At 41.2% G+C, this 72,089-nt stretch overlaps 1 long non-coding RNA gene and 1 pseudogene across 2 annotated transcripts; both read right to left on the reverse strand.

The window, feature by feature from the left end:
• Positions 1-7,892: 7,892 nt before the first annotated feature.
• On the reverse strand, positions 7,893-9,186 carry LOC127662411 (uncharacterized). 2 transcript variants are annotated; one of them, XR_007972884.1, is made up of 4 exons: positions 9,124-9,186; positions 8,640-9,022; positions 8,389-8,512; positions 7,893-8,234 (listed from the first exon to the last, which is right to left on the reverse strand). It is a non-coding gene; the product is annotated as an uncharacterized LOC127662411 (long non-coding RNA). The 2 variants fall into 2 exon arrangements; XR_007972885.1 differs by having other exon boundaries at positions 8,389-8,535.
• Positions 9,187-18,965: 9,779 nt separating this feature from the next.
• On the reverse strand, positions 18,966-34,801 carry LOC127662702 (uncharacterized; annotated as a pseudogene).
• Between the last annotated feature and the right edge of the window lie 37,288 nt (positions 34,802-72,089).

Here is a 72,089-nt window from a genome sequence, read left to right on the forward strand (position 1 = left end):
GACTCTTACAACTTTCCCCCTCAAAAATAGTGTATATTTAATCATGAGCTTTTATATCTTGAGAACGGTACAAGATACATGATATGCATTGTCATCAGCTTTCTCTCCATACGCCAGCAAACGCTTACATATTAAACATTACATTTTTTATGGATGTTACGTGTATACGTGTAGGTAACAAAACATGAAAATCCCTGGTTACAAAATCATATTGGTTTTACACATCATTGCATTTTATCAAGTTATGCCTTTTAGTTACCATTCTTAGTAGAATGAGATGAATCATACAAAATTAAATATTCTATTTATCAATTATAGGTGATTTGCACATCGCTACACACATTTTAAAGAGGTCCATCAGTCTATAATCATTAATTTGTCAGGTACAAACTTTACCACAAAGCAATTTTCAGCATTATCTAGCAAGACTAGATTAAGATGAAATGTCTTAGAGTTGTGCAAATCTGATGGTCCTTGTAACCTTACAACAGCTTGGTTTAACTGGGTGGGTGTCTTATTTATGACGTTGCAACATTCCAAACTGAAAGGCAGTTTTTTTTCCTCGTTTCAAATCATGTTGCTGGAATTCTTCTGCATATTAGTTAGGCTTCTGAGTGCAGTAAAAATGCAACTTTTTTTTAAACCATTATGTTATTCCTGTAACAACTTGATGACAATTAGACAGCGGTGCATAATGGCTGCAGCAGAACAGCAACAATTATGTCAATTATTGGAGGGGACAATATGGCCATATCTGGGTCTGCAGAAAGCTTGTTTAAGATCATGTATATGTGTTGTTCCTGAGAGTTTTTAATTTTGACTGTCGTCTTTAACTTGCTTACTACTTGTATGGCACACTATTTTCAGTAATGCTGCTTTGGAATGATCTGACTTTAGTAGAATGACTTAAGCTAGGTTTAATTTAAGAAACAACATGCTTATGAAATCACACTTTTTTCATACATAGTATGAATGGGTCTATAAATAAAAACATACATATAGCTGCCTTTTATATTATAGAAAGGGGGTCCATTTTAAGGGGATATTCATATTTGGGGCCCTTGGCATTAAAATGTTTGAAAACCCCAGGACTACATAATAGTTTCACATCACACCATGTTGTTTCCTAAATGAAAAGTTTCAAATGTATGGAACTTTAAAGAGCCTACAGCCTACAGTACCAAAAGAATGAGAAAAAGACAATGACCCCAGCCATGGAAATGCAATTTAGGTTTTTCTGATATAGTTTTAATATAAATGGAAAGTATGGAAATTTCACTTCACATTATGGCAACATTAATTGTATGCGATAATTAAATGGTCCATTATCAATTTCCTTACTCTTTTTCACAACACCATGTGCTGCCTCCCTGAACCTACTGTCTAGATTTGAAGTTGCCTTCTAAGGCATAATCCTACCCAAGATAACACCTCCGTGAAGTTGGCACCCCATAAAACGAAATAATCTCCAAAACTATGCCATTGGTTTGTGCTGCGTTTGTGCTGATTTGTGCCGCAAAAACGAACGTTTGTGCTGTTTTGGTGTTTGAGATATTGAACATTATTTTTTTGGTTGTGTTACGTCACTCTCCACCCCATGTCGTTCAAATCGCTCTGAACCGGTGTCATTCGTTTGTGCTCGGTTTGTGCTGTTTTGTGCCGTTAAAAAAAACATTATATCTATTTTCCTTTCGCAGATATAGCAAATTTAATTCGGGAGCTGTGACGTCACTCTCCACCCCATTTCTTCTAAATCGCACAACAACTGTGTCGTTCGTTTGTGCTCGGTTTGTGCTGTTTTGTGCCGTTAAAATTAACATTGTATCTATTTGCCTTTCGCAGATATAGCTAATTTAATTCGGGAGCTGTGACGTCACTCTCCACCCCATGTCGTTCAAATCGCTCTGAACCGGTGTCATTCGTTTGTGCTCGGTTTGTGCTGATTTGTGCCGCAAAAAACGAACGTTTGTGCTGTTTTGGTGTTTGAGATATTGAACATTATTGTTTTGGTTGTGTTACGTCACTCTCCACCCCATGTCGTTCAAATCGCTCTGAACCGGTGTCACTCGTTTGTGCTCGGTTTGTGCTGTTTTGTGCCGTTAAAAAAAACATTATATCTATTTTCCTTTCGCAGATATAGCAAATTTAATTCGGGAGCTGTGACGTCACTCTCCACCCCATTTCTTCTAAATCGCACAACAACTGTGTCGTTCGTTTGTGCTCGGTTTGTGCTGTTTTGTGCCGTTAAAATTAACATTGTATCTATTTGCCTTTCGCAGATATAGCTAATTTAATTCGGGAGCTGTGACGTCACTCTCCACCCCATGTCGTTCAAATCGCTCTGAACCGGTGTCATTCGTTTGTGCTCAGTTTGTGCTGTTTTGTGCCGTTAAAAAAACATTATATCTATTTTCCTTTCGCAGATATAGCAAATTTAATTCGGGAGCTGTGACGTCACTCTCCACCCCATTTCTTCTAAATCGCACAACAACTGTGTCGTTCGTTTGTGCTCGGTTTGTGCTGTTTTGTGCCGTTAAAATTAACACTGTATCTATATCCCCTCCTTTAGAAATAACAAATATAATTCGGGACAGTGACGTCACTCTCCACCCCACCTCATCTAAATCGCCCCAAAACGGTGCCTTTTGTTTGTGCTCGATTTGTGCCGTAGAAAGAACCATCATAAATTATTCCATTCTTCAGACATTTTTTTTTTATTGAATTTTAAGAATTACAATTTCAGTCAGGGGTACTCCATTCTTCAGACATCACAAAATCTTTGGAGGTGTAGTGACGTCACGCAAGCAAGCCGCGCTCTCCATCCATCTCGTCTACAAACCTGTCTGGTGCGTTTGTCCTCGCACATGGCCGCTTCTGTCATTGTCTTTTCTTCTTTAGATAGCCTACTGAAATGTTTTAGTTTAGATTTGTGCTAGATATTGACATTTGGTCTTTATAAAATCACCAATGCACTATATGTAGGCCTAATGTACTGTCAACACTCTGGCTCAAGGCTACGTGTGACTGATGCTTTGATTTTGTCCAATAAAAAAAAAAAAAAGTTGTGTACTGTCTTAAGTTTTCGGAATACTTCAGTTTACAGACATTTAAAGTCTTTCTGCCCCTTAAAAACATTTGTTTACCCTAAGCACTGCATAGTGGGAAAACAAAACAGGAAAAGGTATCTGGCTGTGAAAAAGGTAAGCATGTGCTCTGAGATAAAATACTAAAAAAGTACTAAAATCATGTGTGCAGGTCAACACAATTTACAGGATAATTTGATCAAATAAGAAATTGACAGACACATCAAAAATTTGAGACTTTTTATAAATTTTGGGCAATCAGGTAAATGTATCATGTCCAAATGATCCTCAATTTGTCACATTAATAAGAGTAGACCTAAGTTATTAGTTAAGATATGTACAGCAATGTACATTTCATGGCAAAAAGCTTGATGTTATGCAGAGGAAATGACAAAAAGCAATATACAAGTGGCATATGTGTTCCATTTAATCCTCTGAAGTCATATAATTAACTTCACATTGTGAACAGACAAAAATGTAACTGATTCACAGAAAAGATTGTCACCCATCCTGTACTGGCCGAGTTCAGTTATTCAGTTATCAGCTCCTTTTGGTAACACTTTATTTTATGGTGTCTGTGAGTAATTAATTAATTAATTAGTAGTTGACGTTGTAATAACATTTTACAAAATGTAATTAACATGTAACTATGTTATGGAACAGCCTGTACTTACAGATTGTAATTATGCACATGTAATAGGCAGCTACTGTTACACACATGTAACAAGCAGAGTCGGTTACATACGTGTTACACACTTGGTACAGTGTAATTATATAACAAAGTATTGAGTACTACACAATGTAACAACAAGTACTTAGGCTACTAAGGTCAGGAAAATCCTGCAGTTACACATGGTAATTTTGTACGTTCTGTAGCATTACACGTATGTAGCATAAAATAAAGTGTATCAAGATTGTTCACACTAGTTCACAGCTTAAATACATGCAGTAGCTTCTTAATTACATTAAAATGACAGAATATTACACAGGTATAAGCAACGTAAAATAAAGCGTATCAAGATTGTACTTAAGTGTACTTCATTTCATCTTACCTTATCCATATGCACCTTAGTTTGAATTAACTCACTAGTTCACAGCTTAAATACATGCAGTAGCTTCCTAATTACATAGCAGTTACATAATATAACACAGGGATAAGCTACGTAAAATAAAGTGTATCAAGAATGTACTTAAGTGTACTTCATGTGTATCTATAAACCTTATCCAACTCTGCTTGTTACATGTGTGTAACAGTAGCTGCCTATTACATGTGCATAATTACAATCTGTAAGTACAGGCTGTTCCATAACTTAGTTACATGTTATTATAACGGCTACTTCTATGTAATTAATTAAGTAATTACTCTGTATCACGAACACCGTAAAATAAAGTGTTACACTACTTTTCATATAATTGGAGAATGTGTTGTCTTTGAGCTCTTTTGTAATGAATTAGTTGATTTAGTTCACAAAAGGATTCTTAGTAAATCTTTTTCTGAACTCATTGACTTGGTGATCCATATCACTGGAATGAAAGATTAACAGAAAACAATGACTTTGAGATGAGATTTTTACTGAAATATTGAAAATTCAGTCTGTTCTTTAATGCCACCAAATGACGGATTCTCTAGTCATAAAAAAGTAGCAATATCTAAACACGACCAATATAGGATGGATGACAAGATTTTCTGAGGTAAATCTAATTGAATGACCTCAGAACAATTGGACTATAGTACATATATGTTGTACAGCCCACATGCTTTTATTTCAGCCATCATTTACTTGAACTGATTTGGAAAAAAAGATGCAGTTTAAGTGAATGGCTGACTAAGTCACTCCCTATCATTTTGCCCAACATCTCGATTCCATGGAAGAAAGTAATAAAATAAATAAATAAATATACTTGTTACCAACAGGTTACATGCTTATTCAAACCAGGGTCATATATATATATATATATATATATATATATATATATATATATATATATATATATATGTACAGTGAGGAAAATAAGTATTTGAACACCCTTCTATTTTGCAAGTTCTCCCACTTAGAAATCATGGAGGGGTCTGAAATTGTCATCGTAGGTGCATGTCCACTGTGAGAGACATAATCTAAAAAAAAAATCCAGAAAACACAATATATGATTTTTTAACTATTTATTTGTATGATACAGTTGCAAATAAGTATTTGAACACCTGTCTATCAGCTAGAATTCTGACCCTCAAAGACCTGTTAGTCTGCCTTTAAAATGTCCACCTCCACTCCATTTATTATCCTAAATTAGATGCACCTGTTTGAGGTCATAAAGACACCTGTCCACCCCATACAATCAGTAAGAATCCAACTACTAACATGGCCAAGACCAAAGAGCTGTCCAAAGACACTAGAGACAAAATTGTACACCTCCACAAGGCTGGAAAGGGCTACGGGAAATTGCCAAGCAGCTTGGTGAAAAAAGGTCCACTGTTGGAGCAATCATTAGAAAATGGAAGAAGCTAAACATGACTGTCAATCTCCCTCGGACTGGGGCTCCATGCAAGATCTCACCTCGTGGGGTCTCAATGATCCTAAGAAAGGTGAGAAATCAGCCCGAACTACACGGAAGGAGCTGGTCAATGACCTGAAAAGAGCTGGGACCACCGTTTCCAAGGTTAATGTTGGTAATACACTAAGACGTCATGGTTTGAAATCATGCATGGCACGGAAGGTTCCCCTGCTTAAACCTGCACATGTCAAGGCCCGTCTTAAGTTTGCCAATGACCATTTGGATGATCCAGAGGAGTCATGGGAGAAAGTCATGTGGTCAGATGAGACCAAAATAGAACTTTTTGGTCATAATTCCACTAACCGTGTTTGGAGGAAGAAGAATACCATCCCTACTGTGAAGCATGGGGGTGGTAGCATCATGCTTTGGGGGTGTTTTTCTGCACATGGGACAGGGCTGACTGCACTGCATTAAGGAGAGGATGACCGGGGCCATGTATTGCGAGATTTTGGGGAACAACCTCCTTCCCTCAGTTAGAGCATTGAAGATGGGTCGAGGCTGGGTCTTCCAACATGACAATGACCCGAAGCACACAGCCAGGATAACCAAGGAGTGGCTCTGTAAGAAGCATATCAAGGTTCTGGCGTGGCCTAGCCAGTCTCCAGACCTAAACCCAATAGAGAATCTTTGGAGGGAGCACAAACTCCGTGTTTCTCAGCGACAGCCCAGAAACCTGACTGATCTAGAGAAGATCTGTGTGGAAGAGTGGGCCAAAATCCCTCCTGCAGTGTGTGCAAACCTGGTGAAAAACTACAGGAAACGTTTAATTGCAAACAAAGGCTACTGTACCAAATATTAACATTGATTTTCTCAGGTGTTCAAATACTTATTTGCAGCTGTATCATACAAATAAATAGTTAAAAAATCATACATTGTGATTTCTGGATTTTTTTTTTAGATTATGTCTCTCACAATGGACATGCACATACGATGACAATTTCAGACCCCTCCATGATTTCTAAGTGGGAGAACTTGCAAAATAGCAGGGTGTTCAAATACTTATTTTCCTCACTGTATATATATATATATATATATATATATATAATGTGTGTGTGTGTATATATAACCGTGGTATGAATAAGCATGTAACCTGTTGGTAATGAGTTAGTTAATTTGGCCGAACTACTTTATTAAAAACTACATTAAAAATAATTCCTGTTTTGATCAGATGCCTAGGGAACCAGCCTGTGGACGTGATGACATCATCAAAGTCATCAGTGCTGCAAAGGAACAGATTATTACAGGAACAAACATAGCAGTTCCCACAGAAAAGGTGTGGGCAGATTTAAGCAAACAACTAAATAACAAAGTTTCACCAAAGAACCTTTATACTATTGTGAAGACAAATAGGCACAATATATGGCAAATCCTTGAGGTATGCAAAATCGACACAGATCTAGGTCCAAACAGTGACAGCTCACAAGAAAGCTTAGCAGATTTTCATTCAGCAGTGTCAATGGCAGACACAAATCAGCAAAGTCAATGCTACGACATTACATTTGAGATCAGTCTCTCTCATCAGAAATGGGTAGAAATCTGGCCTGAAAAGGTTGATTACAATGACAAATCACTCAACACATGTAAAAGAGAATACACCATCCTGAAACGTGGTGCATGGACACACGTTTTGTATGAGGAGATATGGAAAAATATCAAGACCTCATGCACTCTTAGATTCAGGAGGGCAAAAATTTTTCCAAATAACACATCTCACTACATAGACATAATTGGGCACTGCACAGAGTGTGACGCACAATTGTCTATAAAAGCAGAGAACATGCCAGTGGATAATGAACCAGTTGTGCTTCAATGCATAATCCGCAATGTTGATAACAGTCTCCATACTGGTAATGCAAAACGGAAGTTATCAGGAGATCTGAGAACACGTGTGTCTAAAGAACTCTGGGAAGGCCGAAAACCAGCACATATATGGCGAGCAGCTGAGGCTTACAAACTGATGAATGTTGGTGACCCAGAGCCTAGCCACCTGCCAAATCTGGCAACATTAAGAAAAGCCAAACAAGAGATGGGTGACAAAGAACTTGGAGACAAAGATCCAATCATGTCATTGCATCTACTAAAATACAGTGTACCCCACAATGGAAGCATTCATGACATAGGCCTTGATAGGTTTTTTGCCATTACTGGACCCCATCTCAGATGCAAGTGTATCAAATGAAATCCAAGTACTCTGGCTCATTTGTTAGTTTTGATGCAACAGGTACAGTTGTGAAAAGACTGAGTAGACCCTGTGGCAATTCTGGACATGTCTTCCTGTATCAAGGAGTTTTGTGTTCACAGGGAGATCATATTCCAGTAGTGCAAATGCTATCAGAGAGCCACACCATCAATTCTATTGCCAACTGGCTCATGGAATGGCAACGAGCAGGTGCTGCTGTGCCCAAAGAGGCGGTCTGTGATTTCTCCTTGGCTTTGCTTGGAGCACTGGTTAAGGCCTTCACTCCTTACCCAGACCTGAAAACATACATCAATCAGTGCTTTGGAGTGCTGGCAAGGAAGCCCAAAGACTCAAAGCTACCACCTTGCTTCATCAGAGTAGATGTTGCACACTGCATCAAGCTCATTAGTCGGTGGGAATGTCTAAGACAAAGAGGAAACAGAGTTAGAGAATTCTATCTACGAGCCATGGCACAACTTTTACAGTCTGATACACTGGAAGATGCAAGGGAGCTCATTCATTCAATTGCAGTTGTTGCCTTCAGTGAATCAGAAGGAAACGATGACAAAGGTTTACCTGTTGTCTCGGAAACATGCAAAGCACAATTGAAAAGACGATTTGCAGAGGGGTCTTGCCATGTGTCACTGAAGACGACCATTTAACAGAGGTGACCGGAGTTGAGGAGACACTACACACAGATCTGAAAACATGGGTTACAGAAATCTGTGAAGAAAGTAAGATGATTGCAGCACATCATGGTGACAGAGACAATCTTCATTTCCTTCCAGAGCTTGTCCCAAATATAATAAGAATGGCATGCTACCTACCCCTTTGGACAGCTGTGATGGTTCCGCACTTCAAAAGCATACACAACACAGCAACCTCTGCAAATGTTGAGGCTGAATTTAAAAACATAAAACATGGTCTTTTCAAACATGAAAGCCTCCCCATCCGAATTGACCGCTTTGTCATACGCCACCTTGAGTTTCTTGAGGGAAACATGAGGCTTTCCTCTGCACCGGTGAAGACAGAGGACATTGAGACAAAGAATCAGAAGACAAAAACTGCCCATAGTGAGCAGGACACAGAGGTTAAGCAACAATTAGTAGAGGAAGACCCTGTTGAAAACTGGAAAGGCCTCGGTGTTCCTCCAAAAAAGCGACTGTCCTACCTGACCCCTTGCTCTGAGTGGTTGCATGCAGACATAAACCTGAAAAGAAAAAAGACAAAAATGAATGTCTTGAAAAATGGCAACTACCAGGCTAAAAAGCCCATCTTGGTTGACAAAATGCTTGTAAGTGTAAATAATACCTGTGCCTTTGATTCCTTTTGCCAGTGCCTTTGCTCTGCATTCTGTGACAGTGGATCATTCTGTCATTATCTTGACAAAGAGCACTCGAAAACTGAAATGTTGGATTTGGTAAAGACCATAGTCACAAAAGGAGTTGGAAAAGATGCTTATGCAAAGAGGGCAAAAATGCTATTGGATACATTTCAGTGTGTTCACCTAAAATCAGGTGTGAGGCAGGTCAATGCAGATTGCAATGTTGCTAACATTATCACATCAACAATGAAACAAATGCCAAGTGCAACACTTACAGCTGAGTGCTCTTCTCCATACTGCAGCCGAAATACAAAATCTTCAAGGACCATCTATCTCCTACCAGTCAACGTAGATATTCTACAAACTGGTGGACTGAAAAGCCTCCAAGCAGCACTGGAAGATGGGCTACACCTCAACAGGTCCAAGTGTCTGAAGCCACTGAAATCACCCCAAGAGTGTCCAGATAGCTGGAAAATTAAGGATGATCCATCAATGAAATTCCTCTGCAATGGCTCTGTCACACACAGATGCATACCTGGACAACTACTGTGTATTGAAACAAGTGTGGATACTAACCATCCACTGTCTGAAATCCCTGTCGACATGGAGCTGGACAATCAGTTGTTCACTTTGCGAGGGTTGTTGCATTCATTCCAGGACCAACAAGGGAATCTCTTGGACATTACGTGGCTTACTGCCGAAGAAACTCTTTTGCCTGGGAGAAATATGATGACCTGTGTGACCATGTAACAACAGTCTCAGCCAAAACCAAAATACAACCCCATGTCATGTTGTTCACAAAGGAGGACTAAAACCTTTGATAAATGCATTTCTTGGACTGGTCTCTGCAGAAATTAGTTCATAATCAATAAGAGAATGGTCTATATTGTTTTTCTATTGTTGTTAATCTACATTATCTCTATTCACTTTATGCCTGTTTTAACAGTTCCATGATTTTTTGAACAGAAGTTCTATTTTTCTTTAGTAAATGTTTTGTTATGTTATTTGTACCCATATCTATTCATTTTAACACTTCTCTTACATTAAGTCAAAACATTTTTGTAGTTCTCTTATTTTATGGTTCTTTAAAAAATATTTGTAAATTCTCCACAGGAAGATGTTGTCTGTTCAGCTGAGAGAGAGTGAGAGAGAAAAACATTAACCAGGTGGTTTGCTGGTATTAAATGAATACTTCACCCAACAATTAATACAATCTCTATGACTTTCTTTGTTTAGTATGAAATGACAGAATCCTAAACTGGTCAAAGCCGGGAAGATGTTAAACCAGCTAAGAACAGCAAACTAACAAGTAACAGTCCTAGATTATTTGCTTTAAAAACATTCTAAACAAACAGAAACACTGCTCACCTGTCCTTGGTTCACTTCCTCCTTCAGAGAAAGATAAAATGCTCAGATTATTTTTTATCATCTGCATTATAGGCCTAGATAAGGCCAAGATAATAGCCTACACATTTAAAACAAACTACAGTAGCCTAAACTTCCATCTGATAAATTAAGCTCGATTGGAATAAAAAACATAATAATATAACAAAGGAGATTAAGCGACGGACAAGAACACAAACAAACGGAAGGGCGTGCGCAATGTTCCGACATGCTACAAAGTTTTCAAAAAGCAACGTGCATTTTTAAACAAGTGATACGCGTCAATCAATCACATACTGTTTTTTAATCTTGAGCTTGATGAAGTCACTGGCAATAAAACATTTCCTTATCTAAAGAAGAAAAGACAATGACAGAAGCGGCCATGTGCGAGGACAAACGCACCAGACAGGTTTGTAGACGAGATGGATGGAGAGCGCGGCTTGCTTGCGTGACGTCACTACACCTCCAAAGATTTTGTGATGTCTGAAGAATGGAGTACCCCTGACTGAAATTGTAATTCTTAAAATTCAATAAAAAAAAAAATGTCTGAAGAATGGAATAATTTATGATGGTTCTTTCTACGGCACAAATCGAGCACAAACAAAAGGCACCGTTTTGGGGCGATTTAGATGAGGTGGGGTGGAGAGTGACGTCACTGTCCCGAATTATATTTGTTATTTCTAAAGGAGGGGATATAGATACAGTGTTAATTTTAACGGCACAAAACAGCACAAACCGAGCACAAACGAACGACACAGTTGTTGTGCGATTTAGAAGAAATGGGGTGGAGAGTGACGTCACAGCTCCCGAATTAAATTTGCTATATCTGCGAAAGGAAAATAGATATAATGTTTTTTTTAACGGCACAAAACAGCACAAACCGAGCACAAACGAATGACACCGGTTCAGAGCGATTTGAACGACATGGGGTGGAGAGTGACGTAACACAACCAAAAAATAATGTTCAATATCTCAAACACCAAAACAGCACAAACGTTCGTTTTTGCGGCACAAATCAGCACAAACGCAGCACAAACCAATGGCATAGTTTTGGAGATTATTTCGTTTTATGGGGTGCCAACTTCACGGAGGTCAAGATAACCACTTAAGTGTTTGCAACTCTTTACAAGGGCAGCATTTTGTGACATGCACATTGACCAGGTGTGGCACTAGGGGTGGGCTTACCAGGCTTAAGCCCCAAATGTTTTAGGAAAAGCCCTGAATGTTTTGATAACCTTGTACTAACCACAGAGTGTTCAATATAATCACTTTATATTTGGATTATACATTGTTGTTTTACTCACCTCGAAGTTCACGCTCCTCAGCGCAGCGGTCTCATCAGCAAGTTATGCAAATATATGTTTATTCTTCTCTTGGGGGAATTATCGTCATATACATCTAACTGGTGGTCAATGAGGTTTAGGTTTTGCTATCAATAATCTAAATTCACTTTTCTTCATATATACACTGGCAGCCAAAAGTTTGGAATAATGTACAGATTTAGTTGTTTCCGAAGGAAATTGGTACTTTCATTCACCAAAGGGACATTCAACTGATCACAAAGTATAGTCAGGACATTACTGATGTTAAAAACAGCACCACCACTATTTTAATTCTTTTTTCTTTTTTATCAAATTTAGACAGGCCCCATTTCCAGCAGTAACCACTCCAACAACTTGTCCTTGGGTAATCATGGTCTGAGTAATTGCTAATTTGGTACTAGAAATCACTTGCCATTATATCAAACACAGTTGAAAGCTATTTGAAAACATTGTCTTTGTGTGTTTGAATTGCCACAGTATTCAATAGACTAGCATGTCTTACGGTCAATATTATGGCAAAAATGGCAAAAAATAAATAAACATCTTTCTCTAGAATCACACCAATCAATCACAATGATTGACTGGTGTGATTCTAGAGAAAGATGTTTATTATTTTTTGCCATTTTGAGGAATGAAGGCTATACAATACTTGAAATTTCCAAAAAAATATTTTTTAAGATTTCATACAAAGGTGTACACTACAGTCTTCAAAGACAAAGGACAACTGGCTCTAACAAGGACAGAAAGAGATGTGGAAGGCCAGATGTACAACTAAACAAGATGACAAATACATCTAGTCTCTAGTTTGAGAAATAGATGTCTCACATGTCCTCAGCTGACAGCTTTATTGAATTATACTCGCTCAACACCAGTTTCATGAACAACAGTAAAGAGAAGACTCAGGGGTGCAGGCCTTCTGGGAAGGCCTTTCACTTTTGAAACAGAAAAACAAAAAGAAAAGGTTAGAGTGGGCAAAGAAACACAGACGTTGGACAACAGATAATTGGAAAAGAGTGTTATGGATCTTAACCCCATTGATCATTTGTGGGATCAGCTAGACTGTAAGGTGTGTGAGAAGTGCCCGACAACACAGCCACACCTATGGCATGTGCTACAGGAAGCGTGGGGTGAAATGTCACCAGAGCATCTAGACAAAATGACAGCTAGAATGCCAAGGATCTGCAAAGCTGTCATTCCTGCACGTGGAGGATTGTTTGATAAGAACTCTTTGAAATAGTTTAAGAGTTGTTGTTTTATTTATTATTATTTTTTTTACTTTTGGTGGTTTCATTTTAATTAGGCCTAATTAAAGGTACCCTAAAGGGTACATTCCTCTCCCATGCCATCATCATCTTCAGGCAGGATCTGACGATTCGAGTGAGATTCTGAGTGCAGAACCACAGGATGGTGCTTATGCCAAAGATAACTATTCTATCCCCATTTTATGATTGTTGTCATTTATTCTAGTCTTTCTAGTAGAACTGGCTCTGACAGAGACTCAATTCACTATTTATTTCAGAAGAGTTTTATGTTAGCATGTTGCTAAGCTAATAACACAGTACCAAAGTCCCTTTCAAGGCAAGTCAGTCCACTCGGCTGCAATCTTTTGAAAACTCAAGGGCAGGCTGGGCAGTTATTTTCAAGTGAACAAGCAGCGCACATACCTGCAAACTAGTCGCTTTTCGGCGAAAATCTGCGTTTTTCGGGGGGGGGGTGGAGAGATGACCATACAATTTTACCCATAAACGTCAGTTTGACGATTAACGGTCTTCTTCATAAAAAAACTTATTTGGTGCATCACGCGAGTCATTTGGCCAATCACAGTCAAGATAACGGCAGCGCGTCTTCACTGAAAAGCCCCTGGCTGCAGCTTTCCCGCGGATAAATTCAACTTTTCACGCTACCACTACCAGGCAGAGGCCGTGAGAAATTATCTGGTGCTACTTCAGTGGACACTGACATTAGTTTTGAGGTAAGTGTTGTTATCTGCCGACAATATAATTGTTTTCTCTAACGTTGTTGTTCATGTTTAACGTTAACGTATAATGTAAGCTTATAATGTAAGCTTGTCAGATAGTCAGCTAACGTAAGATCAGCGAATTGTGGTGTTAGCCTACAATGTTAGTTCAATGTGAAGGATTTTGGCAAGGGTATCTCCTCCACTGCATTAACGTTACATTTAATAGTTTTAATTTCGTTGACGAATAATTTTCGTCAACGACATTTTTCACAGACGAAAACGAGACGATAACTAAATAAAAACTAGTTTTGAATGACGAAAACCTATTGACATTTTCGTCAACGAATAAAAACTAGACGGAATGTTAGATGACGATTTGGGAAGCGATCCAGTCAGAACTGATGTCCTGCGTTTGTGGTAGATGCGCACATTTGTACTGTAACCGACTGTAACGTGCTGATCTACCCAGCGGGACACGGTTTGGCATGCGCTGCATGTCTCATCTTTCTGCGAAGCGTGCGCGTGAGTACTGAATTGAGCTCTGTTTCGTGTCTGAATGGACACATACACACAACATTGTCTAAATGTCCATTTTGGAGAGTATTCACGTAAAATATGTTGGTTATGTCTTAAACAGTTGTGAGTGTATCAGATGTGCATCAGGATCCGCAAATCATTGGACATGATCCGGTGTCTTAAAGTGACAGTGGATAATAAACCTAATGCGGGTTGTGTCCTTAATATTGATCAAGCAACAAAAGAAAAAGATAAAAGCATTCACTGCTCGTTAATAGCTTTAATAATGATTAATTATATTTAATTCATACAAATAAATATGTCTGCTTGAAAGAATAAAGAATGATGTATGCAAGTAGTTATAAAGAATGCATATCATTAATTGAAAAGAACACTACTTTAGGAAAAGTGGTTTTATTTAATTTTAAGATATTTTTTAAGTCACAGTAGTAAATCTGTATTGCATGTTCAAACTTTAAAATCATTCATATTAACAGGTTAATAGATTTTCTCCAGGAGTATATGGGTTTGGAAATTTTAGAGAAATTCTAAATTAATGCATTACAATTTAACTAAACCCATTATATTTTAGTCGACTAAATCTACTGTAGATTTAATCGACTAAAATCTTATTGTATTTCGTCAACTAAAACTAAAACAATTCAGATGACTAAAATATGACTAAAACTAAATGGCATTTTAGTCAAAAGACTATGACTAAAACGAAATAAAAATTTGCTGTCAAAATTAACACTGCTGCATTAATATTGTTATCTAATTTTTTATGTATATCTTGTCGTAAGAGATGAGCGAAATGAAAACAAAACACGTAATGAAACAAGACCCATTGGTGTCTGGTTTAACGTCAATGAGTGATCGAAACACCTGCTCTGGCGGATCATTTAACGTTGACTAATGCAGTGGGAGTTAGCCTTAACAAAAGTTTATGATCATGAAAAAGGAGCCCTGGCCCAGCAGATAATATATTGACAATTGTTTTCCAGAATGAGCGAGCTTAAAGAGGAGGATTCTATTTATATAAGACAGCTTGACTCAGGGCTGAGGTGCAAATGGAGCTGGGCCTGGCTAAAGATTGAGGTCAAGACCGAGGTGAAGGGAGTTCAGCACAGCTTCCCGCTGTCACAGTATTTTAAAAAAATTGACAAAGCGGGGTATTCAAAATGTAGCCTTTGCTCTAAAGAAATAAACTACAGCAACAAGGGCTCTCATGCTCTTTCGGCACACTGCCAAACAGAGGTGCACCGTCAAAAAGTGTGCACTGTAATGACTACAGTAAGTGTCCTTCCAGTCTCAAGTCAAAGTGCTCCCAAGGCGGGGCCTGTACCTACATGTCAGCGGGTTGCTAATGCAGAGGGGTGTATTATTATACATTAAATAGGCTTGTAGTTTTCTGTGTCACTAAATAATAACTACTATTTCACTGTTGACATGTTACTTGAAATTTGCCAGTAAGCTATTGTCAGGCTACATAGAAGTAGGCTACATTACCAGGACAATTTGTATGTAGTGTACATGGTGTGTTTAGTCAATTGAACTAGAGTTGAAATAGACTCAATAACCCAGTCACAGGGTTATAATAAAAGGCAGGCTATTTGCAAAAGTTTTACTTATAAAAATCTAATAATGTTTTCTTGGTCTAGGCGATGGTTCTCGCTACTCTGCTGAACATTCCCTCCCTTTACATTTGCACCAGTGATGGTGAAGCTGGCCCAAACGCTGGCTGCAGACAAAGTAGCTCTGAGTGGGTTGAAGCTGTCACGCACTGCAGCAGCTTACAAAATGGTGCATGGATTGGGATTTACATTTTCAGAGAGGATCTTCAGAAATACACAGAAGTATCCATTTTCCATCAACCTCGACGAGAGTACTAACCATGGTGGTAAAAAAGTGCTTTCCATCCTAGTCAGCTACTTCAACCCAGACAGGAAGACGGTTGATGTGGTGCACCTTGGCTCTTTAGAGGTTTTCAAGGTTAGCGCTCTCAAGCTAGAAAATTTGATAGTTAAGTTCTTTAAGGATAACAACATTCCATGGTTGAACCTTGTAAGCATGCTGATGGACTCCTGCTGTGTTATGCGAGGAAGTAAAACGGGGCTAGAAACAAGAGTCCGCCAGAACTACTGCCCAGGCCTACTTGATGTTGACGGTGATAGTTGCCACCATATCCAAAATGCTGCAAAGGTGTTTGCAGCTCCTTTCAGCAATCATCTTGAACAGCTGTTTGGTGACCTACATGCAGATCATCAATGGGCTACAGACCAAGTTAGTTAATAATATTAAATTTCCATTATAGAGATATTTTTTAGTTCAGTTTGATTCATGCTACTGACTGCAACACTAAACCTTTTATCTTTACAATATACTTACCTGTTGGGAGACATTTTCTAGATGTAATCTAGATTCTAAAATTGTTTTATCCTTAACTGACATATTTAGGCTACCTGAGCTCTTTGAGGAAAAAGACTGATTTGATGTATCTCTCTCTTTCTCAGTTGGCGTACTTCAGGGAGATATGTGAGTTCATGAGCCTTCCTGGTTCCGCTCCCAAAAGGTTCATTCAGCATCGCTGGCTATCTGCTTATGATGTTGCCATTAGCACCCAGAGGCTGCTTCCTGCCTACAAGGTTCTTTACTACGGCTTTATGGACAGGAAAGACAAGGCCCTCTACAAGGACCCCCTAGGGCAGCTTTTTACGAAGTACAAAGTGAGCGAAAAGGCACAGACAAAGATTTGGTCATTTCATGAGGACCTCAGCAAAAAAGGTAACTCATCACAGTTATTTCTCCTTGGATCTGTGATTGCCTACCTGCACTATGGTAACCAAAGGAGTGTTAGCTTTTTGTACAGTTCTTTGTTATAATAGAGCCTTTGATTTTTCCAGGAATGACGCAGCTGGGAAAAGACCGGAAGAAGAGGGTGGTTAGGAAGGTGTGGCATGAAGCCACCATAACTGAGCTGCACCTCAGTGTTTATACAGGAGTGCTACCTATCCTTAAAGAATATGTCATGGTGTTCCAGGTGAGTTGAACATTGAGTCCTCTGCGTATGGCTCCCATTTCTACTCAGGTGAATGTTACATTTCTCATCAGGTTTTTCAAAATAAGAAAAAAATATCACAAATTATGAAAATGAGATTATGATTATAAAAATGTTACAGGATTCTGTGGTGCCTGGGTCTAGAAAATAAATTATAGTGATCCCATGTCTAATAATTACTGACATTTTCTTTGACCACAGTGTATAATGCTTTTTCATAGTGAGGTGATCTAAGTGAATCCTTGTATTTAACTTTTGGGAGTCCTGAGTTAAAATTGGTATACATTTCTTGTGTGAGTTTTTGTACATTGAACCACAATGTTCAATGTATGTTAATGTTATTTTCTTTATAGGGCAGTCAGACACTTGTTCATAAACTGCATGACAAACAGCTTCAAGTCTTTACCAACTTCCTTGCCTGCTTTGTCAAATCTGAACACCTGAAGCCGATGCCCAAAACTCTGGCTACTATGGAATTGGACAACAAACTGCTGCCTGTGAGGGAGATGTATGTGGGGCAGGAGGCTAATCAATTCAGAGTGGCACATCCACAACACCTTGTGAGTACTTAAATTGTGTACTGCAATTAGAATGATTAATGATTGATTAGGAGCCTCTGCAGAGTTTGATGATTATGATAACAATAGTATAGTAAGTGTTGCTGTTTCAGCTGCTGAAGCCATTCCTGGAGGAAGTCTCACGGGCATACATCACGTGTGCCAGATACTTGCAAAAAAAGCTGCCACTGCAGAGCAAGACCCTCCAGTGTTTGTCGGCCATAGACCCAATACTGAGAGGGCACTCTCAAACTGGGTCTGAACTGAGGAAACTCACTGCAATGATGGATCACCTGCTGCCTGATGTTGACACACACCAGGAAATTCTCCAGTACAACGTAGATCAGTCCCTGCCCAGCTTCCAAGATGGAGATGATGTTGTGAGGTGGTGGGCCTGTGTCGACGATACTGGAAAATATCCAGGCCTGTGTCAAGCAGTGAAAGCTGCAATGTCAATATTCCATGGCCCATTAGTTGAATCTTCTTTTAATATAATGGGCAACATCATTGACCAGAAAAGTACAAGCATGAACATCACCACATTCAGCGCTATCCAGACTGTCAAATATACTCTACAGAGCAGAAAGCTGAGTGCTGTGGACATGTTCAGCCGAGATGATTCAAAATTTGAGCCAGTAGATAGAAGGCTGTGTGGGAACATCATTTCGGCTGGAACCAGGGACAAAGCCCAGCGGCAGCAAAAGCAGCTGAAAGTCAGTGAAAAGAGGACGGAGTTCGGCTGCCAGCCATCCACTAGTGCTGCTGTAAATAGGGCAGAAGTGGTGGAGGAAGAAAGTGTGGCCCGAAAGAGGCACATGGCAAAACAGAGAAAACGGGCCCTTGAAAGGCTTGTCCAGGCCAAAAGAGTAAAAAAATGATGTTTTATTTCACACCCCACTAGACCAGTTTTAAGTTTGTTTTATGTTCATTGGTGTTAATAAATGTTGTGTTGTTTTACCTGAAGAAAATGTCTTTTCCCTTTATTTTCTGGGGGTTAGCTTGGCTGCAGGGGTGGGGGGTTGCATAAAATGTGTCACCTTTTTCGGCCCTTCTGAGTTTGCAGGTATGAGCACAAAAGTACAGCTACTGTCTGCTAGAATGGGGAAAGACCAAAATCACCAAAACAGTTGGTCAAGATAAAGATCAAAGAAACTATTTAAAACCAGCAGTAAAATATGACAACAATGGAATCATGAATTGTGGATTAGAAAATCATGCTAGAAAAAACAAACAAAAAACAAATTCTATGTTTCAGCCTGTTTCAGCTAATGCACATTAACATTCTTGAGTTGACAGATATCTAAAAGGTGATTTGCTCTTTTACCTGTAAGTTGGGACTTCCAGGTCCTTCTCTGTTAAACTGTTTCTGACTGTACTCTAACAAGCAAAACACGAAATTATTGAGTTAGAAACTTAATATTTATCTTTAGTTATCTACAAGTATTTTTTATAATTATTGAAATTAAATATTTTTGAATAAATAAATAATTTATTAAATATTATTGAATAAAATGTAAGTGTATTTACCAGAGTTGGGGACTCCAGTTACATGACTTGACTCAAGTCTGTCTCGAGTCGCAATTTTAAGGACTTGTGACTTGCTTGACTAAATGAAGAAAATGACTTTGACTTGAAAACCAGCGATTCGAGACTTGACTTGAGCTGCATGACTCAACAATGACTTGAATGTTTTTTATTATTATTATTTTCAATAACTTATTATATACAGTAATGAAATGTGGTTAAATAAATATTGCAACATCAATTAATTAATATGCAAAAATGTAAGCCTTCCAGCACCACTGATCTGCATCTGCACAGTTAATGCTGTGCTCACAACACACCAAAATGACAGATGATTGTCGAGTTCCCAAAATAATCTCCTTTGGATTTAAAGATATTGAATTGGACTGTGTGAATAAAAAAGTATGAAAATATGAAACGCAAAAATATCCAATACAACCACCACCATCTCGAATTTCATCAGACATTTCAAAAACCACATGGAAAAGTAAGTAAATAATTTCATTCTCATTTCATTATCTAGAAAGAATGTAAAATTACTGTTCAAATGTTTGAGGGTTGTCAGTAAATGATTCACGATTAATCTCATGTTTTGTAGCGCAACAAGTTTGAAATCACCTGACAATTACACTCTAAATGTGTGTGTGTCTTTTCTAAACCTTCTCAACAGTCAACAATATACCATAACAATTTGTTGACAATATAAAAACATAATAAGCAGGTTTGCAGTCACAACACTTGACAAGTGTTAAATGGCATATTTAAAACATGACAAGTAGTATGTGATGAAATCTAAGTGCACTCAGAGTAATTATGACTTTTGAAGACTTTAACTAAAGCCCTTGAATGTAAGACCATTATGACTATTTTATACAAATGTATCCCTGAATGTAACTGACTGTCTTCGATGGCATTTTCTTTTCATCTTAAACGTCTATATTGTTTATAGATGCAGGGCTGCTTTGTGTACAGGCGTTACCAGGTAACAGCTATATTTCTGCTGCATAAGCACCACCTACTGTCAGAGAGCGAATTCACATTTTCTTTCAGCCCATCTGCCATTTTTGTTTGATCAATGTAAAAAATCTGACAGCATTTTTACACAGCACACACGCAGTGTTATACATTTTAACTGATTAATTCTACAAATCTAAACAATTCAAATAATAAAGTATCTATAAGTAGTCACAGTATTTTTAAGTGCCCACTACAAAGGCACTTAAATATACTGTGAATACTTATAGATACCTTATTATCCGAACAAATTACTGTTTTACAATTAATATAAAAATAAATTAATGTAAAGATATGTATATAAGTTCATCTTTTCAGAGCAAAAGTAAATATTTGTTTAAAAAATTATCCTCTATTTATTTTAGTACTGTGGCTTGACACGACTTGATTTCAAAATCATCAGGACTCGACCTGACTTGCTTGAGGTGAGTCACTGACTTGACTTAACTTGACTTGCTTGAATTGAGTCACTGACTTGACTTGCTCTATATATATATATATATATAGAGAGAGAGAGAGAGAGCAAGTCAAGTAAGTGTATTTGCAGTATAATCCATATTTCTCTAATATATATATATTTATGTATTATTGGGTTAATATATTTAGTATTGGGTTAAATAGTCAATATTTATCTTGGTGCAATGCATTCTAGTACTGCCTTCTCTTCAAAAATGTGCCATCATATGAAAGTATGCAGCCTAACTGGAACAGCCTTTGGGCCCAGAAACAAACAAACAAACACACACACACACACACACGCACACACACACGCACACACACACACACACACACACACACACACACACACACACACACACACACACAGGCAGCTCACGAGGTTTTGAAATAGAGCAATAATCTGGTGGCCACTGATTTTTCATACTGTACATGCATGACGGTTTTAGGGTTAGGGTATTTTTTTATTTTTATGAAACAATTTTAGAACTTGCGTTTTTGCTTAACACGGGCTAGCATAATTGTTACTTGTAGGGATGCACCGGTAACAATACTGGTATTGGAATCGGGTTCGATACCATGCTCATGTACCGGTACTCATAAAAATGCTCAAATACCAAAAACTAAGACCATCTGATGTACAAATGTCATTACATAAACATTCAGCGCACAGATTAAAATTATGTCATGTCCTAGTGAGATTATTTAACAGCAAAAGCTGCGATTTAATGAGATAAATAGATACATTTGCTTGTGCAGCGTTTTAAACGTGAATGCTTGTGAATAAGTGGGGCTGGTGTTGTGCAGGCATAGGTACACAAACTGCTCATACCTTTAGAGATCCTTGGCTCATGCACGGAAATCACATATCACATACTCTGTTTGTAGTAGATGACAGCAGGCAGAGCGCTAATTAACTTTTTAGCATGAGTCATATACAGGCTACAGATTTATTTAATTATTTATAAGCCTTTTGTGGTTTAATAATTACTGCGATTCACATAGCGACCTGCTTTTCCGGATTGGGAAGTGCTGTCATAATGAGCTCCTTGGTCTAACAACACAGAAACATTTCAAAATAAAAGCTCTGCCAAAATAATTATTATATATAAAAAATTTAATGAAAAAAGGATGACAGAAATAGATCGCTACTATATAGTTATGTAATATTCACTGTTATACTACTAATAATAAATCAATAGTAACAGTATTATATTGAAGCAATATCTCACATCTGTGATGCTCTTTTATGCAGCACTTTATTTGACAAAAATAACTCCAATGTTGTATTTAGGATAGTGCTGTGAGGTTCTGTATGAAAACACTTCATTTGATAAAAATAATACAAGTTCATGTCGAAAGATTATTTTTATACTTTCATTTGGTAATTTTTTTTTAATTTATTTTGATGATAACATTTAAAAAACTGCTAATATTGAGTTCGGGGAAAAAAGTATCGGTACTCATACTCATTCTCAAAAATATGGTATCGGAACATCCCTGGTTACTTGTATAGCTTCACCAAAATACCATTAGTGCTACTGATGGCCTGTAAGTCCATACCTGGAGTATCATACAGTCTGTGCCAGCAGAGCATTCCATGTTTACAACACCTATTGCACCTTTAGCCGGAGAGCCAGTTAATGTTTCTTTAGAATACAAAGCACTTAGTGCCTAGGCTAAAATGCAATGCTTGAAAAAGAAGCCATTCAAGTGCAACAGAGGTGCAGTCTAATGACTGCAATGATGAAGAATGCACAGAGTAAAAATTAAATTTTTGTGCTTTGGAAGTGCCCTTAAAATGGTACCTATGTGAGCACTTTTGCTGCAAAAAAATTAAATACTCCTCATTACCAAGCTAAAGCTGGGGTTTGTTAACCATGACACACTTTCTTCTTGCTCATTTATGTACCAAGATGTTTTGGACTTCTGTACATTGTCACAGTCTGTCACCATAATGGTTACTGCTTTTCTGTAGTCACAGATACTGAGAGAGCTAACTACTGTTCCAGTGACCTTTGAGAACCCAATTGTTAATTGTTTTTCTTCTTCTACTTCTTGTTCTTTTTTGTGCACTAAGTAGGTTCATTTCGTGAGACAAGGTGTCAGACTTCGGGTTCTAATTAAACGCGTGTAAAAGCTAATTTGCTTTAGTGTCACAGAATATGCATAGACCAGCTATTGTTCTTTCAAAGTGCTTTGTTTGAGTCCTTATCAACAGTCAATTATTAATTTATATTCCAAAACATTGGGTCACAATTGTTATTGTAATTAATTTTCATCAGAAATAAAGGGTTTAGCATTGTTTACAAATATATATATATATATATATATATATATATATATATATATATATATATATATATATATAAATGTGTCACAGTGAAGTGAAATGATACCATACCTACTGTATTACACATAGAGGTTTGCAGGTTAAAGTACTCATTCTAATTGAGAGATTCTGAGTACAAGGAAAAAGTTGTGAAGAACTGATACAATTATATAACTTTTAGAAAAATGGGTCATTGAATGTGTCTTCATCTTAACTATATGTACAGTAAGTGCTGCTGTAGTATTGCTATTGTATTGCAACTACTTATAAGTATATAGTTTATTCTTATTGCTATTTTTATAGTATAATACATTTTGACATGGTTTGATACAAATATAGACCTATGCAGAATGCAACAAAAGCTCTTAATTCGAAAATGTATTTTGCTCTCTCTAGCAGTGGTTTTGTGCTTGTATATTGATTTGAAACACCTACATTTTAGGACAGTTTTGGGATTGTACCGTATGTAATACATCAGTAAAAAAAGCATACACCAGCAAACTGGCATTTATGCAAGGTAAAACCATAATGAAGGTAGATTTTTGTTTTTAGGGCTGTTCAATTTAACTTGTTAATTTCTGCAATTGTAATATTTTTTAACGCGTAAATAAATAACTTAATTAATGCAGTTAAAAGTTCCTGAAACTTCATGCAATTGGAGAAAGGTGTCTGTGGCATGGGGGGGCGTGGTCGTGTGTCGGTCTGCGGGAGAGAGAGAGCGGTAAGGCTTGTCACCTGGTTTGTAATTACCTCTAACCAGGTGACAAGCCTTACCCCTCTCTCTCTCCCGCAGACCGTCACACGACCACGCCCCCCATGCCACAGTGTCTTCAATTGTTACTGGCAGACTACATGGCATTACAGGCTCCATTTAGGGTTAGGATTAGTGTAGGGACAGGGTTAGGGCATCTGCTGCCAGCCAGGAACAAATCCAGGCACGTTTCTACAATTGGCGAATCTTCACTAATATTTCTCCCCACTTTCTGACTACAAATGGGCTTATATACATTTTCAGGAGGTGCACGCTCGACTCCACTGCACATCCTAACACAAAATAAAACTGATTGCATTGCATGCTTATTCAATACCCATGATGCATGTTCCAGTCATAATAAACATGGGAGCAGATTTACTGTACGAGCAATGGAGACTTCAACCGCAAGCAGTGAACCAGGCGTGCGAGAGATAAGGGCAAGCTGCCATATCTCTTCACATTGCCCGAAAACGCTCACACACTTTCACCTTTTGATTTCATGAGAGAGACCCAGTGTGTGCACAATAGTGTCTGAGAAGGACCTGACCATTCAGTGAGCTGCAAACCGGTGTGCTTGTAGAGACTGAACAGCAGCCGCAGAAAATAATGGTTTTGAGATTTAAAAATTAAATTCAGCTAATTAAACTTCAGCATTCAAAAGGTTTTATATCTGTTTGTGCATGTTTAAATAAATAAAATAAATGATGACTTACCAATTTCTTAAAAAGTTATTTGAGACAAAGTATTAAGTATATATATTTATGATGACTTTTTTAATGTATAAAGTACCATAATTTAATCGTGAATAATCACAGCAAACAAATTAGTTAAAATGTTTTAATCAATTTGCAGCTATAGTATTTGGCATAGTATAAAGTCAGTTCAGCATTGCTCACATTACACAACAATATTTTATGTATTTAGTTGTGTTGTTGTCTTAGTGTTGTGCATATTACATGAAACACATACTGTGTTTTGATCAGGAGGTGATTTGTTTCTCAAATCAGTAGAAACATCCATTGTTTGAACCACGTTTGTTTAGCGAAATCGAGCTGTTGTTGTTGACGTTACGCACAGGGTGAAGTAATAACATCTAAACAGATCAAATGTATGTCAAATTTTAATAGCTAATTTACATGGACACCAGAAAGCGGTTCATTGAGAGAAAGCGGCAGCAGCATTGGGCTTTATTAGTGATGCTTCCCTCTTATGTCAAACTCTACCCCAGGCACACTTGAGCACATGCACTCATGCACACTCTACAAAAAGCAATAAGAATGGCACTTATGCATTTACATGGACACATAAGTTATGCTCTCAGGCAGAACCCTAGTTTTTGTATCTAGGAAACAGTCCCCTGAGCATGCACCGATTTTGTTGCAAGGTTTTTGGGGGTTTTGATGCAGACAGCAATATCTGAACAGAATTGTGTAGTAAGGGCATTGCTTAAGTTCATTAAATCTTCCTCCTGCCCTGATGTCGACTATTCTTTAAAACTTGAAGCAGGTATTTTGTAGACATTGTATTATGACATATACAGTAGTTAGTAAGCTCTGGCTTAGTCAATTCATAGCTTTCAGTCACATGTCTGGCTCGGAGACCTGGAGAGCAAAACATCATTCTAAATGACAGCCAACACTGGACCCTCCACAGAACTGCAGCACAGGCCTGTCAATTTTCCATCTGTTTCAAGCCACGAATATTTAGATCACCTCTCAAAAGAAGAAAAACCAAGATATGTGAACAAACTGCAAGATCTGGGCACTTGCGATCCATATACAGCACCCGCAGCAGTTTTTCAATCACTTCAATCACTGAAAAAAGTCTCTGCCTGAGCTCCACTATATAGTTAAAGGCCCTCCTGACCGCGCTCACTTACATCAAGAGGGTCGGGGACCTGCAAGGGTTCTCTGTCAGCGAAGAGTGCCTAGAGATCGGTCCGGAAGATTCTCACGTGACCTTGAGACCCCGTCGAGATGTTGTCCGTCTGGATCAACACATGCTTGCCCTGGATCAATTGCAAATGCCTCCGCAGGTTATGGTGTACTGCCAGCACCTCAAGGCAGTTGATGTGCCACTGGAGGTGCGATCCTATCCAGGAAACCGCAGCTGCGTGCCCTTGTCTTGGAGGTGCCTGGCGTAACCATGACGTGCCTGGACACTTGCTGTATGGGGACTCCAACCCATAGAAATGCAAGGTCGGTCCAAGGGCTGAAAAGGCGGCAGGCCACGGACGTTAAAGCCACGTGATGAGTGCAGCGGCGCTATGCATGCCTAGGGACTCTGTTTCCGGAGCCAGTGCTGTAGCGGTCTCATATGCATCAACCCGAGCGGTGTGACTGAGGATGCCATATGCACCAGGAGCCTCTGAAAGTACTTCAGTGGGACCGACATTTTCAGGCAGCGCAGCACTGACTGCGTGCCTTCGTTCATGAGGTGTGCTATCATTGACACCGAGTCTAACTCCATGCCAAAAAAAGAGATGCTCTGAACCGGGGAGAGCTTGCTCTTTTCCCAGTTGACATGAAGCCCTAAACGGCTGAGGTGCGTGAGCACTAGGTCCCTGTGTGCACACAACAGCTCTCGACAGTGCACTAGAATCAGCCAGTCGTCGAGGTATACGAGTATGCATATGCCCACTTCCCTTAGCAGGACAAGCCGAAGGGGAGGACCTTGTACTGATATGCCCAAACGTAGAAAGCGAACCGTAGGAAAGGTCTGTGTCGAAGTAAAATCGAGACGTGAAAGTACGCGTCTTTCGGGTCTACTGCCGCGAAACAATCTTGATGTCGGATGCATGACAAAATGTGCTTGAACGGGAGTCGCAGGTCCAGGATTGGGCGCAACCCCTCGCCCTTCTTGGGAACAATGAAGTAAGGGCTGTAAAAGCTGCTCTTCATCTCAGCTTGAGGGACAGGCTCTATAGAAGGACGCGATCTCTGTGTGTAGAACGGCGGTGCTCTCGTTCTTCTCCGACCTGAAGAGAACGACGTTGAACCGGGGTAAGCGCCTGGCGAATTGAATCGCATAGCCAAGTCTGATGGTTCTGGCCAGCCAGTGCGATTGGGTTGGGAAGCGATAACCACGCCCAAACTCCGGGCAAGGGGCTCTAAGGGAAGGATCGCTTCCAACGTTCCTGGGAGTGGGGCCTCGCAGCAGGGGGAAGCAGGGTGAGTCGTGTCAGGGAGCTGGGCTCCGACCAGGGAGCACTGAGGAGACCCTCCAAGCACTTACCTTGCTTTGTGCATCCGGCACAAGGCTGGCTGGCAACTGAGGAGGAGGGCCTCTCGGGGCATCCTCGAAACTCGTCACTGGCGGCTGGCCAGGGATGTGGTTTGTGTGGTGCAACAGGATATGAGAAGGCAGGGGGCCGTGTTCGTGATTCTGAGGCCGTAATTGCCCGGTGTCCAGTGGCCGTGGGGGCGGCGACCGAGAACACCGGCAATCTAACCTGAGGGGAGCGGATACTGCTCTTTTCTTGACAATGTGGGTACCGCAACCCATGTGGGGTGCGGCGAACAGATAAGTATGGAAAAATAGATTTACCTCCCGTCCCTCCACTGGGGGAGGGAGTGGTCTTTATACCAACTCCTGGGTTCCTGAAGTCATCTCCTTCCACAGGTGGCCCATCTCATGGATGCTTTGGAGCCCTCTTAGGATAAGCAGGGGGCGTTGCTCTTCTGTGGGGGGCTCTACGCCATGGGCAAGTAGTAGGCTTGAGCTGGGGCAGAGCCGGTTGTGTTTGGGTTGCCGCAGGGGGACGCCCTCGGCGAACTGACAGGGTGTGCAGTCTTGAGCCGCGCTGGGGCAAGATGTGCTTCATGGCCTCTGTCTGTTGCATCACCGCTGAGAACTGCTGAGCAAAGTCCTCGACGAAGTCGCCAAAGAGGCCAGCCTGGGAGATGGGGGCATTAAGGAACCGTGCCTTGTCTGCCTCCCTCATCTCGATCAGGTTGAGCCATAGGTGGCACTCCTGGACCACGAATGTGGACATCGTCTGCTCGATTGCTCGTGCTGTGACCTTCGTCGCTCAGAGGGCGAGTGTTCTTGCAGTACACCAGGATCAGAACTACCCTCGTGCAAATCTCTTAGCGCCTTGACCTGATGTACTTGCAGAAGGGCCATGGCGTGCAGGGCCAAGGCGGCCTGACCGGCAGCACTGTAGGCTTTTGTCAAAGCCTTTTGTCGGAGATGATGTCTTCCTACAGGCTCGGAAAGGGAATCATGGCATAACCCTTGGCCGCCCCACCGTCGAGGGTAGTGAGGCCGGACAAGCGCAAGTCATCTTTTTCTAATATTTTTTTATTCAAAGTTAATTCATCTCTGTTTAGATTTCTCAAATATCACAAACTTGTTACTCAACCGTTTTCAATTGTTGTGCTGTGTGATAGAATGGGAGACAAGACTGCAATCAAAATGTGGTTTTACCAGAAGGCAGGATGTGTGACAGCATCAAACACCCGTGCAGCTTGCTACACTGACCCAGACAAACCAGCTGTCTCGCTGCGTAAGAAACTGTGCTATCCTGTGGCCTACTGGGGTACAAAAAACCCACCACACTTTCAGGTATTCACATCCACTTTACACTGGATGAAAGCAGCACACAAAAAAGTGGAAATCAGGATTCGCATATAGGCCAAAAGCAACCACAAAAGTGATGGGGAGGAAAATCATGGAAAATGCATACACATTTTTAATACAGCATTAAAATACTGCTTTCACAGTATTGTAGGCTTATACAAAAACACAAAGCCTTAAATCTAAATACAGTGGCACATTTCGAGTTGCACTCTTTTTCAGGCAGCAATGTTTGCTACCTGAAAAAGAGTTGCCTGTAAAAGAGTGCAACTCGAAACTCTGCATGTAGATTTAAGGCTTTCTGTTTTTGTATAAGCCTACAATGCTGTGTAACATTTTTATTTTAAGGGTGGAAAATCACTTGTGATTTCTTTCAGCAGTGTTTGATATAATGGCAAGTGATTAACTAGTACCAAATTAGCAATTTAGCATGAATGTTGGAGTGATGGCTGCTGGAAATGGGGCCTGTTTAGACTTGATCAAAAAATAATTTTTTCAAATAGTGATGTGCTGTTTTTTACATCAGTAATGTCCTGACTATACTTTGTGATCAGTTGAATGCCACTTTGGTGAATTAAAGTACAAATTTTCTTCAGAAACTGCAAAATCTGCACATTATTCCAAACTTTTGGCCACCAGTATATATACAGTTGAAGACAAAATTATTAGTCCCCTATGAAATGTTTAGTTATTTTTCAAATAAATCCCAAGTGCTGATTAATGGAGCAAAGATTTTCTCAACAAAGCATTTCTAAATAATAGATTATTTAGGCAACTTCGAGTGTTTATAATACAAATAGAAACAAAATTTTAACCACGAATAAAAATATCTACTGGTCAAAATGATTAGCAATCTGATGTTAACAGTTAATAGTGCATGCCTTTTGCTTCATAACAGCCTTTAATCGTTTGTTGTAGTTCTCAACATGTTTTAGGCATTTCTCCTGAGGATTTGCATCCCATTCCTCCTTAGCAAATCTCTCAAGCTCCTCCAGATTTTTTAGTCTCCTGGCATGGACTCTATTCTTCAGTGTGGTCCACAGATTTTCTAAGGGATTCAAGTCTGGGCTTTGTGCAGGCCAGTCTAGGATGTTCACTTTGCTCGTTTGGAGGTAGTTCTTCACCAGAAGTGATGTATACTTTGGGTCGTTATCATGCTGGAAGATTAAATGTCGACCCAAACCAAGTTTTGTTGCAGATTTCCTGAGGTTGTCTTTCAGAACCTTCTCTTAGGCTTCCTTTTTCATGATTCCTTCAACCCTGATGAGATTATCAGTTCCAGACGCACTGAAACATCCCCACAGCATTATACTCCCACCACCATGTTTCACTGTGGGAACGGTGTTCTTTGGGTTGAGTGCCTCTCCCTTCTTTCTCCAAACATTGGCAACATCTCTATGGCCAAAGAGCTCTAGTTTTGTCTCATCTGACCAAAGGACACATTTCCAGTTTGCATCATTTTTCTCTAGGTTGTCCTTGGCAAACTTCATTCTAGCTTGGAGGTGTCTCTTCTTCAGAAGTGGAGCTTTTCTTGGTCTGCAACCTTGCAGTCCATTTCTTTGCAGGGCTCTAATGACTGTCTTCGTTGAGAAATCAATCCCAGTCTTGGCTAAATCATTCACTAGTGTCTTGGCAGTTGTTCTTGGGTCTTTAGAAACCTCTCTCACAGGTTTTCTTTCCAAGGTTTTGAAATCTTTCACTTCCTGCCTCTGCCAGTCTTGTTCCCTGTCAAAAAGCTACACTTTGATGCTGCACTGATTTAGCGCTTTGGGAACAACTTTAGGTGTGACCAGCTGTGAATATGTGTGCAATACATCAATGAAATTGACCAGAATTTATATCAGTGGATGCACCTGTAGCAGGGCTATAAATAGATGTGTCACAGGTGCATTGTCAGATCTTTTGTCACTCTGTGTGTGTTGTGCTGCATGAGCCTGTCAGAAACTTTCTACTTTCCTTTGTTAGGAATTATATTTTTTTTTCTCTCTCTTTTAAAAAAAAAATGACTGAAAGACAGAGCAAGCGGTGTGTGTTCCCTTGTTTACACACTATGTCTGAGAGTGAAACACACACAGTTTTGTTTTGTATGTTAGGGGGAATAGCATGCTGCTCTTGCGTTGGGGCGGGGCAGGTGCGAGCATTGCGATCTGTTCTCAGTCAAAATGCTTCACAATCGTCTTGCTTACTTCCGAGAGTCAGCGCCAACACTTCTATCATGTGGATCTGGCTGAGGAGCGAGAGATGGGTCTGTCCCTATCGCTCGCTCTCTCCCCAGATCCAGCTGGTCCTTCCCATGATCCTGAAGCGCGTTCTGGCACCTCTTTGGTTCATGAGGGGGACCGTGAATCTCTTGAGTCTGCGGACTTCGAGTTACCCACCTCAGAGCATTCCGGGCATGATAATAAATCATCGAGGGAATTACTCTAGGTGATTACTCGTGTGGTGGCCAGGCTTCAATTAGACTGGCCACGTGAACAAGAGACCCCCAAACTCTCCAAGTTGGAGGACAGAGTTTTGTCTGGTGGCCAAGGGAAGGGAACGCCTAATCAGTCCCTTCCTTTCTTTGATGACCTCAATGACGAGCTCTCTCGTTCATGGAGGAAACCTTATAGTTCCCGTGTCTTCGTGCCTTTGACGTAGATATATTCGACTACCGTGGGTGCTGCGGCACGGGGGTATTCGGTGATGCCACCGGTTGAAGAGACACTTGCGGGTTATCTCTCGCCTGGCTCAGCATCATCGTTAAATAGACCCACTCTGCCCGCAAAGCCGTGCAGGACCACCTACACGCTTGTGGGGAAGGCTTATCAGGCAGCTGGTCAGGCTGGTGCTGCCCTGCACACTATGGCAGTGATACAGGCGTACCAGTCTGATCTGCTGAAGGACTTGAGTGCGGGCACCACGTTCGACTAAGGCTTTCTCCAAGCTTCGTCAAGCCATGGATCTGTCTCTGCATGACCAAGCAGACGGCCCGCACTATTGGCCGGTCTATGTCTACTTTGGTCAGCATGGACAGACACTTATGGCTCAACCTGTCGGGAATCAGAGACAAGGACAACGTTTTCCTTCTCGATGCCCCGGTTTCGCCCTTCTGGCTTATTTGGTAACGCTATGAATGTAGTTATCACCAGGTTCCAGTAGTCGAAAAGCCACGAGGAAGCCTTCGGGCAATTCCTTCCTCGCCGCACTCAGGGGAAGGGGCCATCAGCCACCCAGACCCGGTCCTTCTAGAAGGGAGGCTCAGAAACACAGCTTGGCGAGTCATGCTTCCCCTCGTAGAGACTGGGGACTGGCTCGTCGCTCTCAGCAGCCCCCAAAGCAAGACCTCAGGGCAGTCAATTCTTAGAAGAAAAACCCTGACGGTCTTGCGGCCAGCCTTGTGGAGATAGCCCCCCTCGGGACGGGGCACGTGTATCATCCACTTCGACCCTACCGATACCCCCATGAAACCTCTCCATTCCCGCTGCCTCTGGTGTTTCGGGAGTTAGAGGCTTCCAGCGAAATGTTGGGTGTACCGTTGCTTCCTGCCTTAGTCCAGGATATGGAACACTCGACATCCCCTCAACAGGAAGTGTCAAAATTTATACCCATCTCAGAGAACCTGGCAGCGTGGAAACTTCTGCCAGGTATTTCAATGTGGGTCCTAAGAAAATGCTACAGAATTTGTTTGTAAATTTGTTTGCCGTCCTCCACGTTTCAATGCCGTGGTTTCCACTACCGTGAAACCAGAGCAAGCATGTCTACTGTGGAAAGAACTGCAAAATCTCTTGGTCAAAGGGGCAACAGAACATGTTCCCCTTCCAGAGAAAGAGTCAGGTTATTACAGCAGATACTTCCTGGTTCCCAAGAAGGGTGGGGGGTTGCGCTCAGTCAGGGCGTTCAATTCAAGATGATAACTACCAAGACGGTCGTTTCCCAAATCCAACATCATGATTAGTTGGTCACGATCGATCTCATGGACGCGTACTTTTATATAGAAATTCTGCCACAACACAGGAAGTACCATTTCAGTTGTGGCTCAAAGCCTGGGGATTTCATCCAAGATTTGATCCCTTAAGACTAATAAGGGTTAGGCACAGCGCGCTTCGTACCCTTTCTATGTGGTTCAGACCCTGGTTCCTTACATTGGGTCCCACTCTAGGTGCGTCTTGCTGTCACAAGTTGCTAATGACTGACGCCTCCCTGACGGGCTGGGGAGCGGTCTTAAGTGGTCGTCCAGTTCAAGGGGAATGGGAGGGTCATCAGCTTGATTGGAACATCAACTGCCTCGAGTTGATGGCTGTATTTCTGGCCCTGAAATACTTCCTCCAGTATTTGAGAGGCTGCCATGACTTGGTGCGGGTGGATAACACAGCAAACTTCTTGATAATACTTCTCACGGCAGTTCTTGACACCTGAAAAATGCTTTGATAAACGTGTATATCCTTCTCCTGCTTTGTGAGCATTAACAATTATTTTTCTCCAGTCTAAACAAATTTCTTTTGTCATTGACATGATGACAGTTTTATATTACTTCACTAGTTGTTTTGCAAGATACTAATCCTCAGTTTGAAGTGCAGTTTAAAGGCTTGGTGGTTTAATTAGGTTAATTAGGTGAGTTAGGTTAATTAGGCAAGTAATTGGATAACAGTGGTTGGTTCAGTAGCCAATCAAACAGATAACTTCTTACGGGGGCTAATAATATTGACCTTAGCAGTTTTAAAAAAATTTATATAATTGAAAAAAAAAATGTAGCGTCTCGGGTGCGTTGCATCATAAACATAAATGTTTTAGGTCACTGTGTCAAGTTAAATATAGTTTAGTACTTAGAACACAGCTTGAGATCTCTTAGTTCAGATTTGCGCTCCAAGTTTTTTTTAACATAAGAACGTATCGCATGTTTGTGTTGTGCTGCTGCTGGATGGTTGTTTTGTTCACTGTATAAACTGCACGTTACCACACAGCTGAAGTTTCACTTACTGCCCTCTGGAGTAAACAGGTGGTACTACAAGCTTGCATTTCTCAGGAATCTTCCTTAGTTTTTATAAAATTAATCGCACTGAATTAATGCGTTAAATCGACAGCCCTAATATATGTATGTGTGTGTTTGTATGTGTGTGTGTGTGTGTGAATAGTTTTGTATTTAGAAGCATCTAGTTATAAAGATGTATATAGTTATTTATGGTTATAAGTATGAATTCATCATTGTCATTATTTAATTAAAGGAAATAGTGCAGAACACACTTTTTTCTCACGTTTAACCCAAAGGAACAAGTGAGGGACCCAAATTTGTCAGTGCACATTACACATGGACTATTATATCTAGAGGTGTAAGAACTTTAGGATGAAAGGGAGAGAGTACCAGTTTGCAGAAACATGTAACTTGGAATATGTGGGGATTCTTGTCATTGCCTTCACCTTTTCATCATATTTTTCAAAAGCCAGTTTGTCAAATGTTCCTGATTTAATAATTTCCTTTGGCCTATGATTTTCCTTCCTGGGGTCATTACATTATTTTTGTAATCTTGCAATCGTTTCCTTGCATGGTTGTTGTCATACCGTTGTTCAACCTCAACAGGTGGCGCAGCCTCAGCATCTGGCACTGATGACAATTCTAGGACATCCACTGCATCTTGCTGCTTTTGCTCCTCCACCCTATTCATCTGCATTCTACTGTGCTGTTCATACCTTTCCATGTCATTCTCCCTTTTCCTCTTTTTGGTGGCTGGTGTGTGCGCAAGAAGACGGATGGAACCCAGTCAGGAGACAACTGGTCATCAGATTTGGCGCCTACAATGATACAAGAGGGTTTATGTGCAACATATGCCAACAAGTTAGAAGTAAAGTTAGTAACGTTTGTGATATAATTCCTGTAGACTGGTGAAACCCTATTTCCCTTCCAACAACTGTTAACTCTTCATATTGAAAATTAAACTTCTCCTTAACTAGATAACTTATTATTTAGCTAGCATTAGCTAACTCTTAATGTAACCATTTCCCAACTCAGGAAATAGTTTCGCTTACCTTTGATGAAATGTACACTGCGAAGACGTATGTACTTTGATGGTTGCCTTTCTTTGCCCTCCTTAGGGACGGAGGCATATCTAATAGCACAAATCCACAATCTCCTCCTCTATGGGTTTTCTTTCTGGGACAGGATTCTGTAAAAGCACAACCCAGGCTTGTCTCCTCATTGGTTAGTGCATCTGATTGAACAACAACTATCCAGCATTTTGGCTAAACAAACCTCGTAAAAATAACTGGCGGGCAGGGGAAGAAAGCTGTGTTTTGCCCTCCAGGTGGGCATTCCTAAAAGGATGTGACGTCACGTGAAAACTATGAATAAGCAGGTGGTGTCCCCGTATTTTTAACCATGTAATTAATTTAGCCTACAGCATGACAGTAAACAACACAGTGCTAAAGCTTCGTAATTCAAGATGTGGTTTATTCCATACATTTCTTTTACAGAGAGATTTGTTTGATATATCCTATCGTCTGTCCAATGATTCTGATGTACGGTGGACAAGCAGTCACACATCAGGCTTGCAGCCAAGGATGGTGAATTTTTTTCTGAATCTCTTTATGAGTGATGTCTGATGTTTTCATCATGTTCCCTGCCTTAAGCAACATGGTAGAAGCCTATAATTGATGCCTGCTTTCAAGTTGTCCCAGGGTGCCTCTAATATCAGACATTTTCTAACAGCCTGTCAGCATTTTCGCTCAATATGTGAGAAAAAGTTTTACCCATCAGACATTTTTGAACAGTTTAATCGGTCTGTTATTTCCATAATAAATGTCCAGATAATCTTCCTATAGTAATAATTATAATGATTATTTTTTAAAGGTTCATTTGCCACTTCCTTTAAAAGTATTCTTGCTCACTCTAAATATGCAGTCTCATCTGAGAGCAAATGCTGCAAGATCTTTGAGTAAAGCCAATTATGTAATACTCTAAATCTGTTGAAAAACAATAAACACCTTTTCGTTCTAAAATTTATTGTAAATTTAGGACCCTTTTTTAAGAGTGTTCTGCCTTAAGTGCATTGCTATGCAATACGTTATATGTGCAAAATCAGTGGGACTGGCCATTGAGTTTTGATATTTTCAGGCAAGCATGCACTAAGTCTCAGCACAAGTGGGTTGGAGATATCACATGCACAAAGCACTAATGAGTCAAGAGCATCAATGCAGTCAATGCAATTCTGAGGTTCTTCTCCGGTTATTGCACCAGGCTGCATTCATTGTTACTGGGGACTTTAACAAAACAAATTTTAAAACAATCGCACCAAAATACCACAAATTTTAAAACAATCGCACCAAAGTATCACCAACACATCAATTTCAACCCACGACGGGACCGGGTTTTGGACCATTGCTATTCTCCTATCAGGGATGGCTGCAAATCCCTCCCCCACTCACCATTTGCCAAATCAGACCACTCATCCGTTCTGCTTCTGCCCGCTTACAGGCAGAAGCTGAAACAGGAAGCACCCACCCTAAGAACGATCCAGTGCTGGTCGGGCCAATCAGACTCTATGCTACAAGACTGTTTTGATCACACAGACTGGGAGATGTTCCGGTTCGCCTCTGATGTCAACATCGGGGTTTACACTGATAGCGTAATGTGTTTCATCGGGAAGTGCATAGAGGACGTTGTTCCGACCAAAACAATACGGATCTACCCCAACCAGAAACTATGGGTTAACGGCGATTAATGCGCGGACCTCTGCTTTTAATTCAGGGAACGTCATCAGAGCGTGCGTCACCAAATAGCTGGTATTTTTACAGACATTTTCAACAGGTCCCTCTCCCTGTCTTTAGTCCCCACATGCTTCAAAATATCCAACATTGTGCCTGTACAAAAGCAATCAAAAATCACTTGAACATAAATGACTGGTGTCCTGTTGCTCTGAACCCCATCATCAGCAAATGCTTTGAGAGGCTAATCAGAGATCACATCTGCTCTGCGCTGCCCACCTCACTGGACCCATTGCGGTTTGCCTACCGCAACAACCGCGCCACTGATGATGCCTTTACATCTGCAATACACACTGCTCTCTCCCACCTGGAAAAAAGGAACACATATGTGAGAATGCTGTTTGTAGGCTACAGCTCAGCATTCAACACCACAGTGCCCTCCAAGCTTGATGTGAAACTACGGGCTTAAACAGCTCGCTGTGCAGCTGGATCTTGGACTTCCTATCAGGCAAACGTCAGGTGGTTAGAATGGGCAGCAACATCTCCTCATCACTGACCCTCAACACTGGAGCCCCACAGGGCTGCATTCTCAGCCCACTCCTGTATTCCCTATACACACATGACTGTGTGGCAACACATAGCTCCAATGCCATCATTAAGTTTGCTGACGATATGACGGTGGTAGGTCTGATCACTAACAATGATGAAACAGCCTACAGAGAGAAGATGCACACTCTGACACGCTGGTGTCAGGAGCACAACATCTCCCGCAACATCAGTAAGACCAAGCAGCTTGTAGTGGACTTCAGGAGGAAAGACAGGGTACACAGCCCCATCACCATTAATGGAGCACCGGTGGAGAGAGTCAGCAGCTTCAAGTTCCTCGGTGTCCACATCGCTGAGGAACTCACATGCTCCGTCCACACTGAGGCCGTTGTGAAGAAGGCTCACCAGCGCCTCTTCTTCCTGAGATGGCTGAGGAAGTTTGGAATGAACCAGCACATCCCCACACGGTTCTACATCAGCACTGTAGAGAGCATTCTGACTGGCTGCATCACCGCCTGGTACGGCAATAGCACCGCCCACAACCGCAAATTCCTGCAAAGTGTGGTGCAAACTGCCAGACACATCATCAGAGGTAAGCTTCCCTCCCTCCAGGACATATATAACAGGCGGTGTGTGAAAAAACCTTGGAGGATCATCAGAGACTCCAGCCACCCGAGTCATGGGCTGCTCTCACTGTTACCATCTGGCAGGCAGTATCGCAGCATCAGGACCCACACCAGCCAACTAGATGACAGCTTTTTCCCCAAGCAATCAGAATTTTTAACACTTGATCTCTCATGATCAATATACATCAGCACTGCACTTTATAATATAATCTTATTATCTCACACTGGACTGTCATAATTATATTCAATACAACTACTGTATATATATATTTTTTATACTCTTTATTTTTAATTTCTATTGTGTGTATTGTTCACTGTACATTATATATTATTATTGTGTAATTATGTGTACATTTGATATGAAAATTGTGTTGTGTAAATATGTTGTTTATTGTAATTGGTATATGTCTCGTCACTGTCATGACTGCTGTATTGCTCAGAACTGCACACAAGACTTTCACCTAATGTTGCACTGTGGTTGTATGGTTGTGTGACAATGAAGTGATTTGACTTGATTTGAATTTATTGCCAATATTAAATATGTATAGTGCAAGTCATTGTTTAAAATTAATAAACTAAGTAGGTGTTAAGGGACAGTGTTTAAACAAAGATTTTGTATGAACTGTAAGATTAATGACTAATGTCTTTGAAGTCCATCATGTATTAACTACAGAAGTTCACATGGATGCAATTGTACTTGTTAATTGGCTGATGAAAGGTTTTGTTGGCAATTAATTGATAGTCAATGTATTCCATTAAAAGAGTGTAGCCCATCATTAGACTGAGGTGATGCAGGCAGAGATCAGTGAGGTGCATCGCAGTTCAACCTGGCCGGCAATTTCGGTGAGGTTTATCCTAAGTCCAAGGTTCAGGCAACGGCATATGAAGGGAAAGAAATATAATAATATTAGCATATATGCAAATCAATTTATTGCAGAATCAATTTAATGCAGAATTATAGATCATGATCACTGTTTCTGGTTCTGGCAGACCTAACTAAAGCAGCCTAATTGTGAATAGAAATGATAAATTAGGTATATGCCAGGCTAAATAGATTAGTCTTTAGTCTAGACTTAAACTGAGGGAGTTAGGGGTGTTAGGAAGACTATTCCATAGTTTAGGAGCCAAATATGAAAAGGATCTTCCTCCTTTTGTGGATTTTGATATTCTAGGAACTATTAACTGGCAAGAATTTTGCGATTGTAATGAACGTGATGAATATAGCATGATAGAAGGTCAATTAAGTACTGTGGATGTTTGTATGTAGTTAACAGAATTTTTTAATTATTACGAAATTTAACACATCTTGCTGAACATCCTCCCAGTAATGAATTACAATAATCTAGTCTTGAGGTCATGAATGCATGAATTCGTTTTTTGGCATCAGCAACAGACAGCCTGAGTCGTAATTTAGCAATATTTTTTAGGTTGAAGAATGCTGTTCTAAAAACATTGGTAATTTGATTTTCAAAGAACAGATTTATATCAGATATAACACCTGAGTTCTTCGCTGTTGAAGATGATGTAACGGGACATCAATCGAGAGTCAAATTATATTTTGGTCCAATAATTAGTACCTCTGTTTTGTCAGAGTTGAGTAGAAGGAAATTTCTTGCCATCCAATCTTTTATTTCATTGATACTCTCTGCTAATTTGGAGAATTGTGAAATCTCATCAGGTTTTGAAGAAATTTAAAGATGGGTATTTTCGGCATAACAATGGAAACTTATTCCATGATTCCTGATAATATCTCCCAGGGGAAGCATATACAAGGAGAAAAGCAGAGGCCCTAAAACAGATCCCTGTGGCACTCCATAATCTTGTTTGGTTTGACAATTCCGAACATAGACAAAGTGGTAGCGGTCTGCTAAATAGGACCTAAACCATGCTAATGCAACTCCACACATGCCAAAATAATTCTCTAGCTATTTCAAGAGAATGTTGTGATTTATCATGTCGAATGGAGCACTAAGATATAAAAGCACTAGAAGTGAAATGCAGCTGCAATCAGATGATGAGAGCAAGTCATTTTAAGTCTGATAAGTGCAGTCTCTGTACTGAGGCCTAAATCCTGACTGAAATTGTTCATATATACCTTTTCTCTGTAGAAATGAACATATTTGGGAGGATACTACCTTTTCTAGTATTTTCAAAATAAACGGGAGATTTTAAATCAGTCTATAATTAGCCAGTTCTCCAGGATCAAGTTGTGGCTTCTTAAGAAGCGGTTTGATAACTGCCATTTTAAAGTTTCTTGGGACATGTCCTAAAGATAGCAAGGAGTTAATAATATTAAAAAGAGGTTCTGAAATAACAGGAAATACTTCTTTTAAGAGCTTAGTTGGTATTGGATCTAACAAGCATGTTGTGGCTTTTGATGTTTTGATAAGGTTTGTTCATGCTCTTGAACAAATCTTCAACAAAGCTCCTCATGACAGTGAAGATTGAAGTTGCACATAAGGAAAATTATTAGACACTGTGTTCTGTGCTATGATAGATGATTTCATAATTCCAATTTTATTTCGTATTATTTCAATTTTCAAAGTCATTACTCTTGTGCTGCGACATAGTATCTGGTTCTGTTGAGGCTTTATTCCTAACCAATTTAGCCACAGTACTGAATAAACACCTAGGATTGTTGTGTTTATTTTCTATGAGTTTACTAAAATATGCTGACCTGGCTGTCTGTAGCTACATGCACTTCGAAATAATTCTAATTTTGTATTCTTCCACTTGTGCTCCATTTTCCGAGCTGCTCTCTTGGGAGCATGAGTGTGATCATTCTACCATTGTGCGGGGCTTATTTCTTTAATTTTCTTTAATCGAAGGGGGCCAACACCATCAAAAGTGCTAGAGATGACTGTATTTATATTTTATATTATTTCATCAAGTTCTTATGGGCTTTGGGGTTTTCTGAGTGTATGAGATAGATCTGGAAGATTATTAGAGAAGCTATCTTTAGTGATCGAAAGAATAGTTCTACCTGATCGATAGCGTGGTGTAGATTGAGTATTATTAGCTGATTTCAGCAGACAAGAGACAAGGTAATGATCTGAGATGTCATCGCTCTGCTGCAGAATTTCTATTGCCTATTAGGACATATTTCAAATTTCAACTCTGAATCCTGACTGGCAAGTCTGGAAACAGTCCCACTAGTAAAATATGTACATGTTTATATAAAATAGTATGTCAACTAATATGTAAGTAAAACTAAATGACTTACTCGTCCGAAATTGTATCCTCGGCTGGATCAAGTCTCTCTTCAAAATACAAACATCGGAGTCCCTCTCTTCTTCATCTGCACCATTGGTAAGTACAGTAATGCTTCATATAAGTTACTATGCACGTACATATACCTTAAGCAAGTTCCTGTGATAAACCCACACGTCTGGATGTACAACATAATTACCATGTAGGCCTATGTACCATTGGTAAGTAAAATAATGTTTCATATTAGTTACCATTTACGAACACTTCAAGTAAATACCTCATGTCACTACACATCTGTCTATAGGAACAACATATATACCATATGCAGTGCTTTTAGAAAGTATTCATCCCTTATTTTTTTCACATTTTGTTATGTTGCAGTCTTATTCTAAAATGCTTTAAAAAAAAAAATCACATCAATCTACACTCCCTACTATAACATACTATACTATACTACTATACCCCATAATGAGAACGCAAAAAACTGATTTTTGATATCTTTGCAAATTTATTAAAAAGAAAAAACTGAAATATCACACTGACATAAATATTCATACCCTTTGCTATGACACTTGACGTTTAGCTTAGGTGCATCCCATTTCTCTGGATCATCTTTGAGATGTTTCTACACTTGCCACCTGTGGCAAATTCAATTGATTGGACATGATTTGGTAAGGCACACACCTGTCTATATAAGGTCTCACAGCTAAAAATGCATATCAGAGCAAATCCAAGCCATAAGGTCAAAGGAACTGCCTGCAGAGCTTGAGACAGGATTGTGTCGAGGCACAGATCTGGGGAAGGCTGAAAGAAATGTGGCTGCATTGAAGGTTCCCAAGAGCACAGTGGCCTCCAAATTTCTTAAATGGAAGAAGTTTGGCACAACCAGGACTCTTCCTATAGCTGGTCACCCAGCCAAACTGAGCAATCGGGGGAGAAGGGCCTTGGTAAGAGACGTGACCAAGGTCCCGATGTTCACTCTGGTTTAGATACATAGATCATGTGTGGAGATGGAATAAACTTGCAGAAGGACAACCATCACTGTGACACTCCACCAATCTGGGCTTTATGGCAGAGTGGCCAGATGGAAGCCTCTCCTCAGTGCAAGACACATAAAAAGCACCTTAAGGTCTCTCAGACTGTGAGAAACAAGATTATCTGGTCTGATGGAATGAAGATTGAACTATTTGGCCTCAATTCCAAGCCTCATGTCTGGAGGAAACCAGTGAAGCATGGTGGTGGTAGCATCATACTGTAGGGAAGTTTTTCAGTTGCAGGGACTGGGGTACTGGTCAGGGTTGAAGAAAAGCTAAATGCCGCAAAATACAGATATCCAAAATGAAAACCTGGTCCAGAATGCTCAGTCAAGTCAAGTGGTTTTTATTGTCGTTTCAACCATATACAGTTAGTACAGTACACAGCAAAACGAGACAACATTCCTCCAGGACCATGGTGCTACATAAAAACAACAAAGGACCAACACAGGACCACATGAGACAACACAATGAAATAAAATACCTATATAAAATACCTATATATACCTATATAAAGTGCACGTGCAAACATGTGCAAAGTACGGGACAGTACAACAAATGTCTGACAATGAACAGGACAATAGACACAGTGCAGCGCCGACCAGTACACAGTAGTACAAAAAGATGACAGTTTCTAAAAATGTAAACATAACATACTACGAGATAGTGTTCTATGCACATAGCAGTTATTGAGGTAGCAGACAGTTATAAAGTGACAGTAATTAAAGTGCAACTCAGGACACGTGTGTGTGTGTGTGTGTGTGTGTGTGTGTGTGTGTGTGTGTGTGTGTGTCAAACCAGTCTCTGAGTATTGAGGAGTCTGATGGCTTGGGGAAAGAAGCTGTTACACAGTCTGGCCGTGAGGGCCCGAATGCTTCGGTACCTCTTGCCAGACGGCAGGAGGGTAAAGCGTTTGTGTGAGGGGTGTGTAGGGTCGTCCACAATGCTGGTTGCTTTGCGGATACAGTGTTTTTTGTAAATGTCTTTGATGGACGGAAGAGAGACCCCAATGATCTTCTCAGCTGTCCTCACTATCCTCTGCAGGGCTTTGCGGTCCGAAACGGTGCAAGTCCCAAACCAGGCAGTGATGCAGCTGCTCAGGATGCTCTCAATAGTCCCTCTATAGAATGTAGTGAGGATGGGGGGTGGGAGATGTGCTTTCCTCAGACTCAGGACCTCAGACAGGGCCAAAGATTTACCTTCCAACATGGCAATGACCATAAGCACACAGCCAAGACAACGCAAGAGAGGCTTAGGGACAACTCTGTGCATGTCATTGAGTGGCCCAGCCAGAGCCCTGAGTTTAACCCAATCGAACATCTCTGCTTCAGAGGATCTGCAGAGAAGAATGGCAGAAAATCCCCAAATCCAGGTGTGCAAAGCTTGTCACATCATACCCAAAAATACTTGAGGCTGTAATCGCTGCCAAAGGTGCGTCAACTAAGTTCATTTTTAATTGTCTGAATACTTATGTCAATGTGGTATTGTGGCAAAGTTATCATAAATTTGGTTTTTGCGTTTTCATTATTGGGTAAGGAGTGTAGACTGATGTAAAAATAAAAATATTTATAGCATTTTAACATAAGGCTGCAACATAAAACAATTTGAAAAAATAAAGGGGTCAGAATACTTTCTGAATGCACAGTATATTCCAGTAAGTACATATACTGTAAAATAAAGTGCTACCAAAATATGTATACATTCAAATAAGCAGTTATAATGAGTAATAATAAGTCATAGTAAGCAATTAACTAGAGAACAGACCTCGTAAATCTGTAGTAATAAGTGATTCTCCCCTGTCTAGCCCAGTCCTGCCCCCATGATGGCCCATTTCCAGGTGCAGAGCTTGGAAAGAAGCCAACGCATCATTTCTCAGCTTCCTAACTGCTGGCAGCACAGCATGCAATGACATTCCTCCAACAAAAACATGTGAACCAATGATGGTCTGTTTTGTGGCCAGTGTGAGATTTGTACCATTGCATTACCGTGAGCATTTTTACCCAGCATGTTTCCCGATAGCGTAAGTCTCTGTATTTTTTCACTTGATATCAGACTGATGAATACTGAAAGCATGCATAATCACCTAATTTCTTACATAATTTCTCATATTATTAGTTAGTTTGATTGACTGATTAAGGGATAGTTCACCTAACAATAACTAAGTCACCTTAATATTGTTCCAAACCAATTACAATTGAAATTTTTGGAAAAAAAAAAATCTGAATTTTTATATTCCATATAAATAAAACAGACTAGCACAGACACGTAGGAACAGTGGGATTTGGGTCTAGGGGTTGATAAAACCTATGAAAATCTTTGGTGTAGAAATTTCTATTCAAAGGTCAACAAGGCCGCTGCAGAAGATGGCCAGAGAAAGTTTCATTTGTGATTGAAGCCATCCAATTACTCAGTGCAGATGATTCTTCCAGGGTAAAGCGAGAGGAAGAGAGCCAGAGGTGCCAATTGTCACACCAGCGGTTCTTGCAGCACCTCAGCATGACCCATAGTTCCCAAGTCTTAATTGAGTCGCTGATCATTTTCCCTCATATTACCATTGAGGATAAGCTGGAACAGAGCCAATTAAACCTACTGTGGTGTGGGAGTCACATACCCTACAAGCTCATGATTACCTCACACAACTCCAAAAAGGATCATCGCAATAACAGATGAGAATGAAATAGAAATTACCTTACCACTACTGCTCATGTATCAGCTCATCTCGAAATGCTGTAAGGTTTGAGGAAAAGTTCACCAATAATTCTGTCATAATTTGCTCACCATCATGTTCCTCTACACTGTAAATGTTTTTGTCAGATAACCTAAAAACATGCTTCATGAAGTAACATTTAAATGAACTGGTAAGTAAATTTTTTTTTCTAATCTGACCTATCTAACTTGTTTTGCCCATGTGCTCTCACTGAATTAGGGGCTGTTTACACCAAATGTTTTTTTGCATGCGTTTTTCCATTGATTTCCTATGTAAACATAGGCTGGACGGATGTCTTTGAGTGTTGCACCTCATCTCACTGTTTCTTCAGCATCTCGTGCAGAACCGGCACATTTTTAAAACACATCTGTTTCATTCGTTACACTGCATTTATCTTGTTTTTAGCGCAGGTGTCACAAAGATTCAAAGTTGTGAATAAGTTAAGTCTGGAAAGAGGTGATTGTTTACAGTTACAACACTGTTATGAATGTTGCCTATGAAATAAAATACAGCCTATTGCAAGAACACATGCTAGAAAAGATATTTTAAAGAGAATGAGTGATTTAAGGTCGGGTTCATCTTAAAATCTAACGGTACTGTTTGGGCCAGGCAGGGTCGGGTCACACGGCCTTGGATAGTGGTGGTGATTTTTATTAATTTCAGTGTCTCGAGTCTTTTGATTCCGTTCACCAAAAAGATTTGTTCATTGTTCATTCATCTTCAAGTTATGCCTTTGTACCAAAAGATGGCGCCTAATGACCGTCTTTCAAATAATTGCATATAAAAGCAGTCATTCACGACCAGAACATGTCTAATTATCATTGAATACAATTTGAACATCTATAAATCTACCATGAGACTTCAGCACTGCAGTGTGTTTAAACATCATAAGCGTTTCCCCACAAATGACAACAAAGAAAAAAATATTTGATTTAAAAAATAATTATAGGTTCCAATAACGCTCGTATATCATTCACTCATTCATAATTCATCCAGCCCCTTTTCTTGTTGAATGAGATTGAAGAACTGAACAAACATCTTACCTCCTCCGAACGAGTGTATATTTCGCCTCAAATTCTCATCTCGTTCAGACTCAAACTCAACTGGTTCAGTGAAGGGGTGTATTAGTTCAGCAGGTGAAACCAATGACATGCTACCTTACAGCCTGCACTCAAATGCTATCGGCTTGTGCTACAGTCAGTCTTTACAGGCATGAAATAGTGCTCATTGGCTTCAAAAGGGAGAGATGTCAGTGAACGAGAAATATGAGTCAGTCTATGGAGTTGAACGAGAATGATTAATTCAGAAGATTCGTTCAAAGGGACATAGTGATAGGTATTGGCATTTTAACAGGAAAGAGTGTACCTATATGTCAGCATCAGTCGCTAGTGCGCTACTTGAGGCCAGGAGAGTGAGGTTTACACATACCACACTGCAATCACATACCATCTGGCTCCCGTCACACTCACTCCCTAAACCTCAATCCAATCCAGGTGTTGGAACCACAGTAACCGGTTCTGCTCGACCCACTCCAAACGGGAGGCCGGTGCGCTTACTGTACGTTCACACCAGAAGCGGCGAGAGCGTCAAAATTCGCTCTGGCTGCCCGGCCTTCGATGCTCAAGGACGCTCTGACGTAGTTGAAATAGGCAGCAACGTGTGTTCAGAATGCTTTGTTTTGTGAACTATATTTAAAGGGGCCGCAGTTTAAACATCCAGACATGTCGACCATTTACTTTTTGCCAACCTATCACAAGTAGAGTATATCCTCATGAACTCTTTAAAATGTGAAAATAAGAAATCGATCGATGGCAGAAAGTAATTAAAATTATAGTTGTTTGTTATCAAAATAAAATACATTTGTAATAATAACTGTGGTCTTGGTCATATATTACAGGGAAACCCGTCAAGGCAATAATTTGTTTCTCCTCCATTTTATCTTCGGAACGAATGTTTGGTGGGAACCAACGTTTACATGGTTATGTTCTCTAGACTTCGCTAGAGCAGAGCACTTCTATATTCCAATAGGTTGCCGCCGAACCGCGTCACAGCTCATTACCATAATGTTGACTGCACTTGAACTTCCATCTGACGCCCACGCCGCCCAAGACTCGCATCGCCGCTTCTCGCCGCCGAGAGACCATACCATACCAACTTTATTTGTTAAGCACTTGACAACAACCAAAGTTGACCAAAGTGCTGTACAGAAAAATATACATAAACATATGTACAATTAATAACCATACAATAAAAACAAAGTAACAAATACAATCAAGTAAAAATCGACCTCTTACTAGGTGTCAAAAGCCACAGAGAAAAGATGGGTTTTAAGAAGGGTTTTAAAAACAGATAAAGAAGAGGCCTGCTTTACATGCAAAGGCAGATCATTCCATAGTCTAGGGGCAGACACAGCAAAGGCACGGTCCCCTCTGAGCTTACGCTTAGTTTTAGGCACAGTCAGGAGCAGCTGATCATCTGACCTGAGAGCGCGGACGGGTTTATAAGAGTGTAGAAGCTCAGAGAGGTATGGCGGGGCAAGACTATTTAAAGATTTAAAAGCAAATAACAGAATTTTAAAATGGATCCTAAATTGAATAGGCAGCCAATGTAATGAAGCTAAAATAGGGGAAATGTGCTCATGTTTACGTGTGCCTGTTAAAAGACGTGCTGCTGCATTTTATACCATCTGGAGACGGGTGATGGAGGACCCACTAACCCCCACATATAGCGAATTACAATAGTCCAGTCGTGTAGTTACAAAGGCGTGGATTGCAGTATCAAAATGTTATCTTGACAGAATTGGCTTTATTTTGACATCAATATCTGCTTACATTTTATAATGACTCTTATATACAGTCGCTATTCCTCCTCCTCGGCCAGATTTTCGCGGGGAGTTAAGGTAGCAGCAATCATGTTGTAAAAATTCTGTGAAAGCGCTGGACTCACCATCACTCAGCCATGTCTCAGTTACACAGAGGAAATCCAATCCTCGGGACATGAAAAAGAGAGACGCTGGCTGTCATTGAAAATGAATGACTTCCGGTCGATTTGACGCTCTCGCCGCCTCTGGTGTGAACGTATGGTTACGAGGAGCCTAAATGCTACAGCCTCTATAATCAGTCACAAGTGTGCCTCTAGAGGCCAGGGGAGTGAGGTTTAAACATACTGCATAGCTATCTTGCTTACCTACATGTTTTCACACTGAACACATGCTTACACAGTGGTATTTTAACAGGAAAGAGCGCACCTATATGTCAGTTGTTGTACTATTTGTGTATGGTAGAGATAAAGAAATCCTTAACTTTACTGTAAGGATTTACAGTCCTTAAAATAAGCTGATATCTAGATTACTTACAAATGCAATCTGTTTGAAAGAAAAACTGAATCATGGTTTATATTTAGCAAAATGACATCCATAGTGATATTGCAAAAAAAGAGCACGTACTATTGTACAACTAATACATTTTCAACACAGTCAAATAAACATTGTGCAGTTGAACTAGAAACGACTGTGCAGTTGAACTAGAAACGACTGTGTGTTTGTGTGTGTGTTTGTGCTCAGGTATATATGGTTTACTATTATACACAAGTAATTTGCTATAAACATAGTTTATAATACCTCAAGTCTCCTCATAAACTAAAAGGCTTATAAAATTACTAAACAATGTTTTTTTTGTATTTATTTATTATTATTAAAAATGCTGAAAGATTTCTGTCAGGGTTAGGTTTAAATTAGGGTTGCCACCTGTCCCATAAAATATGGGACCATCCCGTATTTAAAGATCTGTCTTTTTTTCTTTCTTTCTGTCTGTATGTCTGTCTCTCTATCTATCTGTCTTTTTCTTTCTTTTTGTCAATGATTTGGCACAGGGATTAACAGTGGAAATTAAAAATGTCACTTAATGCAAAATTGTAGCATTTAATTATTATTTCAATTATTATTTCAATGGCTTTGCAATGTAAACATCATGAAGTATGCACATACAATAATATGGTACCACAGCACCATACACGTTTTATAGGCATAAAATGCAACACACAATTGTATACAATATGTAACGGGGGACCCGGCTCCGTCTCTCTACCCACAAAGGGGTCTTTGGCCTAAAAATGGTTGACTTTACATCATCAACCAGTGTTGATTTCTCAGGGCCAGCAAAGCCTTCTCTGCTGGCATAAAATGCTTATTAAATTAATATTTTTTTATATTTATATATATTTATGTATTTTCAATCGCTTTCGACTCCTAATTCTTCTACAAACGAATAGCAAAAACCAAAAAGTTTATCCAATCAGAATTTATTACGAAATGCTTACAAGCAAAGTGTCACAAGTCGCATGCTCCTTAGCCGAAAGCAGGGCTGATTTTCACTTCCAACAAATTGGTAAGTGCTTTTTGCTTTGTTGGTTTTGCAACATAAGGAGTTCCCCTTCTGTCGCTCTCTCCACGTTGTGTCAGAGAAGCAACACTAGGGGTCTCTCTTGAGCGCCGATATCCACCTCTGATCTATGAAAAAAGGCCAATGAGAGTTGGCAGCCGGTATTTGCATGTCCCGCCCCCGGACATACAGGTATTTAAGCGACGCAAATACGGGTGTTCATTCAGAAAATTTCTTCGGAGCCGATGGTCGTGTCTGCAGTTGCTGCGTGTTACGCACCGAGTTCCTGACATTCCTCTGCTGCAATCTACGGCACACAACAGCGGCTTTCTCCTGTTTGCACGGCTGTGCATTATTGCCCCTGGGCGCATCGACAGTTGCAGATTAAAAGAAAACTCTCAAGAGTTTTTTTCATAAAAGAGTGATTTTATTTAAAAGAGTAATTTCCTCTAAAAGAGCAAAACACAGCGGCGTTGAACGTCCTTTTAAGGACGCGTCTTTATAAAGATGCCTTTCCGCCCCTGTGTTGTTCCTGGATGCGGTAGAGTGCTCTCCGCTTCAGACGGCCACAGGCGTTGTCTCGTGTGTCTGGGTAGCGATCACACCGAGGCTGCGTTTCTGGATGGTTCATGTTCTCACTGCGAGAACATGACCATGACAACGTTGCGGTCGCGGCTTGCTTACAACCGTAAGCGAGCCACTCCGGCCGCCCCCCGCGTCGCTCCTTCCTCCCACAGGATTGAGGACGATGCGGTTGGCGATGGAGGCGATTTGGGGATGGCAGCAGGTGCAGCTCCGCCGGATATGCCCCCTCGGACCACCCACTCCCCAGCACGCTCGTTGACTCCCGTCCGTCCTCGAGGCAATGGCGACTCGCCTCACAGCCAGTCCACCTACCCTCCTGACACCGAAGCCGATGAGCTCGCCGCGGCATCGGAGGGCGCGGTATCTGACGCTGAGGACTCCCATGGGCTGCCGCTTTCGGGCCTGCATGCCCAGGCTGAGGCCGACGCGCAGATGACCGACATGCTTTCCCGGGCAGCCACTAGCGTGGGCTTGGATTGGAACCCTCCATCCTCCCCACAGCCATCACGGCTGGACGACTGGTTCCTGGGGTCTGGACGCCGCTCACAGCCTCGTCCCACCCCAGTCCCGTTCTTCCCGGAAGTGCATGATGAGCTGACGTCTTCGTGGAGAGCACCCCTCTCCACTCGTCACACCGCCACTTGCTCATCCGCCCTCACCACCCTCGACGGCGGAGCGCGCCACGGGTACACAGCGATTCCCCAGGTGGATAGGGCAGTTGCGCTCCACTTGTGCCCCGGAAACCCTACCACCTGGCGGGGCCGCCCTGTACTCCCATACCGGACCTGTAGAGCAACATCCTTGCTGACCGCAAAGGCCTACAGCGCCACCGGACGCGCCGCTTCCGCCCTGCATGCCATGGCTCTCCTGCAGGTCCACCAAGCCAAGGCACTAAGAGACATGCACGGGGGTGGCCCTGACCCCGACACGCTGCAGGAACTGCGCTCAGCGACCGACCTCGCTCTGAGAGCGACGAAGGTCACAGCGCAGGCGTCGGGCAGGCGATGGCCACGCTTGTGGTCCAGGAGCATCAACAATGGCTGAACATGGTCGAGATGCGTGAAGCAGACAAGAATCGCTTCCTCAACACTCCTGTCTCCCAGTTTGGCCTCTTCGGCGACACCGTCGAGGACTTTGCCCAGCAGTTCTCCATGGTGAAGAAACAGACGGAGGCCATCTCTCACATCATGCCTCGCCACAAACCTGCCGCTACAGCTCATGCCCCGTCTGCTCGCCGAGGGCGTCCTCCCGCGTCCAAGAAACCTTCTGCTCCGCCTCAACCCAGGCCCAGCTCTCAGCCCCAGCGTCGAGCGAACCACGGGAAGCGCACGCCCTCTGTCTCACAGACCCCCTCGAGGACCCGGAAGGCTCCCAGGCGCTCCTGAGACAGCCCACCCAGAGTCAAAGATGTTAGCTCCAGAGGTGGTAAGACCGCTCCGACCCCCGGTGGAGGGCCGGGAGGAGAATCTTGTGTTTTTTCATTTGCCGCACCCCCTAACAGGGGCTGCGGTACCCAAATTCTCAATAAAAGAGCTATTTTCCTTTGTCTCTGGGTCACATGGCCCGCAAATGCCGTTCTCACGGCACTCTGCTTTCAGGCCTCAACAGTCCCAGCTTCCTGGACGCGGTGTCCCCGCCTTCAGCCCCACGACTGTTCCCCAGCCGGCCAGTTCAGATGAGTCCAGAGGATGCCAACATCAGACCTCCTCCTCAGTCACGAACCCGCTACCTGCCGGGTGCGCGGAGCAAGGTAAGTGCTTTGAGTCTATTCTCAGCACCAGAGCCTCGGGCCGCTTCACTGCCTCCCGACGCCACGTTACCTGTTCCGCACTGCTGCGAAGCCCCGCCGTGTATGTCCAAAATACTCGTCCCCTTGGTGCCCCTAGCACGGAGCTTAGAGGCGTGGCTTTCATTGCCCAGCCCGTCACGCTGGCTGCACCAGACCATTCGACTCGGTTACGCAATTCAGTTTGCCAGGTCTCCGCCCCCCTTCATGGGCGTTCATTTTTCCGCAGTACACGCCGAACATGCCCATTCCCTGTGCGAAGAAATCGCCTCCCTTCTGATCAAGGACGCGATAGAGCCTGTCCCTCCAACGGGAACGAAGAAGGGTTTCTACAGCCCTTACTTCGTTGTACCCAAGAAAGGCGGCGGCTTACGACCGATCTTGGACCTACGAGTTTTCAATCGGACCCTGTCCAAACTCCCGTTCAAAATGCTCACCCAGAAACAAATTCTATCTGGCGTCCGGCATATAGATTGGTTCGCAGTGGTAGACCTGAAGGACGCGTACTTTCACGTCTCGATTCGCCCTCGACACCGACCCTTCCTACGGTTCGCGTTCGATGGCCAGGCGTATCAGTATAAAGTCCTCCCCTTCAGCCTGTCTCTGTCCCTTCGCGTCTTCACGAAAGTCGCAGAGGCAGCTCTTGCCCCGCTCCGAGAAGCCGGCATGCGCATACTCAATTACCTCGACGACTGGCTCATCCTGACCCCCTCGCGAGACTATGCGCGCACAGAGACCAGGTGTTCAGGCACCTCAGCCGTTTGGGGCTTCAGGTCAACTGGGAAAAGAGAAAGCTCACCCCAGTCCAGAGCATCTCTTTTCTCGGTTTGGAGTTACACTCAGTCTCAATGACAGAACGTCTCTCCAACGAGCGTGCTCAGTCGGTGCTGAAATGCCTCGCTTCCCTCAAGCCAGGTACCGTGGTCCCTCTAAAACGATTCCAACAGCTCCTGGGGCATATGGCATCCTCCGCGGCAGCCGCACCACTGGGGTTGATGCATATGAGACCACTTCAGCACTGGCTCCAGACTCGAGTCCCGAGACGAGCATGGCGCCGCGTTACGCACAATGTGAAAGTTACCACCGCCTGCCGCCAAACCCTCAAACTCTGGACAGACCTATGCTTTCTATGGGCAGGGGTACCCTTGCAGCAGGTGTCCCGACGCGTTCTGGTCACAACCGACGCCTCCAAATTGGGTTGGGGCACCGTGTGCAACGGGCAAGCAGCCGCAGGCCGTTGGAACCGGGCCCCGCTGTGTTGGCACATCAACTGCCTAGAGCTGCTGGCTGTTTTCTTTGCCCTGAGGAAGTTTCTCCCGTTAATTCGAGACAAACACGTCCTAGTCAGGACAGACAGCACCACAGTGGTAGCCTACATAAATCGCCAAGGCGGAGTACGCTCCCTCCACATGTCACAGTTCGCCTGTCTAAGTTCCCTTAGGCAGATAAAGCTTCCTCGGTCGCCATGCTGTATGCTTCCCCCCTCTACGAGGCTGGATCTACCACCGCACCAACTTTTCCACATGGGTCCTAACAGGCCATGTGATGCATTTGCCACTCTTTGCCTCCCCTGCCGGGTAGGTGTGGCCTCCGCAGGGTCTTCTCCCCCTGAAAGAAGGGCTAAGACCCCCTTCCCTCAATGCGTGTAAGGGCCCCAGCCGTAGTTGCTCTATGCGAGAAACATAGAGAGAAAAGAGGCCCAGCCAGGCTGGCCCGTTCCCAGGTTGGCGGCCATCACCTTGTTCCCCCTTCCAGGGTAACGAAAAGGATTCTGATGGCTTGAATGGGGCATTGGGGAAGGGTACGTGCAGTCTGATACAGTTGGTCGTCCTGCATGTAAGACTACCTGCTCACTCCTGTATCAGCAGTTCACGTACACGGCTCAGCGCATGGCACTTTTATAAGTGGACCCCTAGTGTCGCTTCTCTGACACAACGTGGAGAGAGCGACAGAAGGGGAACGTCTGGGTTACGTATGTAACCCCCGTTCCCCGATGGAGGGAACGAGACGTTGTGTCTTCCCCGCCACTGTTGTGGCCGTACCATTTCCGGCTCCTCAGAAAAATCCTGAATGAACTCCCGTATTTGCGCCGCTTAAATACCCGTATGTCCGGGGGCAGGACATGCAAATACCGGCTGCCAACTCTCATTGGCCTTTTTTCATAGATCAGAGGTGGATATCGGCGCTCAAGAGAGACCCCTAGTGTCGCTTCTCTGACACTTTTCTTTTTTCTTTTTTTTTTTTTGTCAAATAAGTTTTATTGGAAATAATAATTTTAAAGCAAGGTTTTTAATCTTACAGATTCCATTTATTTTGTGTATACATATACAAAGAAAAACACATACAACATCTGTGGCAGGAATATCATTTTAATTACATTTATTCTGCCAAACAGAGAGATTGGAAGATTTCTCCAAAATTGTATATTAGCCTTCAATTTGGATATAAGAGGTAAAATTAGCCTTTATATTAAATATTAAAGAATATTTATTAGTAACAACAATTCCAAGATAAGTAAATTATTAGTAAGTAATATTTTAAACAGGAAAGACTGCATCAAAGGCAGATCTTTCAGTCCAATAGGCATGAATTCACTTTTATTCAAATTAATTTTAAACCCATAAAAAAATCCCAAAATTACTAATAGTGTCCAGAATAACAGGCAAACTCATATGAGGTTTGGTGATATAAAGCAGGAAATAATCTGCATATAAAGATATTTTATTAACTGTCATTAAGGTATTAAAACCATGAATAGCTGGGTCAGAACGGATGGTTTGACACCCATGTCAAATGTTTCTAGCACTACAAATAGAGATTGCCACTCCACTCAATCTAAAGCTTTTTCAGCATCGAGGGAAATTATTACCAAATTATCTTGAATTGCTTTGGAGTGATGCATTATGTTAAGGCATGCCTACCTGGAATAAATCCATTCTGATCAGAATGAATTAGTCCACTAATTAATCTGCTAAGTCTATTTGTGAGGGTCTTAGACAATATCTTCTGATCAACATTGAGAAGAGAAATCAGTCTGTATCCTTCAACTTCCTCTGGATTTGAACCTTTTTTGGGAATAACAGTTATAATTGCTTCATTCAACGCTGATAGTTGTCCATTCACTAGTGCCTGCGAGAATGTTTTAAGCAAGTAGGAAGAGAGTCATGTTTATTCTGTTGATTCATGTTTTCATGTCTTTTATTTTGAAAATCTAGTTCCTATTGTCATGTCATGTGATTTCCTATTCCCACATGTGATCTTGTCATGTGTTTCCCCTGTTGATGTGTCTTGTTTTCATTGTTCCGTTGTTTGAGTACTATGTTATCAGTTCTAGTTTGTCATTGGTTTAGTTTAATATTCTTGTGTCTTATTTATACCAAGTTTAGCCATAGAACATTCGCAAACAGCATTGCAAAGTTGTTGGGTTGCAACGACAGCTCTCAACCTGTGGTTAGAAGCATGACGAAGTGGACTTAATAAATCCATGTCTTGAGTAAAACAACAAGCTGGCATTCAGTATGATCTATAGCTTTCATTTAGAAAATATACAAATTTAATTTACGTATTTTAGTTTATCTAGAGATTTAAAGCTCCATTTTTGAAGAGTGTGCATGTGTGTACGTGTTCTAGTATGCAAGAACCAGCCTAGATAGTTGATAGCTTGTTGTCTTACTGTGGTAGTTCAGTTCAGCAGCTAGTTACATTGTTGTTCAGGAAACGCACCCCAGGTTAGTCAGTTTACTTGGTGAGTTTGGAGCGGCAATTTTCACACAAAAGTGTCCAAAAAGCACAGGTGCTATTTCTTAATAATTTTTATTTATTATTATTGACATTCTATTGTTTGTTCAACAGCTTGCATCTTTTAAGTTATTTACTTTAAGGGGTCTAAAATCTGATCTGATATGCACGTATTCTGAGCGCATACACCCGAGCGGCTTTATCTTTCGCATCTGATTGTGCTAGTACTGTCAAATACACACCAGGTTTACATTTAACACTGTTGGTTATGTCTAAAGTAAACGGTAAAGAAACGTATCTGTATCTAGATGCGTGCAGGTCTTAAAGTAACTGCACCTAATAGTAAACATGCTGCCGCTTGTCCTTAAGGGGATAGTACACCCCAAAATATTTTGTCATTATTTACTCATGCTCATGTTGTTGCAAGCCTGTATTAATTTATTTCTTGTGCTGAACACAAAAGAAGATATTTTGAAAAAAAATGTGGGTAACCAAACAGTTGCTGGTCCCCATTGACTTCCATAGAAGGAAAGACAAATTCTATGGAAGTCACTGGGGGCCAGGAAATGTTTGGTTACCCACATTTCTCAAAATATCTTCTCATAAATATTGTACAGTTCCAAGGTCTGAAGAGACTCGTATGAAATCATATAGGAGAGAAGCCAGTCAGTTGAGTTTTTTTACAGTGCTTGTATTTTACTTCATATGATAATTCTTACTAAGAAATTAGAACTGAAATAATTCATTACAAGATGATTAGTTAAAACATCTCAAATGCTCCTGAAGGCTATTTAAAAAAAAAAAAATCTTGTCTCATTCTCGTGAGCTACCTGTCTCGTCACACCCCTAATATAATATTATATATATCACACTTACAGCCAGCCAGCTCTGGAAAAAATTAAGAGACCACTTAACATTGATTTCTGAACTTGAAGTGGTCTCTTAATTTTTCAAGCTAGCTGTGCAATGTGTATATACATATATATATATATATATATATATATATATATATATATATATATATATATATATATATATATATATATATATATATATTATCTTACATTTTTCCAGGTATATATGTTTATTAGTTTTTTGACATTACACATTTTAGCACAGATGGCTAAAATACTTTCTGTCCCAATCAGGGTGCAGGATGTGAAATTTGTACATTTCACATATCTCCATTGTTTGACACACCCACTTCAGGTCTTGGAGTCGCTACTAATGAGCTGATAACCTGAATCAGGTGTGTTTTGAATTAGGCCTCCAGGAATCAAAATTTACCTGATTCACATAAGTTTCACCATAAAATCATGTTAGTAAGGTGTTTCACAATCACAATGACATTCAGCGCTGTGAAAGAAAGAAATAAAATACACATATTATTGCCAGGAGTCTTTGCCCAAACTTCAAAAGGCCTGTTTAAACAATTAAAACTAGACCTATATTGTAATATTAAGACTACTTTTATCATGAAAGCTACCTACATACATAGCATGTTATAAGTGAGTTGGACGGGGGGGAACACGGTCGCATCGCAGCAGTGTATGCTGACCAAGTGCCCATCATAAATCAAAGACAGTGGTTGGAGGAGGTGACAGCTTCTGCGCGGTCTCCGCACTGCTTGCGCGTCCAGGGACAGAATTCTAGGTTATTACGTGCGGAGGTTTTTGGTCCAATAATTAGAATCTGTTTTTTCAGAATTTAGTAGGAAATTACTACTAATTAAGGGCCCTAGGTTTGTAAAAGTGAAAGTGGTACAAAGTGTTTTGTTGTACATTTAATAAGCTTGTTATTTAGCGCACTAAGCACTTTTTATTTTATTTGAATCTTAGATGTACTCTGAACTCCCATTGAACCCTGCATACAGATATCCACTTTGATTATGTTTTTTGTGGTGAGCAGGACGAGGCTGAGGGCCGTAAAAGATACGAGACCGGTGGGCTTGCCAGCTGTGGCTCATAATCAATCACGCCACCGGCCTCGTGCCGTCCTCCCACGGCCCTCAGCCTCGTCCTGCTTGCCAACTTTTTTACTTTTTAGCTCGCCAAGTTTTAAACTAAAGCTATGTTTTTTTATTTACAGCTTACCAAAAAAATCATTAAACATCAGTTCCACTTCAGATGACCCAGTTAGCAGCATTGACAACAGCGAAGATGAATTATGTGCCTGAGTCTGAGAGCTGTTCAGAAGAATCAGAAGAGAGCCTTCCACAGCCTTTGTCCAGTCCCTCATCTCCCATTATAACATTAGATGGGAATGTTGATGCTTCATCTTCCATGAATGAAGACAAGGAATGTCCCCCACATGAGGATGTCAGCAGTGAAGAGGTTTCAGTTATGAAACTGAAAAAGACTGCAAAAGGCCAAAGAATGTTCAACAAAAAGCAGTATTGCTTTTACTGCTCCAAACAGTCTCCAAAATGGCAAGACACTTGGCCCAAGTGCATAAAAATGAGGTGGAAGTAGCAAAGGCTCTTTCTTTTACAAAGTGTTCCAAAGAAAGGAGGATTCATCTGGATTTGAGGAATAAAGGCAACCATGTACACAAATGTTCTAAAAGCTGGCAAAGGAGTGTTGGTGCCACGTCAGCAATCCACTGCTAAACATGTGAATGTTAAGGACTACATGCATTGTTTGAACTGCCAAGGGCTGTTCAGACGAAAAGCACTTTGGAGGCATATGCAAATGGTGCAACCTGGCCAAGAAGTGCCAGGTCACAAAACAAGGTAGATCCAGAGTTCAAGCACTCTGTGCTTACGCGCAGCCTGTTCCTGAAGGAGTAACAAAAAAATTATGGAAACTGATCAGTGACATGAAGCAACATGAAGTAACACAGGCGGTTAAAAGTGATACATGTATCATCAAATTTGGAGAACACTTGTGTAACAAAATGGGGAGCGACAAAACCAAGCACGAATACATCAGAACTAAAATGCGTGAGGCTGGAAGGCTGTTGGTGTGTGCTAGGAAAGTGGGAACTCTACAGAGTATTGAAGACTTTTTCATACCCTCAATCTTCTATCATGTTATCAAGGCTGTTAAAGATACCTCGGGATTCCGAGATGAAGATGAAGTCTTCACAATTCCATCTTTGGCATTAAAACTGGGCCACAACCTTAAAAAAATGTCAGATATTGCAGAATGTGAAGCAATGATCGCAGGAGAGGGAAATGTTGTCCAAAATGTAAAAATGTTCAAGCAAATGTATGACACAAAATGGAATGAATATGTGTCATCCTCAGCCTTGAAGACGCTTAATGAAGCGAAATGGAACTCTCCAGAACTTCTCCCTTTTATTGAAGGATGTGAAAAAAATGCACATTCATCTCAGCAATCAAACTAAACTGTACCAAGAAAAGCTCAAACTTGAGAAAAGTCCGAATAACTGGTCAAAACTTGTCCAAATAACTCTGTGTGAAGTTATTCTGTTTAATCGCAGGAGAGTTGAGGTTGAATTCATATCTTCTCCGAAACACATCTGTTTTACACTCCGATGTCGCTGATGCTTTATCTGAAGTTGAGCAGAAGCTCTGTCAGCATTTCCAACGTATCAAAATTAGAGGCAAGCAAGACAGAAAGGTGCCAATACTCCTGACCCCAAGTATGCTGGACTCCATGGAGCTACTTGTAAAGAATCGTCAAACATGTGGTGTACTGGATTAATTTTTTTTTTTTCGCAAAGCCCATGACTGAGACCTCATTCTACCGTGGCACGGATTGCATCAGGAAGGTGGCCCACCAGTGTGGAGCCAAACATCCAAAGAATTTGTCACCCACAAAGCTGCGGAAACATATTGCAACATTATCTAAAGTGCTTAATCTGAGAGATACTGAGATGGACCAGCTAGCAGATTTTCTGGGACATGATATAAGAGTACATATAAAGTTTTATCGGTTGCCAGAAGGGACGTTACAACTAGCAAAGATCAGCAAGGTGCTGATGGCCCTTGAACAGGGAAGAGTATCAGAATTCAAGGGGAAAAACCTTGATGAAATTAACCTTGAGCCTTACGGTAAGAACACATGGCATAAAAATATTTGCTCTTATACATATTATATATTTACACTATTTAGTTAAGTTACTATATGGTACATGGAAACAAATGATTTTCTACACACTTTTCTGCAGATAAAGTGAATGTAGGTAGTGATGTGTCTAAAAGTGAGGATGAAGAGAGTGAGATGCCACAGCCATAAAAGCGACGTCAGTCCTCTTCAGCATCTACAGGTATGGTCAGCAGTGATCTGATGTGAATTCCTGGGGGATAAAGAATTCTTTATCAATGATAAAGAATGATAAAGATTTAGATTTTGTTATTTGTATTATAAAAATCTGTATGGCTGTCCCTGATAAAACAGGTTTGCAGCCCTGTGACTCACAAAGCAGGTAATGAACTTGATCTCATTCTCACCCAAGCTGTGCCACAGAATGCCTACTGGTCACGCCTCTGCACATCTCTGACCACTGTTTCCTTCGGTTAATTTAATTCTCTGTTCCAACACTACTGGTTTATTTCTACTGCAACCTGTCTCCCACCCACTTCTCATTGGTCGCCTCAACTCTACATCGACACGTTTTCCTCACTGGAGGTCAATGATGCCACAGAGTATCTCTACTCTACACTAAGCTCATGTCTGGACAGGCTGTGTCCTCTATCCACCAAACCTGCTCGCTCAAACCAGCCTCACCCATGGCTGATTCTACCATCTGAAATCTGCATACTGATCTCAGAGCTGCTGAGAGATGTCAGAATTTTAGTGATACAACTAATCTCAAGGGGCGGCACGGTGGTGCAGCGGTTAGCACTGTCGCCTCACAGCAAGAAGGTCGTGGGTTCAAACCCTGGTTGCCCCGGCCTTTCTGTGTGGAGTTTGCATGTTCTCCCCGTGTCTGCATGGGTTCTCTCCGGGTACTCCGGCTTCCTCCCACCATCCAAAAGACATGCAGGCTAGGTTAATTGGTGTCTCCAAAAATTGCCCTAGGTGTGGATGTGGATGTGGAGGTGAGTGTGAGTGTATGTCTGTCTATGTGTGGCCCTGCGATGGACTGGCGACCTGTCCAGGGTGTCCCCTGCCTTTCGCCCAATGTTAGCTGGGATAGGCTCCACCCCCCCGTGACCTTATTGTACACAGGATAAGCGGTTGACGATGGATGGATGGATGGAACTAATCTCAAGGGTTACCCTGCACTCCTATTTTCCTCCTTATCCAGCATTAGTGCTGCTAAAATGGTTTTCTACAATGATGTACCAAAGCCACTAACCTCTGTTGATCTATTTGCTGCTTTCTTGACAGAGAATTGGTCAATAATGGCTGCCACTTTTTTCAGAGCCACTTGGAAATAACCTGTCTTCCCCATCAACTGCGCATCACTTCCACCATTCGCTCACTGACTTGTGGCCATCCTACTGCATGTCTGCTGGACCCCATTCTTACTAACCCTCGTCCAAGCCATAACTTTTACCATTGTGTCAGCAATCACACATGTTTCACTGGCTTCTGGAACATTTCATACCGCATTCAAACAGGCTTGGGTAACTACCCTGCTCAAACCTTCTCTCAGTTCTGCTGAAGTTGAGAAATATTAGCCAATTTCAATTTTCCCATTTTTATCTGTGTGTATGAAAAGAGCAGTTTTCAAACAGGTCTCTGAATTCCTCTCACAGAATGACAACCTGAATCCAAATCAGTTGCGAGAAACCTGGGTGTCATGACTGACTGACCAGTTGTCTTTCTCTGACCACGTCAATATGCCACCCAATTCAGGCAACGGCCATTGCTATCTCTGCCCTTGACTGTTTATATAAACGATATGTAGTGTGAATCGATTGGCCTGGCCTTGTCTTGCCTAGTACAACCTGCATTTCATTTGTATTTTTTAATTGCTTGCTTTTGGTTATGGTGTACGGTTAAAGTCTTATTTTCTGTCCTTCAGAGGAATATTTGGTTGGCAGCCAGTCTTCGAGGGAGAGTGAGATGCCTCAGCCAAAGAAGCGACATCAGTCCCCTTCAACATCTACAGGTAAAGTCAAACCCGTGCTCTGAGACTGACTTTGAATGGTCATCATTATTGATGCTTATGGTTACAGTGCGCCAAAATGTTGAAGTGTTTATTTGCTTTATCTTCCAGAAGAGCTTTCATTTGGCCGCAAGTCGGAAAAGGAGAAAGAGTTGCCTTCAGAGTCAGGTAAAGAGTCAGGACTGCACTGCTAAGAACTGACTTGCCTAGTTACAGTTATTGCGACTTTACATTAACTGCATTAATAGAGACCACTTTAATTCATGTACAGTATTTCTTGATATTTTCATTAACTGTATTTTGAATATCTGAGAGTGGTGGTGGTGTAGTGGTCTAGAGCACATAACTGGTAATCTGGTAATCAGAAAGTTGCTGGATCCCTACAGCCACCACCATTTTGTCCTTGAGCAAGGCACATAACTCCAGGTTGCTCCAGGGGAATTGTCCCTGTAATAAGTGCACTGTAAGTCACTTTGGATAAAAGCGTCTGCCAAATGCATAAATGTAAATGTAAATGTGAATATATTCTGTGTTATGCTTGCTGAAGCGCAAGAACAAAGATTAAAGGGATAGTTCACCCAAAAATGAAAATGTGATGTTTATCTGCTTACCCTCAAGGCATCCAAGATATAGGTGACTTTGTTTCATCAGTAGAACACAAATTACGATTTTTAACTCAAACCATTGCAGTCTGTCAGTCGTATAATGCATGTGAATGGCAACAGATTAAAAGCAAAATCTATCAGAGTAAAAAAAACATGCACAGACAGATCCAAATTCAACCCTGCGGCTCATGACGACACATTGATGTCTTATAATACAAAACGATCGGTTTGTGCGAGAAACCAAACGGTATTTTATATATATTTTTTACCACTAATACACCACAATGTCCTTAATTAGCATATCAAAACATTACATCACAGGTCCCCTGGAGGGTCTTCTACCTGACCGGGGCCCCAGCAGTTTGTAAAATGTCAGGTCAGTCTTCTGGTGGTCAGACTCAAGTTTACAAGTGATAGCTGTTATAACAGCTGTAAATGGAGTGTGGCTCAGTTTCTGCCTTGTCTGTAGACCACTCACAAAGGGTGGTTCCCACCAGGCTGCACGTTGCAATGTGTCCCCACCCAGTAGCAAAAACAGGTATGTGTGTGTGTGTGTGTGTGTGTGTGTGTGTGTGTGTGTGTGTGTGTGTGTGTATATGTGTGTGTGTGTGTGTGTGTGTGAGTGAGTGAGAGTGTTTGAGAAGTAATAGCCTCTTTTCCACTATTGGGCCAGGTCGGGCCAGGTCGAGCCAGGGCCATAAACAGATCAGCCGGGGTCAATAGCCTCGAGTCGCAAGACCAAAATCACTCGCATTCACTCTATCGGGCCAAAAGACCCACAGCATTGTCCTAAAACATCTTCGTTACTGTCGAGGAGCTGGCTCGCAACCACTCATTCAGGTTTTGCGCTGATGAGCTGAGACAGGGTCCCGGCCATTTCAGCCGGTAGCAAGAGGGACACAACGTCTCGTTCCCTCCATCAGGGAATGGAGGTTACGACTTCAGTCATTGCTGACTCCAGACTGGGTGACCACATCTGAAGGTGGGAGCCCAGTCAAGTCCTCCGCATCCAACTGGATTAGTCCACTATCCGATGATACGATTGAGAGCTCATCCTGCTCTCGAGCCCCGAATGAGACATCAAACTCACACTGGGGTGAGCCGCCTGTCTCATCCCAGAACTCGACCGAGGCAAACAAGCGTACTGGGGAATGGGAGGTCTATGGGTATTGCCTGGCGGAATCACTCCCATTGGTGTCGCCAAATTGCCCCCAGCGCTAACTAAGGCAGCCTCGTACCCATAGGTAGAAGGATCGGGGCGGGGAATGGCTAGAATGGCTTTCCCCTTTAAGAAGGAAAGCCACGACCGCAATGTTGTCTTAGTCATGCTCTCGCAGTGAGAGCATGAGCCATCCTCGAATGCTGTCTCAGCGTGTCTGTGGCCCAGACAAGTGAGGCAGCGATCGTGGCTGTCAGAGGTGGAGAGGTGATGACCGCAACCAAGAAATATACACAGACAGAAAGGCATCTTTAAAAGAGTGGCACTTTTTAGAGGAAAATATACTATTTTATTATTAGAATATATACACTCTTTTAGCTGTTGAAGTGCCCAGGGGCGTTCTCTTCACTTATTCGTGCACGAGGGGGAGAAACAGCTGAAATGCAACGTATATTAAACAACATACGCAGATGTGAATGGAATGGCAGTGGAATTCAATGAATGAACACCACTCGGCTACGAAGAAAAAATTTGAATGAGTGGTTGCGAGCCAGCTCCTTTTATACCCATATGTCCGGGGAAGTTTCATGCAAATTCCACTTGCCAATTCCCATTGGCCCTTTCTCAAAGATCAGAGGTTTTTAGGGCTTCCAAGAGCAACCTCTAGTGTCGCTACATTGACACAACGTTGAGTGAGTGACAGATAGGGAACCTTAATATGCCACCCTGGTTCTAACGTCACATACCCTGCCTATTTCACAAGCCAAACCAAATACAATTAATTTTTTTAAATCAAGTTTATATTGTGTGTAAAAGTTAGCAAGCTAGCAAGATCATTAATCATTGACAACTCACCGACTTTAACTACCATGGTGTCCCAAGTGGTCTCTCAACTTACATTAGGACACTCTCCATGATCTCAAACCATGGAAAGCTCTTACGTTTGGCACCTCTTTGTCCATTGTGTAAATATGTAATGTGTGCAGAATTTTTTTCACTGAAATGCAGGTGCGTGAGTTCACACTAACATGTCAGCACCCAGAGAGGTACAAAGTCAGTGATAAACATTAACATTTATTACATGGTATTGATCAGTGAGTCAAAAATTACAAGACATTAAAGCTTGTTCAACAAATGTTTGCAGAGACAAATATACAAAACATGGTAAATTAAACACTCTTTTGTTGATTGCAGCAGAAATACTAGCATAGCAGCATTGTTTATCAGTAGGGTTGCTAGGAGACATCTTAGCCACTGTTAAGCTAATGGGAGTGTTGTAGTTTTGGTTTTTAAATGTAATTTTCCAAGCATCTGGCAATAGAATTCTTTTAAGGTTGTTGATCGGAGAATTCAAGTAGGAATATCCCACATCTGACTAGAATTAAATGCAGCATGAGTATCTCACTAAACTCTGCCTTTGACATTGACCCTGCCTTGATCACCAGTTGGCCTTCATTGCCTAGGGGGATCGGTGGACAAAAGGCCATTGGCCCCAAGGAGGCTTGATTTTGTCCGTAAGTCACAGTGGGAGCGCAACTGGCCTTGGCACGCACTAGCACACTCTCATTTGGCCAGACAGTTGAAACGCGGCTAGTGACATTCATCACTCAAGAAAAGCTTCACAGCTGCTTTGAAAACGTCAGATTGACATGAACATAATAGGTGTGGGCGAAAAGATTGACATTTCATAAATATAAATAAATACAAATTCCTTACAGTGTGGAGCATTTGGGATATTCACACAAAACATCTTGATTGTTTAATCCAGCGTTTCTCTACCAGGGGTCTGTAGACCCCTATAGGTCCATGGCGTAATTGCAGGACGTGTGTTTTTGCATGAGTTCATGATTTTTGGATGTTAAAGATCCTTTGAGATCAAAATTAAAGTTTTGATTCTTTTAGTCCATATCTAATAGTTTTAATTCCATCTGTGGAATTAAATTTAATTCTAGTGCACTCCTAACCATTCATAAAATTTGCTTTGAGAAGATATAAGCATTTAAATGTGATATAAGCAAGCAAATACGATAAAAGCAAGATAAATGTGTGGCTCACAATGTACAGCATTAATTTTGACTAATCAAATGCTTTCTAGAATGAGAACGTCCCAATCCCCTCAATCTGATCAGTGTGTCTGTCTGTGTTCTGTGATTTACGATTTCTGAGGCCCCAGGCAACTGACCAACCAAGGGCCCCATTTCGAAAATGTTGCTAAAAAATTACATAAAATTAATTTTAAATAATTATTTTAGATTCATTCTAACAGCCATTGTTGCCAAGTACATTAAAAATGTTTAATTACATAAAATTCTAGTTCAAGACAAAACAATACAGTACATAAAAAAGCTAAATATATATTTAACTACATATATTTTTACAAAACTCTTTTATTTAATTGTTTTTCTTTTTTAATGAACAGGGTGTGCAAATCCTACTACTTCACTCACTAACATTTTGGAATTCAGTTGTTATTTTTTATTATTATTATAACCCAACAATTATTATTTGTTTTTCATTATTATACAGTATGATACAATATTACTATTATTACTTTGAGGATTTTTTGCATACAATAGTAATATATTGCTCTCTTATTTACTTTACTATATTCTAATGATGCAGTGTATTGTTCATCATGTTGCAAAAGGCTGTATTTAATGTAAGCATTGTAGGCAACATTTCTAACATTAACATTCAAGGCATGGTAGCCCCTTGCATACTAGAGCAGAAGGAAGAAGAAAAAATATAGTCCTACTTGAAAAACTGACCCGAACCCGGCAGACCTCTAACGTGAACCGCTCTAAGAGTGCTGACAACAGCATATTCACACGTGTACCCAGAACATCATGTTACCCCTCAAGTGGTTTTTGCAGAGCTGTACAGCCAGGGCGAGAGGGCCCCAGACATCTGGGTCCCCATGCAATTGTGTGGTTTGCGTGGTGGTTAAAACCGCTACTGTGTGTTCTAACTGCTGCTGATCATGACTTCACAGGGCACTTCGAAGGGTGCACAATCCACGCTGTAGTGTCGTTCCAAGCAGATTTCCCAATAAAAATCACTTAAAAATTTCGTTGAAATTTCTGAAGATCTCACAGTGGAGGCTAATTGTCTTTGAAGGGAACAGGGCATAGTGATGATCACTGCTGAATGGGAAACGCCAATGCTTGAATTGGATGCAAGGAAACTCACTGGAGTTTCTTTATATGTTTAATGCAGCTATTTTTCTGTGGTTTATTGGGATGTACAGTGTAAGTATACTATATTTTTCTATATTATATTGTATTTTTATATCAAACATAGAAAAAGTACTTAAATAGAATAGCCTGGGCATTATGTGATCCAGGAGAGATAATATGTGGCCTAAAACTGTTTATGCTGTGAGAAACACACGTGCACTCAGCTGTAGCAAACACAATGGTTCAATACATTCGAAGGCACTGAGAAACACAGCCAACAGTTAAAGATTACCACAGCCAATATTCAAAGTTACTGTATTATGCTTAATTTGTTATATTCTATTTACTCAACATGTAGACTTTCATATTAAATTAATTGAAAAGGTTATTTAAAAAAATTGACTAAAAGCCAGATTTCCACCAGTAAAAAGAAGTCTGAGGCTCTGTGAAATAATGGTGGCAGACGGTACCATTGACCACAAAAATAATAAGAGGGGCATGAGTATGAGGTAATTCAAGATAACAAACTGTATAAGAATGGGTGTCTGGACCGAGTGTGTCAGATCGTCAGCTGGCATCTCGGGTTTGTTGTTTGGCTCAATAAATTCTAACCTTTGAGACCTGGAACCCCTAGTTTTCTTACTGAGAGGGAAAAGTGTCCTCAATACTCCACGACATATATATTAGTGACCACTAAAGGACTGGTACGGGGCCAAAAGACCAAGGGGCCGCTGCGGGCACTACATAAAATCACTGGTCAAAAACTGAGGTAAGCTTTTTGTTTGAATGGTGTATTTTTATGTAGTCTGCTGCAAATTTTGCCCAGATAGTGGTATCTCTGAGGGCCTCACCAGTCTCAAACTAAATTAAATTACTAATTGGATAAAATAGAGAACTGGGTTCCAGGTTTCAAAAACTGTGTATGCAAATGTAAATAAGTGTTGTAAATAAGTTGAAGCGCAAAGTCCTATGGACCACTTTCTTGAAAGGGGCTGAATTGGTAGGCATTGAAATGCATTGAAATCCTGCAGATACCACACTCCTAGGTACGGGTGGGCTGACATTGGTAGATCATGAAAGAAGCATGTTCACCCAGAGAGGGGTGTATTGAAATCCTGCTGATATCGCTATCAGTAGTGACACCAGTAAGGATGAGGAGCCTGTTTTGAACGGTGGCCTTTGAGAAACAGTGAGCCCACAATTTGATGGTTGGCATTGTTTCTCAAAATTAGGGCTGTCAATCGATTAAAATATTTTATCGAATTAATTACATGGTGTCACAATTAATTAATCGCGATTAATCGCATTTAATCGCATTAACAAATATTTGCTGAGAAAGCCCCGCATATAACAATAATTAAAATATGATGAAATTATTATACATAGTTATCTTTAAATATTTTTACAAATTATATATATACATATACATATACATATATATATATATATATATATATATATATATATATATATATGTATGTAAATATATATATATACATATATATTATATATAAAATATATTCAGATAATTAAAATGCATTACATTCTTGTGACAGAAGAGTTAATCATTGCTAAGACAATACAAAAAGCAGCTTTAGAATACAATGTATTGTTTACTACCATATTTTTTAACATAAGCCAATTATTAGCATAAAGGTCACAGCAATCCATTTCGCAAGTGAATTTGTCAATGAGTTTGAGATTTATTATGAGGGCTTGTTTAAGGACCCATCAAATTAATTAATCAAATTAAATATAGTTTAATACTTAGAACACATCTTGAGATCCCCTAGTTTGAATTTGCGCTCCATCAAGTGGTCTTGTACGCAAGAATGTAACGCATGTCTGTGTTGTTCTGTCTGCTGGATGGTTGTTTTCTTCACTGTATAAACTGTGTGTTGCCACACAGATGAAATTTAAATTACTACCCTCTGGAGTAAACAGGTGGTACTACAAGCTTGTATTTCTCAGGAATCTTCACTGTTATGGTCCGGGGGCATTGCGATAAATTGCGATAATTTTTTTTAAAGTGTTATTTTTATAAAAATTAATCGCACTGAATTAACACATTAAATCGACAGCCCTACTCAAAATATCACTGCTTTTAGGGCTGAATTGGCAGGTTGCCCAGGGCTGAAGATTGTAAACATTTGTTTGTCTGGTTTTTCTATGTATGTGTTGGCTGTGTAGAGTGGTTTGCAAAACTAACTGCATTATTTGTTTATATGTATTGTTTGTATTAGCTGTGCTGTGTTTACACTGACTGTGCTGTGCTATGTTATATGTGTATGAGATTAGACTGTGAGTGTGTGGTTGAGTGTGCTAATATATATCCATGCAATAGTTTTTCTTGTTTGTACTATGGTATAAAGAAACAGGTGTATTAGACTTAATATTTAATAATTGTAAAATGAATCATGAAAAAAGTGTAAAAGTAGTTAGAAAAAATATTCCAAGAACTAAATACGTTCCAAGATATTGGCTTTGTCCATTATTTGGACATTATCCAAATTGTAGTCGGTGTGATCCACATTATTAATAAAGAAATAAAATGCATGTAAGAAAAAGCACATTTATCTCTCTCTCTCTCTCTTTCTCTCTCATTCACACAGCAAGAGTGAAAAATCAAGAGTGTGCCTGGGGACCTGTGTCAGAGAGAAAGCAGGAAGGGAGTGGCCGAACAAACAGAGAGAGCAAGAAAGGAGGGGCTGTCAGCAGAAAATCTAATGTGGCGATTGCAGAGTTTGAAAGAGTATGCTCTGCTAGAGTAGCTGAAGCAGAAGAGGTGAGAGAATTAGAAAATATATTAATAGAGACACAAGGGATTTGTAATCATTTCTGGAAAGAATCTGAATACATAGATTAAATAGGACAGACGAGGGAATTGACAGAAAAAAGAGGAATGAGTTTCTGAAAAACACAATCTTTTCTTACTACAATCAGAAATTTGAGGGAAATAGAACATGATTGGCCATGGGTGGACTGGCAAACCGTAGTAAATAAACATTTGACAGTTGAGCCATTGGTAAAATAATTAGAGGGACATTATATGCTGAGTCCTACTCAATTGGAGCAATTGTACTCAAGATGGCGCCGAGTATAGCTGCTGCGTTGCGAGCTCCGTTACAACACTGCGGTTTATTGTTTGTTTTGTTTACAGTTCTTTGTTTTTTTGTCTTGGATGTTGTCTGCCTTATTGTTTACGACAGCCAAACGCTTTTGGACATTGGTTCTACAATTTCACATCGAAAACCGGACTTCAAATTCCTTAATGCCGACCCACTGTTTACAAACACGCCGGCGGAGCCCTTTGCCTGGGCTGCCCGGCCACGGAAACGCAGAAGGAAAAGAGGAAAACGAGCCGGCATTCTCATCAGAGTAAGACGTCGTGCAAATCGACCCCCGCTACCCAGTATACTACTGGCAAATGTTCAGTCTCTAGACAACAAGCTCTGCGAGCTGAGAGCGCGGATCTCTTTCCAACGAGAGACGAGAGATTGCTATGTTATCTGCCTTACAGAAACCTGGCTGGCTACGCAGATTCCAGACTCGGCCATCGAAATCACGGGCTTCTCCATGCACCGAGCGGACAGAGCGAAAGACCTCTCCAGTAAAAGCAGAGGTGGTGGTGTATGTTTTATGATCAACAAATCATGGTGTGATCAGAGAAACGTACATTTCATCAAGTCTTTCTGCTCTCCTGATCTGGAATATCTCATGCTTCTGTGTCGACCATTCTGGCTACCGAGGGAATTCACAGCGGTCATCATCACTGCTGTGTACATCCCCCCACAAGCTGACACAGACCGGGCACTCAGGGAACTGTATGGGAGTATAAGTGAGCAGGAAACCGCGCACCCTGAGGCTGCGTTCATTGTTACCGGGGACTTTAACAAAGCCAACTTCAAAATAATCGCTCCAAAATACCACCAACACATAAAGTTCAACACACAAGGGGACCGGGTTTTAGATCATTGTTACTCTCCTTTCCGGGATGGCTACAAATCCCTCCCCCGCCCCCCATTTGGCAAATCGGACCACTCTTCTGTTCTGCTTTTGCCCGCTTACAAGCAGAAGCTGAAACGGGAAGCACCCACCCTCAGAACGATCCAGTGCTGATCGGACCAATCAGACTCTGCGCTACAAGACTGTTTTGATCACGCGGACTGGGAGATGTTCCGGTCCGCCTCTGATGACGACATCGAGGTTTACACTGACAGCGTAACGTGTTTCATCAGGAACTGCGTAGAGGATGTTGTTCCGACAAAACAATACGGATATACCCCAACCAGAAACCATGGGTTAACGGCGAGGTTCGCGCGGTGCTCCGCTTTTAATTCTTCTAACACGGAGGAGCGTAAACAAGCCAGTTATGCCCTCTGTAATACTATCAGTGAAGCCAAATGCCAGTACAGGCACAAACTTGAAGGTCAGTTCAACACCACTGACTCTAGAAGTATGTGGCAGGGAATTAATACCATCACGGACTACAAACAGAATAAAGACTCCACCATGAACATCGCTGCATCTCTCCCGGACGAACTTAATACATTTTATGCTCGTTTCGAGGACAACACCACCGCCCTCGCGGAGAGAGCACTCGCGGCTGATGCTACAGAGGTTGATTCACTCTCCGTCTCTGTTGTGGATGTAAACCGATCCTTCCGACGGGTGAACATCCGTAAAACTGCGGGTCCAGACGGCATTCCGGGCCGCGTCATCAGAGCGTGCGCGAATCAACTGGCTGGTGTTTTTATGGACATTTTCAATCTGTCCCTCTCCCTGTCTGTAGTCCCCACATGCTTCAAAACATCAACCATCACTTGCTTAAATGACTGGCGTCCTGTTGCTCTGACCCCCATCATCAGCAAATGCTTTGAAAGGTTAATCAGAGATTACATCTGCTCTGTTCTGCCCTCCTCTTTGGACCCATTGCAGTTTGCCTACCGCAACAACCGCTCCACTGATGATGCCATTGCATCTACACTACACACTGCTCTCTCCCATCTGGAAAAAAGGAACACATATGTGAGAATGCTGTTTGTTGACTACAGCTCAGCATTCAACACCATAGTGCCCTCCAAGCTTGATATGAAACTCCGGGCTCTGGGCTAAAACAGCTCGCTGTGCAGCTGGATCCTGGATTTCCTGTCAGGCAGACGTCAGGTGGTTAGAATGGGCAGCAACATCTCCTCATCACTGACCCTCAACACTGGAGCCCCACAGGGCTGTGTTCTCAGCCCCCTTTTGTATTCACTGTACACACATGACTGTGTGGCAACACATAGCTCCAATACCATCATTAAGTTTGCTGACGATACGACGGTGGTAGGTCTGATCACTGACAATGATGAAAGAGCCTACAGGGAGGAGGTGCACACTCTGACACGCTGGTGTCAGGAGCACAACCTCTCCCTCAACGTCAGTAAAACCAAGGAGCTTGTGGTGGATTTCAGGAGGAAAGACGGAGAACACAGCCCCATCACCATCAATGGAGCACCGGTAGAGAGAGTCAGCAGTTTCAAGTTTCTCGGTGTCCACATCACTGAGGAACTCACATGCTCCGTCCACACTGAGGCCGTTGTGAAGAAGGCTCACCAGCGCCTCTTCTTCCTGAGACGGCTGAGGAAGTTTGGAATGAACCAACACATCCTCACACGGTTCTACACCAGCACTGTAGAGAGCATCCTGACTGGCTGCATCACTGCCTGGTATGGCAATAGCACCGCCCACAACCGCAAAGCCCTGCAAAGGGTGGTGCGAACTGCCAGAAACATCATCGGAGGTGAGCTTCCCTCCCTCCAGGACATATACACTAGGCGGTGTGTGAAAAAAGCTCGGAGGATCATCAGAGACTCCAGCCACCCGAGTCATGGGCTGTTCTCACTGCTACCATCAAGCAGGCGGTATCGCAGCATCAAGACCCGCACCAGCCGACTACATGACAGCTTCTTTACCCAAGCAGTCAGACTGTTGAACACTTGATCTATCAGGATCAATAATTAGCACTGCAATTTATTCATCTATAATCTCACACTGGACTGTCAACATATTCTCCTCAATATACTACTTAATATATATATATATATATATATATATATATATATATATATATATATATATATATATATATTTCATATACTCCTTACTTATTGTATTGTATATTGTGTATTGTATATTGTGTGTATTGTTTACTGTATATTGTATATAATTATTGTGTTGTGTAAGTATGTGTACATTTGATTTG

The sequence above is a fragment of the Xyrauchen texanus genome, chromosome 22 (genome assembly GCF_025860055.1).
Source record: "Xyrauchen texanus isolate HMW12.3.18 chromosome 22, RBS_HiC_50CHRs, whole genome shotgun sequence".
Lineage (NCBI taxonomy): Eukaryota > Metazoa > Chordata > Actinopteri > Cypriniformes > Catostomidae > Xyrauchen > Xyrauchen texanus.